This window comes from Rousettus aegyptiacus, unplaced genomic scaffold (assembly GCF_014176215.1).
Source record: "Rousettus aegyptiacus isolate mRouAeg1 unplaced genomic scaffold, mRouAeg1.p scaffold_m13_p_4, whole genome shotgun sequence".
Lineage (NCBI taxonomy): Eukaryota > Metazoa > Chordata > Mammalia > Chiroptera > Pteropodidae > Rousettus > Rousettus aegyptiacus.
This window is the reverse complement of record NW_023416307.1, coordinates 6,317,516-6,389,604: the sequence shown is the minus strand read 5'-3', so window position 1 is coordinate 6,389,604 and position 72,089 is coordinate 6,317,516. Positions and strand designations below refer to the sequence as shown.

Here is a 72,089-nt window from a genome sequence, read left to right as displayed (position 1 = left end):
TAAAACATTGTCTGTGACACAAAAAATGACTACATCCCCAGGACAAACTAGTGTGACCTCTAAATAAAGCCTTCCTCTGAAGCTATGATATCACACTGCACAGGGGACACCGGCACAATTGAATCTGGTCACCAAAAGCCCAAGTGAGATAGGACTATGTAAATGGAATTTTATAGGAGACGTTTTGTCCTCCGTGGCAAACCATCCAGATCCGTCCACAGCACTGAAACATCTTTTTCATTCACGCCTGGGACAACAGTGCGGTTCTATTGGGGGGCTGGCAGTCCTCCTTCTCCCGCCCCGACCCAGGAAGCCCACGTTCGTGTCCAGAAGCGGCACCTGCAGCCATGGCTTCCAACAGCATTTCACTGACGAGGGCCCCACCTGCGCCAAGCTTTGCTCCCGATATTTGGGGAAACAAGCGGCCCTTTCTCCTTCCTGCCAGGGAGAAGGCCCACGTTTGCCAGCTTCTTCACAAACAGCCGAACAAGTCACTCGCAGCATTGCACCACCTGAATGCCCGATTCACTGGGCGGACAAGTTCACACACACACACCACACACGCATGCACACACACACACACACACACACACTCACTCACTCACTCCCCATCACCTCCATCCAAGAAAGGGGCTGTTTCAATGGAACAAGTGTCATTCTCCGGAAAAGACCCAGTTCAGTCTCCGTAGCCAAGATATTTCGGTCGTTGTTTGGTGGGAAATTTTCATTACAGAAATATAGACACGATGAAGAACAGACCAGAAAGCTGGCTTGGCTTAAAGCGGCCCTCCTGTTCCAACTCCTGTTAGTTTTGTTTTGTCTTTTTAAGGAAACCCTGACCCGCCCCTGAGCATGAAACCTTTTATATATCGAATACCGCACAAAATAAAATCTCGAAGTGCTTTCCGAATGCGAGGAGACGTTAGACCATTTTGTAGCCAGACTCACCCGTGGGGTGACACATGTAACGCAGTGATGAAAATACCATTTTAGGGAATAAATGGAGGAGGGTTGAATTCCTACACAAATTTTTATGAACGAGTCATTTTAGGCAAATCCCTTAACCTCTCGGTGTCTATCCTCACTCGTAAAAAGGGATAACATTTTCTTTCCCACAGGAATTACATTTGGAAAATGTGTGACAAATGCTTAAAATAATGCTGGGCTTATTTAATCAATGGTAGCCATAACAATAATGACGACAGATATGGGTAACACTGTGTCTATGGCTCCTTCTTAATTTCAGTAGGAAAACAGCTTCTATGGTACCAATCATCCGTCTAAATGCACATTGACGCCCGATGATAGTAATATTGATCATTATCTGGCATAAACCCAAATAATTTGGTAAAGTTGGACTGTCTGCTGTACTAGTTGGCTTGTCCTCTAAGCTGTTTCTGGATAGAACTTTGTTCATGCAGCATGAAACTAGCCAAAATTGTATATCGTTATTCTTGTGACAATCATATTTAAAAAAAAAACAAAAACAAAAACAAACAAACAAAAAAAAACGAAAAACCACTGGCTTGAAATTATAAAATGATTTTATTTACTTTTGCTTTACCTCTAATCAATCCCAATATTTCAGTTTCTGGCAATTAATTTAAGAGTAACCTTTGTACTTATGACAGGGGAACTGGTTGAATTTCTAGAAATGAAATCGTTTGGTTGAAATTACAAATGCTGCTTGTTCTGAAAGAGTTGGTTAATGGAGAAGACACCATCCGAACCCAGAGCTTAAGGAACAATTCTTCATGAAAATGACTACAAATGCCATATTTAACCAACTAGTAAATGAGTTCTGGACCCTTTACAGTCCAAACTTTGTAACAGGTATGTAAGTCAACCTAGCAGGACGTGAATAAAATAACTTTGCTAATGATCGGTATGACTTCTCCAGACATTTCAATAGAAATTTAAAGTGTTCCCAAAATATCAAGGCTGACTGAAATTTCCATATGGAAAACTTTCCAGACTATATCTTTGGAAGATGTAAAATATTCAGTATATATGCCTCTGGCTGTTAAGGGTTTTGTTTTTGTTTTTTAATACTTAAATGTGGAAGCTATGATACAATTGGCTGTTATTCCCATGAATTCTGGTTAATTTCAGCAGGAAAACTGTTCCCAGGCTAACAGCCAACCATGCAAATGAACACGAACCTAAAATCCTGAGACCCACAGGAAGTCAAGCTACGGACAAATATAAATGTAATCAAATTTTAGAAATATACCTTTGGAATGGGAACAGGGGTTGCCTCCTCTCAAATACCGTTGGCGGCAACATAGGTTGGAACAACCATTCTCTAGAGTGACTTGGCAGTCTCTACCAATGCGTAAGATGCTTACGCCCTCCGACCCAGCAATTCCACTTCTGGGACTATATCCTATAGAGCTACTCTCTCAAGTCTACAAAATATATGTACAAGGGGCTTGATTATAATACTATGTATAAAAATGGAAAATTGGAGATAACCAAAATGTCTAGCGGTAGGGAAACTGGTTGAATAACTAACTTATGGTGCATCCAATAGAAAGAATGAGGGGGAGCTATAGCTATAGCATGCTCAATGCCTACATCTACATCTATCCCCAGTGATACATAAAATTAGCTAAAAGATTGTATATCAAGACATTCAGAAGATGGAAAGAGCACAACTCTTAGTTTTACAATATGCCCTTCGCTGTTACTCACAGTTTTAAAATCAAAAACAGATAATCTTTTTGTATTTTAAAAAATAGTCCAAGTAAAAACTATGCAGTAATTGCTCACCGTCAGGCTACTGATAGTCTTTGGCAGGGGCGGGGACATCAAGTCCATAAGGGACAAGGGAAAGAAGAGCTGCCCCCTCAAAGCTTGCTGGAGCCCATTGTGAGAAGGGCCCATGCCAAGGGCAGAGAGAGAGAGAGAGAAAAGGAATCTCTTGCCCTCAGGGACTTACTGGGCCTAATGAGTTTATAGGGGAAAATAATAAATAATAATAGTATGAAGGATGATTTGACTTACCGCAGCTGTAGGGTTTCAATGGTTTATGGTTATTTATTATTGGTTCTGTGATAACACAGGTTATATAATGTAATGTGCAAGAGTCCAGACTTTAGAGTCAGAACATGGTCAACTATGCCACTATCTAGCTGTGGGACTCGGGTAAGCTACTTAGCATCACTGGGCTTTAGTTTTCTTCTCCGTAAAATGGAGATGATTGGATTATCTGCCTCGCAAGTTTAATATAAAGCACTTAGCACAGAGCCTAGTGTATATATCATGTACTAGGCACATGCCATGAATTCAAGGGCTATGAATCTAGCTATTATTATTATTATTACTACTACTAATTTGGTTATCCATGCACTGTCCCTCACACAGTAGGGACAGCTCCACTTAATCTATATTTCTGAGGATGTTCTGATTCCGCATAAGTCAAACCTGGGTTCTGAGTTACTCCACCAACAAAGAAATTTGTCCTTAACCAGCCACATGTTCTGCCCACATTCCTGATTGAGACAGACTTGGGTAGGGTGTCTGGGGATCTAGAACAAAGGCGGGCTCATTTGTAAACACTGAGACAGAAATAGATAGTTGTTTAACCAAGATGTTATCAGATCTTAAGAAAAAATAAAAACCTACAGCCAGGTTCCTGAGTGACCCTGACCCACAGGATGGCTTCTCCTACAAAGGACACAGGTTTCCCCTCTCAGGAGCTGCTTGTGGCAAAACTAGAGCTGGTCTCAGTGATGAGACACTCTGCTTCCTCCCTCCCCCCACTCCTGGTTATAGCAGTGAACCCTAAGACAATTGTCAGGAACTCCCAAATCAACCCCCTTTGCCTGTGGGTGGTTTTAGGCAGAGTATTGGAAATAGAAACTCACAGAAGTCACCTGGAAGAGGTGGCTCCGCGCCTAGAGACATTCAGACGCAGACATAGAAGGCTGGAGGCTCCCGGCAACCACTCTGCCTTCCCCTCATGGCGTTTCTATGTCTTTCTGGGAAACTTCTCCATACCCCTGGCTTCGTTTCTACAATACACACAGCCCTCGCTGGCCACTGAACCCCGAACCCCACATGCCATTTTTGTTGCTTCACCTGAATAATTCACTCCAACTCCCGTCCCCAGGAGAGCAATAGAGGGTCCCTCTCATCTCTGCAAACTAGAAAATCTAATCAGAAACTACGGGCCGCAGGTCAGCTGGTGCAATGAACATTCAAGCCTATTGTGGGGTTGTGGGTGGGCAAGCAATGACTGACACTTCTAGCGACCAATTAGACCTAAAAAAGAAACTCTTCTTCCTTCTAATTGGCCAGCGCTGCTTCTAGAGGCCCTGAAATGACTAGAAGCTATTTTCTCATTACTAGGTACAGAGACACCTCTTCCTTGTCCCCCATGTAGGTGGAAACCTTGACTACCTTTTCTGTGACTAAAATACAATTGTATTTTTCTGTGATCTAGAAAGCATAAGACATTTTTTCCCCCAGCTTTTTTATTATCAGATGCAACTCATAGCAAGAATGACCCAACAAATCATTTTTATCAGATTATCTTGTTTTCACTATTAATACCAATGCCTCCTGTATATATATTTCTTTACCTTTTACAAACTACTTCCACATAAGTTAATTTGTTTAGATAATATCCCAGAGGAGAGAAATCTTATTTCCGGTCTAAAGAGAAGGAGAATGCAGCTCACAGAGGTCGAGGGGTGTCCCCAAGCTCACAAAGCCAGAAAGCAAGCCTGGGCTTCGAATCTAGCTTTTCAGGCTCTTAGGTCAGTCTTCCTTACATATCTTAAACACAAAGTTTGTGTTTAAAATATTTCTTGAGTTAACAAGAGCTCACATTTAGCCTCTCCGTTTTCCATTAGGGAGAATTTTTTACCTTAGGATAAAGTAAAACACACACACACACACACACACACACACACACACACACACACACACACTAACAACAGCAGAACTCTCCACAAATGCAAAAGTAAAATTTCTTAATAAAGAAGAGAAATTGAGGACATACATATAGCTCAGCTCCGCCAATGAAAGAATAACTCATCAGATGGGCCTATGAGGAAGTGTCCCGCATAGATTCTCACTGTCACAGGAATACCCAGTCACAACAGTGGAGGGGGGTCGTGTGCCTCAGCCACATGCAGAGTTCAGCGCCTGGGGACCCGGTCTTTGCCTCCTTCCCGGCCTGTGTGTAATGCAGGCAGCCATGAGGGTCCTCTCCTGTGTCCCCATTTCCTAATGAAAGATGTCTGCTTGCCTCCGGCCTCTGAGCTGAGCTGAGTGACCCAAATCCTAGGTAGATAAACTGCCTCTAACTTCAGTCCTCCTGCCCAACTAGCAAAAACAGAAACACTCATACATCTTGCATGTGGTGACTTCAGTGGGAGTCTGTTTTCAGCCACATTTTTATGGCTGTGAAACTCGTCACTGGTGGCAGTTTGCCAGAGAATGAGCAAAATAGAGCCAGCCTTGCCATGTAAACAAAAGCTTGTGCATAGGCACATGTTTCTGAGACGTGGTAAAGGGAAAGGGGTTTTCTCATTTGGAATGATGCTGAAGCCATTCGAGGCAAACAACTTGCCCAAGGGTGAGCAGCTAAGTGTGGCTAGAGACCAGGCCACATAGAACTGGGGTCTCTGGACGTCTGGAATGAAGCCAGCCCCGAATGATACACTCACCCCCATATGTTAGCACTGGCCAATGAAAGCCAGAACCAGGCTGCTGAGACTGTCCGAGGGTCCTCACTCTCCTTTCCAAGACTGCTTCCGAGCACTCAGAGTCCCTTGAGGAACTCCTTCCGAAGCCTGGACCCTGCAGGGAACATGCCCGAAGTCAGTAAGCAAATGAACGGCAGGCAGCAACCATGCCTCTCCCACATACGGCGGCATCAGGCCAGTGCGTCAGGGCAGGTGGGGGCTTAAGATGTGCGCACGAGAATTAATCCCAATGCACACGTGTTGAATTAGAAGACGTTCATCCTGCCCCTGCCCCTTCGGAAGGGAGGTATAAGGACAACGAGCCCTCTGGGTTGGCTAAGAAGTTGACACAGAGGAAGCTGGGACCACAGGATGAAACTCTTCCCCGGTGTCTCGAATTCTGAGAAGGTGCTCACTGGTTATGGCAAGAGGTTGACAGTCCCTGGTTAAAACTCTACCCGGGACGGTTATGAGCTTCTGCAGAAACACAGCTAAGACAGAGCGCCGCCCCCCCCTTCCTCAGAGCAGGCAGCGTCTCTTGTTTGGGGTATAAAAATGTCAGAGACTGGGTATAGGGACAGGAGAGGGACACCCCGTACCTGACTCCATGCGACCCCACCAGGCCAGAGTGTAAGCACACATCAGGGGAGACGCTCCCCCCTCATCCAACTTGTCCCAGATAGGAGGAAGGTGAGGCATTGTTTTGATGGCGGACAAGTTTCTGTGATCAGGAGCCTCGGGTACCTGTGCTGCAGACCCCAAAGCCACCCAGCCCTCGGGCCCAAGCCACTGTGATCAGAAGAGCCTGCTTCACCCCATTCCCACCGACCAGCGTTGCACAGACCACCAAGAGCTCCCAATGTGTCAACAAATGAAGAAATGTTGAAACAGGACAGATAAATTGTCATCTACTTTTTAGTCACTTTTAAGGTAGAAGCACAATGCAAACACGGTTACACTATTCACAGAATAACGACAGGGTTTGCAAAACGTTCTTTCAGCATGCACGTCAGTGTGGCCTGGGGTTGGGGCCAAGAGTAAATTGGGACTTTCCTAGCAGGCCAGTTCTATGGAGACCAAAAACAGAGGCAGCCTTGTTCCGAGAGAACATCGAACTTCCAGGTGTGGGCCCCAGGCCACGCCTTTCCTGACCCGGCCTTTATTGGATCTGATCTTTCTCCCACCAATAGGTAAGCCCGAGCTCCCCAGTGTCTGGCTTGGGGTAGGAGAAGCAGGAACAACCCTGGCTTCCTCTAGGTGATGCTAAACATTTGTCTAAAATAATTTCCTCGTTGCTTTGCCACCTGGGGATGTAACCCAAGTCCGATGAGCCTCCATTTTCATTCTCGGTGTAAGCACGTGGCATCCACCTTATCCATCGTCAAGGTCCCACGGTCCTCTGGCTCCTGGGAGGAGACCGAGCTGTACTCGCCCCAGGCCACAGGGTTCCCTTGAAGTCTCCTCCGCTGCCCCACACCCACCCCATCTGGAAATTACCAAGCCCTTATGGACTTTGCTCTTTATTCATTCACAAAGAATGCAAGATTCCGTTTTTTAAGAACTGAATAGAAGCCCCCTAGTCACCATATCAGGGCCGCTGTTCCACGCCAACTCAGTAATTGCCCCGTTTCTAGTGCCTTTTTTCCCTCCACTAAAACCAACTTAAGCTGATTACCGCCATCTCAAACAACCTCACTGGGCTCTAGATATATCCATTTAATATGGCCAAGACAAGCAGCCAACTGCTGTTTTCAAAAGACGATCTGACAGATTCTATTCACTTTCAAAGTAGCTCTCCACGGCTGGAATAATTATCTTTCATTTCCCTCATTCTGACACCTTTCAATGATTTGTTGACATCTGAAGAGTTATGGGCAATCTTAGAAGAGGCAGCTGGACTTCCCGCCCCCCAAAGACACAAACACAGAAAGGATTCCCATACAGCATCTGAAATAACTCTGTTCTTTGCAAATGGATATATCCAAATCTGCATGTTAATAGGGGCACTTTTATCTTCAACTATAACCTCAAAAAGGGAAAGGGGAGCGGTATTCATTTAACTGGTTCGCTGCCAGATTCTGAGAAAGCACACCTTTCCCTCAAAACCCGGGTCCCCTCATTTGACCGAGGGAAAAAAAAAAAAAAAACCAGAAAATGCCACTAGCCTGAGTTTTCAAACATCCAGTGTTTGGTGCTGTCCTCCGCTGAGAGAGAATAGCAGGATAAACCCAAGCACATGGCCAGAGGCCTCGACTGTTTCATCTGCTGCCAAAGGGCTTGGAAGTGAGCATCGCCGAGGGAATGACTTGATAACGTGCACTCCTCCCCCCTTTTCTTGAGGGAGCCTCCGAGCGCCCTCCCAAAGAACTTGGCGGAGCCACCCAGGGGGTGAGCTTCCTGCTCTGGGTCACGGCCCCTGCGTCTGTCTTAGCACAAGGGGCCACGGTGTCCTTAAAACCTGGGCGAAATGGGGTCAGGGGAGTTGGTAAAAGACGTGTTTAATGCACATTACTCAGGTCTAATACAGGTTCCGCCGCAAGTAGGATGAACATGCAGTCCCAGCGTCTTTGGATTCTTTTTTGTTTTTCGCTGTCTTTTTTTTTTTTTTCCCCCTTTTCTCTCTCCCTCCCCTGATTTGAGAACTTGAGTCCAGTTTTAGCAGTCGAACAAGCCAAGCCCCGGGGTCGATTCCAGGATGGGAGACCAGGGGTCGTGAGTGCAAGAGATGCTCGGACGGGCCTGCGGTATTTCTCAGAGATAAACAAACGTCAAGGCAGTAGAGGAAGCAAACGGAACTAGGAGGCTGAAGTTTAGGGCCCAGGAATCACAGCAAGCCGGTCTGGGGCAGTCTGGGTCCCTCCACACTTTGAGGGAGCGAGAGAGAGAGGTGCCCGGAGCAGGGGAGGGGGCGGCCAGCGGGCACTGCCGGGGGCTGTTTCTGTTCTGAGGCTGGACAGTTGTGAGACTGATTAAGTTGAAGTTTTCCAACTCAAATCAGATCGCCTCCCGCTAAGAGCGGAGCCCCTAAGGACCACAGAACACGAAATCATCCGCTGGTCACTTCTCGTCCGCGGCTTCCCACCACAGTCTCTCAATCAACAGCGCCCCTTACTGGCCAGTGGGTTGTAAATCGAGACCGCTCTGGGGCTCTTCCCTAAACCATTTGGCAACCTGGAAGTTGACATATTTGTTGAGTCTCTATTTATAGAAGTTTGCAGGCAAGTGCAATAGCAAGACCCCTTGAAATCACAGCCCAAGGCTCCTGACTACCCCTCTGTCTCAAACTCTGATCTCGGGCAAAGCCAGGTTTCTCTATGGGAGTTTTAAAGTCAGAGGAGCTGCTTCTCCCAGGAGACCAAGAACCACAATCACTGTGTGTGATCCTTGCAAATCCGAGAGTCAAGTCGCCTTCGTCCATATCAAAAATCTTGGCGGGAGAATCCAGGTTTGCCGCGAGAAGACGCGCTGGGATTCTAAGTGTCTGACGTCAGAGGCCAGTTATTAAAAACCAAAGAGAGACAGGCACCCTGCTCAAGTTCTCCAAAGAAACCCTCCCGATTAAAGTGCACAGGTTTATTAGCAAAACGTAATGAATGGGTCAGCTGATCACCGGAGAGGGGAGGTGGCTGGCAGAGGCAGCAGCTGGGCAGGCGTGGGGCAAGCTGGCCTGGGTTATTTTAAGTGAGGGGGTTGGCGCTCAGGGAGAGAGGTTGGTGAAGAGAGTTTATTTTGGTTGAGGAGTTATTTTGCTTTCTGGCTGGTGAGGATTTGCTTCCCCTGGGTAATTTAAAGTTTGTAAAGAACCCTGGAATTCCTTAGAGGGAAAGCACCATCACGAATAAAATAAGGAGGTCACGACGCTGGCTGTTGATGCTTTCACACGCGGGTTTTTAGCCAATGGCATTAGGTAGGGTTTTCGGGCGTTTTAAGCACGCCGCTTCTCACATGCCCAGCTCTCGTTTAGGGGCTGGCGTGTGGGTTTGGCTAACAGTTATTGTTCCCAGCACCAAGCTGTGGTTTTCCATGTGTTAGTTCATGTAACTCTCGCGACAAACCAAATGCGTTAATTCATTCATTCCGAATCCACACGTATTCAGTCCATATAATTTTATAACGCCCACCCTTGGAAATAGAGGGTGAGTCGAGCCGCCTGCTCTGAGTCAGCCTTCTTCATCTCTCCCAGTGCCGTTGTCAATGTGTTGAACTCTATTCAGGAGTCAGCGGTGACTTCCCAAGTCTGACTTCCTCTGCCTGCCCCGAACATTTTTCTGTGACACTCTACTCCCACCCCCTCTTCTTCCAGCTCCTCCACTGCTTCTCCAAACAAACAATAACACCCCCTCCCCCCGGTAGTGAGCCCAGTGTCCTGGATGGGAGGGGCGCGACATTTCGTCATCAGTCTTGCTGTTGTCTAGCGGGCGGTCTTTTCCAGCGCACACAGCCTGCGGGTAGGTGGGAGTCTGAGAGTGGCTTGTCCAGTCCACCTGTTCCTGCTTCTCTAACAGGCATGGACGTAGCCTCAGTTCTAGACTCTTGGGCAATGTCATATGTCATCCACTTTAGATGAAGAAGAGAAAACTATGCCCCCTGTTGTGAAAATGTGTCCCATGCTGGCTAATAAAGCAAAGGAGGGATGTTCTTCAGTGCCAGGCTAGAACACTAACAGGCCAAGGGTTATCACACTCTCTCAAGGATGTGCCTTTGCTTGATGCATTATTTATTATTGACTAGAGCTCAAATTCAGATGTTGCGTGTTAACTTGTAGACTTTTAAAAATATTATTCCTTTTATTTTAAAATAACTTCAAAATCATGAAATAGTTACAAGAATAATTCAAAAATTTTTTCTTTCCTAATTTATCAGAGAATGAGTTGCCAAAATCACGCCCTATTGCCCTAAAATACTTCTGTGTGTATTTCCTACAAACCAAGACATTCTCCTTATAATCAAAACACAACTGTCAAAATGAGGAAATCAACACGATACATACAACCACCAAACCCTCGAATGCCATTCGAGTCTCTTCAGTCATTCCAATAACGCCGTTTATAGCACAAGGACCCAGCCAGAATTACTCACCACACTGAGACGTCACATGCTTGAGTTTCCTTCAATCTGGAATCGTTCCTGTCTTTCATGGCCTTGACATGTTCGAGGATTACAGACAGGCCAATTATTTTGTAGACTCTCCCTCAGTGTGGGTTTTTCAGATGAGTTCTCATGATTAGGTCCAGGCTATACGTCTCTGGCAGGGACATCAGTGAAGTGAGGCTGGGTTCTTCTCATTGTACTGGCCAAGTAGTACATGACTTTAATTTACCCCAATCAAATTTATGTTTGATTTTAATGTAAATCAAATGGTTAAGGTGACGTTTTCCATGTGTCTCCACTGTAAAGTTGCTTTTCCCCCGTTTGTAATTAATAAGCTACATTGTGAGGAGTTACTTTGAAACCATAAACATCTCACCAAACTTTCACTCTCTGTATTTAATAGAGAGTGATGTTGATGTCTCTTGGTTGAATCAGCAATTACTATGATGGTTGCCAATTGATGATTTTCTAATTCCGTCATTCCTTCTTTAATAAGGAAAAAGCTTTTACGTTAAGGAAAATCTTTTACTTCTTCCCTTTATTTGTTTATCCATTTATGTATTTATATCAGTAGAAACTCGTGGGTTCCCATTTTGTTTAATAAGGTTATCATATTGTCTAGCATAGAATTACCATATGATCTAGGAATTCTACTTCTGGGTGTATACCCAAAAGAATTGAAAGTGAAGATTTGAAGAGATATAATGCTCATAGTGGCATTATTCACAATAGCCAAAAGGTGCAAGTTACTCAAGTGTCCATCAAATGGATAAACAAAATATAGTGTATCCATACCATTTGGCCTTAAAAAGGAGGGAAATTCTGACACATGCTACAACATGTGGACCTTGGGAAAATTATGCTAAGTGAAGTAAGACATAGGCAAAAGGCAAATACTACGTGATTCTACTTATATGAGACAACCGGAGTGATCACATCCATAGAGACAGAAAGTAGAATGGTGGGTGCCGGAGGCTAAGGACAAAGAGAACAGAGAGCTGATATTTAATGGGTACAGAATTTCAGTTTTGCAAGATGAAAAGCGTTCTTTGGATTGAACACACAACAATACAGGTGCACTTTAATGCCAATGAACTGTACCTTCAAGAAATGGTCACGATGGTAAATGTTATGTTATGTGTATTTTACCACGATTAAAACACACACACACACACACACACACACACACACACACACACACTTGTCTCCGTCTGGAGGGTAGGGTTGTGAAATTAAACAAAATAATATACATAAAGCACTTAGTATGAGCTTTGGTGCACAGTAGGTGCTCAATTGTCATTTTGATTCTATAAGGCACTCAGGAAATAGTGGATGAATTGATTAATTCATTAAGATATATATGTATTTTTTCTTCTTCAAGAAAAGCTTTCTGAGTGTTCTAGGATGGGGAATGGCGTAGAGGGATGGGTATGTTGGACGAGTTTGGCCAGACTTTTGTGTAAAGATATAGAGGGGCCCGCTGACAGAGGATGAGGATGTGACTGAGTGCATTGCGAGGGTCCCTCCCACTGCCTGCAAACTCATCTGTTACAGTCATTTCTCTGGCAGAGGCATCCGCTCCAGAAGGCCCCTCTGTAGAAGTGTACATGCTAGCCTGGAAGGAGAGTCCATTAGCATCCTAATTTCCACTAGCAAGGAGTGTGAGGCCGGATTATCTTGCTGTTACCTAGCAGGAGGCAGGATCCTGCAGAGAAGGACACCGGTGAATGAGGCATATCGTGATGGGGGAGCCGAGTGGGAAAGGCCAGGAGAACGGCAGGCGGTCCAGAGGCAATGCACAGGCGGAGGCTGCAGTCAGCTCCCAAGTGCACGGGAGAAACGCAGGTCAAAACTGTGCTTTTCTCTTGACCTCCTACTCCCAGGGCACCCACAGTTGGCATGTCACAACCTGAAGTACACACAGTCTTGCTGATCCTTCCACCAACTTTGTAGGGAAGGTATTATTTCCATTTTACAGATGGGAGACTGAGGCTCAAGGCAGTTGTGTGGCTTTTGTTGACCGTTGAGGGGCTAGCCAGGACTCGGATCCAGGCCTTCTGATTCTTGTCCTCAGCACGGCTACTCTCTGCATGCTGCTAATACGAGCTAACATGTAGCACTAACGGAAGGGTTAGCCATTACTGTCATTATCATAACTCTTGCCACTGTGAGGGATGCTGTTGGAAGCAGCTCACATATACGAGCTCATTGACACTATGTCGGTATGATTATCACCTTCATTTTACAGCTGAGGAAGGAGATAGGGTGAGTAACCACACGGCAAGCAAAGGTACAGCCAAGCATCTGGCAGTCTAAAGGAGACATCGCACCAGGACACTCTCCAAGGAAAAGTCATTTTCCAGCCGGCCCCTGCAGTCGCTCCAATAGGCGCCTGGAGGCCAGGCCCACCATCATGCCCCGCGCCATAGTCTCACGGTGTCCAGTCTGCAGCTGCCCACCCACAACTGCCCCAGGGTTTCAGGGTGGACCTTTCCCCTGAGATGGGGCAGATCTCAGCATTGCATTGGTTTGGGGGACATTTGGATCTAATTGAACTGTAAGCTACTCTATTGCCATTCAGACCATAAGAAAAATCGTATTTATCTCCTGGAAAGTCATTAAAAGAGAATGCTATTGACTTTGCTGATTTGGGGAGCTTTAACCTGGTCGTGATTTTACTGTGTGCATTCCTCTTATTTTAATATTTATATATTACTTATAGCTTACATATATAATTACTTATATTTTACATATATATTAAAATGTTACTACTGTAATATTTAGACAGTTTCATTCTGTTTTACCTTAGAAAACATCAGCTCATAATATCTAAAGTATAGAATTAGGATCCTCCAGGATTGTTGTTATTGGTTGTTATGTAAAGTTTTATTCTACCCTACAACCACCCAGAAAATGATCTTAAAAATTGTATATATAATAAAGGCAATTAAAAAAAACAAACTGGTCATAATGTCTATATTTTATATAATCGTACATATAAGTATGTTGTACATTAAGCAAAGTAAAATGTTTTAAATATTTAAGTGGAATTTGAGAATTTTGCAAATCTCAAGGCCCCAGGGGTGTCTCACAGTCCAGGTTTTCAGAATCATGAATTCCAGGTGCCCTACGGAAGATGCTTGGCTCCTGGGTTGGGGATTTGGTTAATTGTAAGAAGACCCCACTCAGCATCTTAACCCAGCAAGTTGCTTTAGAATTACTAGACTGGAGCACTCTACTATAATCTTAGTTCTTTATGCCCATTAAACCATTCTGCCTGTGTGTGTGTGTGTGTGTGTGTGTGTGTGTGTGTACCTACACATAAATACGACTCTCCCCTTCCAAAGGAAAAGCACTAGTGTGAGCATGTGAGTTTAAATAAAGCATTTCCTGGAGAAGAGACGGAAGTCAGGTGAGAGTGGATGTTGGCAGGTGCAGGTGGGCACAATCTTATCTAGTTGCTGAGCCAGGATCGGAGTGCCCAGGTATCCACGCCTTTGCTTCTCAGCCGCAGCTCGAGCCAGATTTCCATGCAGTGGGTGTGGGCAAGGGGATGTGTCCATTCATTATGAGAAAATGACCCATTGAGAATGGTTTGTTGGCCAAAAAGCAAAAACAAAACGAAACAGAACAAAAACCACCCAATAACGAAGGCACATAATTTTGAAATTTAGGAGTGCTGTGTTTTACATGGTTAGCTGTTTTTCAAATGGATTAGCGATGAAACAGAAGCCATTTCTGACACCAGGCTTAGAAATATGCGCCTGGCACCTTTTTATCAGTGATGTGAGCCTGAGCTCATGGTCTTCACCGTGCACGAAGCTCAGGACTTCTCGCCACGAGACAGGAGTCTAAACAACACAAAAGCCTTCACCGAGCCTAATTTTATCTCCGTCTGCACCTCATTACTGTGTGGGAGCTTGTTTCGTGCAAACAATCGCTGGTTTCTAGCATAACAAGGAGGCCCGTGGTGTCTGTATCGAACATATTCCTCAGAGAATGAGAAATCTCCAACCGGGAAAGAGGGGGTTCTTGTTAAGCCCAGGAAAAATAGGCTGAAATGTAAATGTGCGTTCCCTTCCACACATGCCTAATTGCCCATAAATGTCATTAAGTTGAGAAATGTTTTCCACCAAATTAACTTTGACTCATGATGTCTAATTAGCAGGAGAAGCTGGAAGATAACAACTTATCAGTCGCTGTTTAAGAAAACATGTTTAGCGGGTGACTTTTGGCTAGCAGCAATGTTGAACCAGGTATTGTAACTGTCAAAATGGTGCCTGAGCCCAGCAATTAAGCACAATGTCTCTGTGTTGGTGCCAAGAATATTACAACTCCCTTGCAGATGTCGTTTCAAAATTGTGGTGAGTGTGGTCTTTCATCGTGCGCCTAAACGAGAGGTTTGGGGTAAAAGAAAAGGCGATATCAGTGATGAATCCAAACCTCTCTGGCAGAGATTTTGAGAGCAATGCATTTAAAAAGATTAATTTGGTCTACAACCATGCCACCCTGAACAAGCCCGATCCCGTCTGATAACGGAAGCTAAGCAGGGTCGGGCCTGGTCAGTACTTGGATGGGAGACCACCTAGGAAGACCAGGTGCTGTAGGCAGAAAAAATAAAAAAATAAAAAATAAAGGATCGTACGCTGACAAGTTCCTTGCAATCGGTGAGGTCAACCAAGGGTTGCCTAGCCTAAAAAAAAGAAAGAAAGAAAGAAAAAGAAAAGAAAAAAAGATTGATTTAATTTTTCGTCTTTCTCGAAATTTAAAGAGAACACTCGCCTTGGTGACGTAGGACGAGGAGTGTTCAGAAAGTGCTTTCACGGCCTGCACAGTGGCTGGCCACCCATTCCAGCCTCCTGGAAACCCTACGAGATAGGGACGACTGCTGTATCCGGCTGTAACAGGGAAACGAAGACCCAGAGGTGGGAGACTTTCCCAGACTCAAACAGCCAGCGAGCAGTGGGCATAGGATTTGAATCCAGCTCTTGCGACTCTAGAGCTAAAACCTTGGTCCGCTCTACTCTAGGTCCATGTATGAGTTGGCTCAGGCTGCTATAACAAAATGCCATGAAGTGCATGGCTTAAACGACAATTATGTATTGTGTATTGTCTCACAATTCTAGAGGCTCGGTGGGTGAAGTCAAGGAGTCAGCAGGGGTGGTTCTTTCTGAGGCTACAAGGAGGCACTTTCTAGGCCAGCGGTCCCCAACCTTTTTGGCACCAGGGACCAGGCCTGCGCCCTGCGTTCTTAGGAGGGGTGCGGGTTGCCAGAGCATCTTCTTTTACTCAAATCATCCTGGGTTCGCTCCTACCTGGTTCTCAATGCTATTTTCACCACTCATCGAGTTCCACCCCCTAAGTTAGTATAAATGAGAGCAACACTTTCTTTCCACATGAGAACAAGTGTGGAGGCCCCCACTACCCGTGCACACACGGCAGGCGGATCCAGGGCCTGCCCCTCGGCGCGGGGAAGGTGCACACCCCAGCAGAAAGCGGTGGGAGAGAATGAACCAAACCACAGACGAGGCCTCGCCACCCACCTGCACCCGCATGCACCCCGAAAATCACATTCGTCCAGCAGGCTCCCGCCCGCTCCCCTGTGGGCCTTCCATGTGATGGCAGAGATGTTTGGTATCTGGGCTCTGTCACTAACTGCCTTTTTTTTGAGCCTTCGGTCTGGCCCTGTGAAAGCTATTGTAAGTTTGGGGGTCTACCACTGAAGACTGACAGGGGAAGATGGGAGAGTGCCCCAAAATAAAGGAAGGGGGGTAGGTAGAAGCAGGGTTATAATGGGCACTGAAGAAGTGTTTGTAACCCAGAGAGAGTGGCTCTAATCGTTTGTGGGCTGTTGTTTGTTTGTTTGTTTTAATGTTAGGCCTGAGGGCAGAAGTTGCCAAAATGTTGCACCCAAGTTAATGGCTACAAAATTAAAAGGTTTTTCTGTTTTACACATGGGTCACTCACTGGGATAGAGCTGGGGACTCAAGTGCCTGAGTGAGAGGTCGACTCTGAAGGCTCCAGAGACGCTGCCCGTCTGGAAGGTCTGAGAGGCGGGGAGAGCACTCGCCTTGCTGGTCGCTGCCCCTCTGCGAGCTGCTCCGCAGGGGCGTGTGCAGTGACTCCCCAGGGACTGGCCGAGGCCTAGACCTGAGAGAAGATAAACTGCAAGGCCGCTCCACATCCGCCCTGCACGGGAACGGGGCCCTTCTGTGTCCCGGGAGCCTGGCAAATGGGATCGGGTCGCCAGACAGCAGAGCTATTCGAAAGAGAGGGAAGGCGCTAGGAAGAAGACATTTGAGATTCCTCTCAAGTCCGCATGCAAGATCACACGGGACGTGTGACTGTCCGCCTCACGGCTGAGTCTCTGTCGAGAGGAGGACGGGTGGAGGAAGGCGAGGTCTGTGAAGCGCTGGGTTCCTCGAGCTACAAAAACAGATGCCGATGGACAGGAGAGGTTCACGGGCATTTGTCGTCCTTAGCCATCTCGTGCTTTGCACGCAGGGGGGCCATTTGCCTCTGAGGTAAGTTCTAGGCCCCTCGCTTTACATGTGAGAAAGCTGGGCTCGGAGACATAAGGTGACTTGCCCAAGTTAACGCAACTAACAGGTATCAGAAGCAAGCAGCGAGGCGGGTCCCGTGTGTCACTAACACACCTGGTCTTCGCCAATCAACCCCAGGGGCAGGTATTTCCCCAGCAGAACTGGGAGGACTTTGAAGGTGTGTATTACCTCTGAGCTTCCTGTTTAGTCCTGGTGCTTGAATTTCGGTTTCCTGAGGGCATAGTGTTTGGGGTTCCCCCCCCCAATACCTTTTGAAGGATGTTTCCTAGCCACTAGAAGTGGGGTGTTTGGGAAAGCTCCTCTGGAATTTGGGGGCTACAGAGGCTCAAGGAAACTAAAAGCAAGAGCAAAGGTGGCCACAGAGGCATTAAGGACAGCCCAGAGCTCAGAGTCTTGGAATCCTGCCGGGGATCATTTTCGTGTATTTGTTGAACGTCTTTATACCTATCTCCTTCCAGAGGGGACTTCGAAGGGACTGTCTGCCGCAGTCGGGGAGGCGCGAAAGAAAAGCGGGAGGCAGAATCCGCCTGACGCGCAAGGGCGGGAGGTCCGCTTGGCGAGGGGCCCGGGTTCCGCGTGGAAATCGCCGCTCAAAAGAGCAAGCGGAAGCTGGCTGCAAGCCAGGGGAGGACTCCGAATGGGGCCGTCACGGGGGAAGAGAGAAAACACCAGCGGTGTCGGAGAAAGAGCGAGAAAGGCCGTAACTACAGAGGCCGGACCTGGGGTGGGGCCCGGGCAGCTGGTCACGTGAGCCTCACATCCCGCGAGTGCAGCCGGAGCGGTTCGGATGCCACCTAGGGACGGACGTGGCCGCACGGTGCGGGACCTTCCCCTCCGGAGCAGGACCTTTTGCAGTGGAGTGTCTGAGTGCCACGGTGACAGATGTGCTTCCCGAAGTCCCAGTTCACAAACAGACCCGGCATTGACGTTCTCAGGACGGAAAACCTTGAAACCTCGAGGTGCTTTCGGCAAGTTCTTTTTTCTTTTTATTCGGCGGACAGCAGTTGCTCAGGGGAGATGAGTATTTAGGTTGCAAGCTGTAGCCGCATTCCAGTTGGTCGTGTGGTGTGACTCTTTGCGGGCCAGCTTTGGGTGTTCTGAGGACCTTCTGTGGGAAACTGCACAACGGTTAAGAGCTTGGACTTCGAGTGGGACAGTCCTCACAGGGCCCGTCTGTAGAAGGGCATGTAATGCACACACGCTAAGCGCTGAGCAAATGCCTTTACCATTATCATGCCTCATCTTTAAGCCCCTGGAATCGTAGACATTGAAAGATGATTGCTTGGAGGGTAGAAGCCTCATTGCCCTGGACTGTCCACTGAGGCGGCGGTTCTTAACCTGTTAGGTCGCTGATCTCATTGAGAATCGAACGAAAATAATGAAGCTTCTCCCCAGAATAGTGCCCATGTGTGTGTGAGTGCACACTCAGGCACACAGCATTGCCTTCGACCTCAGGGAGTTCCCGGCACCCCACCCTACGGCCTATCTTTAGGGTGTTTGTTCTCTGGACCCCAAGTTGGGGGTAGCTCATTTGGGAGCTGAGATGTGGGTACCCTGTTTGTCCAGAGGACTCTACTTCAGCTCGAATGGCGTTGCAAAGACCCAGCCCAAGCTCCAGTCAGCGGTCAGAATGCCACGGAGGTGGGGGGAAAGGCAAGTCTTTCCAAAGAGTGGATTTCTAATCTAACCCGCCACCACGTGAGACAAGGCGGAAGCTCAAGGGAGACGGGATGTTTCGCGGCGGTCCTCAGCTTTGTCTGCACACGAAGGACCTTCAGCAGTTTTAAAAATACGAATGTGTGGGGCCCGTCCCAGAGAACGTTCCGGGGTGCGGCCTTGGCATCGGGGTCACAGATGCAGTCACGTTTGAAAACCACCGTCTTAAAGGCCCCTGAGACCCCTTCTGCAGGAGCGGCGGTTCCTACCTGGGCTGCACGTGAGAATCAGCTGTGGAGCTTCTCAAAAGTCCCGGAGCTGAAGACCCTCCAGCAGGTGATTCCTGGAAAGCCTCCCGATGATTCTCCTGTGCATCCAGGGGTGGCGACGGTGGTTCCCCAAAAGCAGCAGCACCCCAGGTCTTTCATTCATTTTGTTTATGTGTCCTTTCGTTTATTACACGAACATTCATTGATACCGTGTGCCAGGCACTGTGAGCCTAAACGGACACAGACTCTTCTTGCTTCACAGAGCTTGGTCCAGGAGAGAGACAATTATATAATCACATGAAAGGATGAGCAAAGAGCGCGGAAGGAAAAGAACACAGGTCTGCAACAGCAACGACAAAGACATCTACGCTGGGGGAAGTCACGGAAGGCTTCCCGGAGGAGGTGTCCCGGGTTTGGAGCCGGTACGACTAAGCGCAAAATACAAGCAGTGTCAGCTTCACCTCCTACCCCTGTCCCAATGTTGTCCCAGTGAACAAAGACGTACTTCGCAGAAAGATTTGGAGGGAGGTCTAGGCACCCCTCCTGACACAGGGAGATGGGAGGGAAGGAGGCGGAAGGGCGGAAAAAGAAAATGAAATTTGTCCCACCTCTAGCCTTCCAACTCAGCAGCGTCACTGGTGTTTCCGGACGGTCCCTAAAAGATCCGGAGACTGTACGATCGATACTCATGACAACTAATGGCACCTTTTATGCCGCAGAATTTAAACAGAGTCTCCCATTTTCTAGGTCACGGAGCTATCAACATGTCAAAATAAAACCGATCAGGTGAATAAAGGTTGGCCACCTCCCCCTTTCGAAGGGAGAATCCTTTTTAAACATATGTTGTTCTAACAACAAAATTAGGGAAAGGACAGAAACGTTCAATTAAAGACTATCTGGATCAGAAACGAGAGGGAGGGAACCGTGTCCTGGTCCCCGGGGGGTTCTTGGTTTACCCATTGTCTCCAAGCTCTGCAGCCCGGAGCATATGTTTCACGAGATTATCCAAACATCGTCACACGTGTGTGTGGACGTCCCCAACTGCAGTTCTGTGCCTTATTTTTAAGGTGTTGGATTTTTTCCAATACTCTGTGTGCTGCACGAGAAGAATGAAGGAAAGAGGGAAGGATTACAAATAACCAGTTTCAAACGCAGCTCCCACCCCACCCCAGAATGTGACTTTATGATTAGAGAACTGCACACAGCACAGAGCCCCCCTCGAGACTCCCCAGGGCATAAGCCGTGGACCCGGGGAAAAAACGCACCTATTTTGGGGCCCTCTCCTTCACAGAGCAGCCGAGTGATGCCTGTACACCTGGCGAGAGGTCTCGGTCTGTTTCAGGTTCTTGAAAAGCTGGGCAGATTCGCATTGCAGGGCCCTGAATGGATTTTGCTCACGCAAGCCTGGATTGGAGCACCCCCGAGAGCACAGAATTCTCCCCGTGATGCCGCCCTCTTGACACGTCGTGTGTTCTTAAAAGTTTTCCCCCTTTTTTAATCCGTGCGAGCTCAGAGTGAGCCAGACAAGTTCCAACCCCATACCAGTTCAGACGATGAATTCACACAAAGCCCCAGACGATTTGCAATGGAAATGGCAACCGGCCCTTAACCACAAAACCCAACGCGCCACTCGCCTCTCGCACAGCGATCGGTGACCGGATCGCGGTGTGTCTGGTTTGGAATTCAAATTCCATTCTAGACAATGGCCCTTTCTCACGTTTCTGACGGTCATCACCTTGCTCCGTGGCCGCCATATCTCACGCACCACGGATCCTGGGAGACTCACCCCAGCCACGTGAAGGAGGTGAACTGACCCAGGGGGGCCACCCAGAGAGATGACATATGCAAAACCGAGTCTGCCAGGCGCGGCCACCCAACACACACCCCGCTCCCGGCCTCAGCCGGCTTGTCATTCGGAGCCTCGTAGCCGAAAGGGCCGTTTCTGCGGCTGAGCCAGGTACCTGTTGACCGGCCTCCCCCCGCTCCGATTCGAATCCTCCGTTGCTGTCACTGACACACGCTGCCTGGCTCATCTGGGTGGCCCAGCCTCATTAGGAAGGGATCTGGTGCCCGTTAGTTAATTGAGGCTCGTTCCCACCACCTGCCACTCGCAGGCCTCATCTGCACACTAACAGCTCCTAATTGTCGTCATACGGCGGGGTCCCCACGACAACTTGAGAACAGACCTCGAGCAGCGCGCACGGGCTCCGCGCGGGGCCAGAGCACGGTGACAATTTATCAGGGGGCCAGATGTTTGGAGAGGAAAGGCACCCCGCGCCGACAACGGTGCGAAGGTTTGCCGTTCAGTGCGCCCTGTGGTATAATTAACGTGGAGATGGTCTTCGCAGAGAGACTCTGCTTAGGGCGGAATAAAAGACTTCATCTGGACAGGGACAAACTCAACGGAAAACAAATGCCTCGGACACCGGCTGGCGCACCACTTAGGAACAGGGCGGCTTCTCTGTGCGCACCTCGAGCCGGTGCACTTGCGTGACTTCTCTCATTCAGAGACCAAGAAACGTGGAGCAGAAGGGAGGACAGAAAGATCAGCCCCTTCGGATAAGCAGAGGAGGGGACGCAGAATGACAAGAGGAGAGAGACGGGGAGTATATCGTCGAGCTAAAGAGTCGGAAGGGACTTCAGTGTAGGTATAGAATACACACCTAGCGAGAAATGAAAATAAATCCTAAGACATAGGACGCGAGGGCTGTAAATCTACACAGAGAGGGAAGGTGGGGACCACGGGAAAGGAGGAGGATTCCATCGGCCTGGGGAAGGCCAGGAGTTAGGGGCCCAGAAATCTACATCTGTTAGGAATCAATATGGCTTTCATAGAAATCAGACTACGGTGAATCTGATTAGGGTTTTTGTTTGCTTGTTTGCTCGCTTGTTTTGTTTGTTTGTTTGTTTGTTTTTTAAAAAATTGTAAACATAGCCCACCGCACTTCCCTGGGGTTCTGAGGCCCAGGCCCTTGGATTTCTCACCACTAAGGTACATTTTCCAGGTCCTTCCACCCAGAACTGGGAAGTATTTTTGCCTCGAAATTTCTAAGTCATGTCTGACTTATTAGGCCCTCCCTGCAGGATGAGGGAGAGGAAAAGAAATAAGAAAAACCCAGAAGGAGCCCCACAGGACATGAGCTAAAGAGAGGAGGACAGAGAAGGCTAAACATAAAAGCCATGCATCTGGGCACAATTTCCTCCCTCCCACCTCCAGGCTTTCAGAAACAAACAGAACGTAAAAACCTGACCTGGGAGTGAGTGTGTGTGTGCATGTGTGCGTGTGTGTGCATGTGCGTGTGTGTGCGCGCGTGTGTGTTTAAATAAACCAAGTTCTATAAATAATTCCTTGCTTCTTAATGAGACCGGGAGAGAGAGAGAGATGGGGGGAGGAGGAGGGAGAGAGAGAGAGAGAGAGAGAGAGAGAGAGAGAGAGACTGAGCAAACCCTGAAATGGAAAAAGTCAGGGTGCCAGGAATCACTTCCGGAAGACGTTTCTGAACTGTTAGCTGCCAAAGGCAGCACCTTCAGAAGGGTCCATTCCGTCAGGGCAGCCATGTGACTAAACGCCCCGGACAGCGGGAGAGCGAAGTTATGTTCCGCCAGAGCACAGCATCTCTGACTTAAATATACTTATTCTTTGGGTTCCCTCCACGAACAAATCAAGTGATTGTTAAGAAATTTGATATGACTGGCTTTCCTCTTAGGTTTTGATAAAGAACACTTTCTTGAGTCTTCCCAAAGCACACATTTGCACTAAAATGTCCTTCTGCATAATTTGCTAACCACGGCACCTGTGCCTCATCTAAACTTAATTCCGCCCACAACGCAAAACCCAAAGAGGCCTCCTTTCACATCTTCCCGTGCTTGCTGCTGGCTTTCTGGTCCCCCGCCCCACCCCCTTCCCAGCATCCCAATCTGGATGTCACTCATTGGTTTTCCCTGCCTGCTTCCTCCAGCCCGTGAACCCGAGGGGCCTAGTCTATGTTGCTTCTGAGAGCTGGCAGATTTCAGAGGCAAAAAAAAAAAAAAAAAAAAAAAAAACCCAGCCGAGAGAGAAAGAATGGCAGTTTGACACTGCACTGTCACAGTTAAAACGGGCCCTGCGCGTGACCCAGGCTTGGACACTGATACTTCGTGCCCAATCACAGCTGAGGCTGCATCTGCCATGGTTCACGGACCCGCCGCTCCATGCTGGGGGACCAGATGCCTCTGTTTATGCTCCCCTCCTCCCGGCCTTCTGCCGGACGGCAGCAAGGCAGCGCGGCTGGCCATCACTGGACTTCATCTGTCTCCGCACTCCTGTCTTTCAATGTATTCTTTCCTCCGCCTCTTTCCGTCTCCACGCCCTCCCCCAAATGACCAGAAGGGGTAGTTCTCTTTTGAAAGCTTGACCCGATGAAACAAAGGGGAATACAAGTCTAACCAGGAGGACTTTGGTCCCTGCCATACGCATCCGGTGAGTGTGCAAAGCGTGCAAGTGTGCACAGATCGGGCCAGGATTCCACGAGCATCTCTCTCGGTTTGCCACTGACTTCTTGCTTCAAGTTTCGCTGTGGTTGTTTAGGAATATGTCACATAAAAGCACCAGTCGCACATGCTGTCACTTAGCCTTTTTAGTAAAACCGAGCTATTGTGCTGGAAGTTGGGGGCGAGGAGAAAGAGTGACAGATTTGAAGTGAGAAGTCAGCCGCCATTTCTTAAAGGCCCTCAGTGGGTTTCGGTTTTGTATTTTAAGTAAGTCATCGTGACTCATTTGACACCTTTTCTCTCACTAACCCTGCTGCGTGCAGTAACTCCCACAAAAGGGAAGGAAGTCTGAGCAGCTCTTTATGACTTGGTGAGTTGAGTACACAGTTATCTGTCCCCCGGGGCATGGAGCAAACCAAATGTCCCATAGTCGCCTCATACACCACCCACCCTGTAGCCTTGGAGAGCCAGGCTGGGCCTTTATGTCACAAGAGCGTGCAAAGAGGAGACCCAGTCCACTACCCCCTGGCTCCCCAAAACACCACACCTCCTGCCAGAGAGGGAAACAAGGTAGATATTCTCTGACAAGCGCACTGTGGTTTGCAAATGCGATGGCTGTCCCTCACATGTCAGTCAATGGCTGTCCTTACTAAGGACACATCCTCATCGCTGGTCTTGAAGCTCTTCCTCTTGGTCACTTTGTTACTCTCGGAAATGCCTTAGATCGCCTTCCTCTTCTCACTGCCCCTCCCCATTCCAGACCTTTTTTTTTTCTCCAACATTGAACTTCGGAATGAGTTTTTGCCTAGAAATTATATTACCTGCAGTGGTTGGTTCTATGGGCACACAAGCTCAGCCACATCACAGGCTACACTAACTTTTTCTGGACTGGCCTGCAACTAGAACAAATATATATATATATATTCAACTAAATTTTTATGGAGATATAACCAAGTTCCATGGATACACGGGGAAGTAAACCAGGATCCCTGCCCTCAAGAAGTTCACAGGGACACCAAGAAAATTGTCACCCATTCATCGAAATGCGATGTGATAAGTTAGTACCTGTTGAAAGTGCCATGGGGACACAGAGAAAAGAGCAAACATGTCCTGCCTGGGGTCTCCGGGAGAAGGCTTCCCTGAGGGCGTGGCATCTGAGCCGAATCTTGAAGAATCAACATTCAAAGGAGGAAAGGAGGTGGGGAGCCAGAGGGGACCAAGCTCGTACTACAAACAAACAGGTGCTGGAGACCCGAAGTGATGAGACTCTGGCCCTGCCCCCAACGAGATTTCTGACATATGTATAAAGTGGGTGTAATGGTTCTTTTACTGAGAAATATGATATGAATGCCACATGGTCATTTAAGAAATTGGGTTTTGAAAAGCTGAGCAGTTGTCATAAATACGAACATCGGTTACAAACATATACTTTGCCACACGTAGTCCTTTAAGAGTCTCTGGGACCAGGCTGCCTGCCACAGAAAGCAAAACAATCAAAAGATCCAAATCACAGATTGTGTCAATAATTCAAATAGTCAAGTAATACTTATCATGCATGGAGTATATGCAAAGTGCTCTTAGAGAATTAAAGAGGTGTATGGATTAGTATATCTTAGCTGATGGAAACCAATTTATAAGCACTTTATATATGTCGTTTTCCAAACAAGACTCTGTTGATGATAATAGTAATTTTAAATACTCAGTGCAGGTATTATTTTTAACCCCTAAGCTTTCCTTCAAACCTAAATAGTTTCCTAACGACCACCAGCATCTTCAGTGGGCTGCCTGAAGATGCATCGTACACTGGTGGTTACCTAGAACCTCGCTGGACCAGAAAACAAATGCACTTCTTCAGAGCAAGGTGGTGACCAGGAAGCTTCCTTTCACCTGGGAAGGATTAAACTAAAAAGCAAAATTTAACTCAAAGTAAGGATAAATTACCAGAAATAATGGATGGTGATGAGGGCCTACTTCGAGTTAATAAAAACATTGTTCTTGTATCTGGTACATAGCTAAGAATCTAAGTATTTTACCATTCCTGATAGGTATAGTTATTTTAAAAAACTGCTCCATTGGGCCCATATCACATGGCAGCATTGGACTGAAGCACCACATGACACCGCTCCATGCCCAGGGCCTGGCACAGAGCAGGTGCTCAGTGAAGGTTTATTGGAAGGTTTATAGATGCAACGCAATTCCAGCTGCTCTGATGCCTTCGAAGACGACTAAGGCACATCCAGTGTTTTGAATGGAAAAGATAAGGAATAAACAATGGATGGATAAACTCGAGCTTCTTAAGCTACCAATAAAGACCTTGTAGCATGAAAAGGCCTACGCGTCCTAAGTAGATACATTGTGAGGAGTAAAAGGGGGTCGTAGGGAAGGGAGAAAAGAGGAATACAAAGAGAAGAGAGGAAACGTTCTTAAAGGCCCCATCGACTCCGATGCTCCCTAGATTTCCAATGTGTTCATCTAGAATGTCACTTTCCAAATTTAATTTTAAACTAAAGGATTTTAACAGAAATAGACCTATTTTGGCAAGATGTTATTCAATGTGTTCAAAATAATGTTCTCCAGCTGCAATATTACATGTGTGGGGTCCTGCCATCACTCGGAAACCCTAAACGGGCTCCACCACTCAGAAACCTGAACACACTTTCCCTTTTAAAAATAGTTTAGTAGCATCTGAGTCATAGCTCCCAGCACATGCTCCACTCATAGTGACTCCAAAATTAGGCACAAACATTGACTAATTAATCCCCATGACAACACAAGGAAGCCCTGAAAAGCTCTGGGCAGCACCCACCCCCTGGGCATCACCGTGGATTTATTTTTAAGAATCTTGTTCTTTCTAGACTTTCTCTGATCAGCACACTCCCCACTCCACCAAATAAACAACAACAACTACCCAGGAATTTGTCCTGTTGAATTTCTCCTCCTCCTCCTCCTCCTCCTCCTCCTCCTCCTCTCTTCTTCTTCCTCTTCCTCTCTCTTCTTCTCTCTCTCTCTCTCTCTCTCTCTCTCTCTCTCTCTCTCTCTCTCTCTCTCTCTCTCTCCCCCCCTCCCTCTCCCTCTCTCATTGATTTTAGGTTGGTGACTGAACTCCTTGCCTGTAATTCAGCACCAAGGACACCTCCCATGCTTTTTTGGGAACTTCTAGGAACAGGCCATTCTGTTATTAAGAACACCTTTGTTCTAAACGCCACTAGGAACGCCAGCCCACCAAGAAAAGTATCTCGCCCAAACATAATTCCAGTCTGTCCTCACTGGAGTGACTTTCAGGCAAGAAAAGACATACGCGTTTCTTAAATATAATCCATACCAAACAAACATCTGATCAAATGTTTTCATTCATAGTATAACAAAAGGCACAGACGTTAAGTAAGGTGTGTGGGACCTCGGACGTGGTTGGTACCACACACTCTTCATCCCATAGATGATGAGACCGAGTTCCAGCAAGATAGAAGGACTGTCCTTGAGTCCAAAGACTGGAGACCATGTTCTACTAACCACACCTTCTTCTCTTAAGCTTTGCTCAAATATTAGAAAATCAGCTTTATATAAATTTTTTTTTTAATTCTCTCCTAAGGAGTTTCCCCTGTTGATGAATTTTTTAAATAAGGATGCCTTTGAAAGAACATCTCTCTGGGGATTTATTATAAATTAACAACTCGCAAAACTTTTTCATGCCCTTCGCCCAGCCCCCACTTCAGCCTTAATAAGATCACGAGCTTTCACTTCTCAGGACCCCCTGCGGTGCTAAGCCCTCTTCACACAGCTCTCACTGTCACCCTATTAAATTCCCCATGTTTAATATGGGGAATATTACTCTTACCTTTACAGATGAAGAAACAAAGGCAAAAAACAGCTAAGCATCTTGCCTACGTGCATTGTATTAATAAATGGTAAAATAAGGATTCTCATCTGTTCTGCCTTATTCCCATGCCCCTCCACTTTCTTATAACCTCTCGAATGTCATTAACTACACACCGATCATTGCCAAAAAGAGTCAGCGATGTATGAGGGAGAAATAAAAACGCCATGTCTTAAAGTGTCTAATATGTATGCCCATTTCTACTTTAGAAGAGAACTAATCTTTGCTTTAAAGAAAGATTTAGACGAGCCTCTCTCCCTTGGTTGTGAAAGGTAAGGTCAGGGGCAGAGCTGGTAATGGGAAGGGTGAGACAAAGAGAAGCCAACGGCTCTGCATAATAATAATTTTTAAAGTAGGTGCTTTCAGTTTTCTCTGAATTGACACAAACAATGGGGGTTTATTAGGAAGAAAAACTTGAGAACAGTGGAGGTGGGCAAGGGCCCTACTGGACAGCAACGATCCCAGAAACCCAGGAGCGGTGGCCAGTAAAGGGTGCCCCGTGAGGAAGGCGGCCTACTGCATTTCCCCAAAATGGCCACAGCAATCCATCCGTTCCCCCATACTCTTCCAGAACCTCGTTACCTTTCCTTAAGAGGTGGAGCCTATGTCCACTTTCCTTGAACTTGGGCAGGACTTTGTGTCTGCCTGGACAAATAAAATGTGGTAGACATGACGTTGCCTCATTTCCACGGTAATAAAAGGAAACATGGCTGCTGCCTGGCTCGCTCCCTCAGGATGCTCACCTTTCACCCTTGGTCGCCGTGTGGCAAGGAAGCGCAGGCCGCATGGAGAGACCACATGGAGGTGTCCCAGCTGATACCTGGCTAAGATCTCTGTCAACGATCAGCACAAACGACAAACATGTGAGTGGAGAAGCCTTCGGATGATGCCCGCCAACAGCTTTCAAGCCAGCCTACCTGACACTGAGTGGGTATAGATGAAGACCCTCCGAGATGGCGATGATAAAGAAAAAAGCCAAGAGACAGCGTGGGGAAAGGGGTGATCGCACACACGCCGGAAATCCCCAGAAACGCGTGGAATTTCTTTTGAGAGCAATTGTTAAAGTAGAGTTTTGGGATGGATTAGACAACCGCCATCTAGTAGCAAGAATGAGTCTGGTCTGGGGGAAGTCATACAAGCAGGTCAATTTTAAAGGGGGAAAAAAAAGAAATTTACACATTGAAATTAGGTTTGGTTCCCAATAAGAGGCCTGGGGTATAAAAAAAAAAATTGGCTTGCAGGAGATATGCTTCTTTGTCATGAGAAACTCTGGGTTTAGTCACCCTGGTTGGGCTCCCAATTTTCCTACTCTGCGATTTCTAGGGTGTGGCCCTCATCGTCATTGTTGGAGGGAAGGGGCAGATGGGATGGGGGCCTGAGTCAGTTACCTCTTTTAAGGAAGGCCCTCAGAAGCTGTCACATCACTCTTACGCTTACATCCTGACCGATGGGCCAGAAATTAGTCACATGACGGCATTATCAGCAAGAGAGGCTGGAGCTCTAGCGGTCACGTGCCCATGGGAATCGGGAGCTCGAAGAGGGGAGCAGGGCTCTTGGTCATGGCGACCAGCCACTTCTGTCAAGGTGGTGAGGAAGGCGTCTGTTAAGGCTCAAATAAGGGCCATTTAAAATGTCCGGGCAACGTGACAACTCAGCCCTTATGCTTTAAGTTGTAGCTCCTCACTCACCACAGCCAAGCAAAAGTCCTTGAATTTCTTTTGTGTTTCCCACACTCTGGAATCGGGGAAAGTTATTTGACAGGTGTCCAAATCGTGCAGCTGATCTATGTGGACTGTCCATTCTCAGCCTTGGCTTTACAAAACCCCAAAGCACCCCCAAATCTCTTAAATGGCATAATAAAATTTATAAAATATTTTCAAAAAGCAAATGAAATCAGTGTTGCCTAAATCGAAACACACACACATGCTTTATATAAATGGATATCTTACAATGGCTCTTTTAGAAGTAGGGGGGGAAATGTCATCGAATCAAATAATCAACGAGTGAGGGTCACAGCTCCACACTGCCATTGCAGCTCCAGGGGAGAGCGAAGTTTGCTTTGGTCACCCGCCCTAACGCCACTAGCCCGACCGAATTAGACCTTTCCATTCGAAATTTCTAGCGGCTCTTTTGCTTTGCATTTTCGTGAATTTAGATTCAGTAACCAGGCTCGTTTTGCCTGTGGCAGTCCAGCAAATTTAATGAAGCCAGAAGGTAGTCTTAAAAAAAAAAAAAAATGCTTGCTAAGGCCATGGCTCTGCAAAAAAACAAACAAACAAACAAACAAACAAAAAGGTAAAATCAGGAACAACGAAAAGCCACCATGCAACTGGCCAGAGCCGCCTTAGTGGTCTTGTTCTCACCAGATCGATATTCTCAGGTGGCGGTGACTCACAGAGGTCCCTGACGGTGGTAGCCGTGGTGCTGACGGTGTCATAGCGGTGGTTTTTTTTGTTGTTTTAAATACCTGTATGTCTGCAAAGCACTTCTGCCGCTTTGAGCTCTTGCATTTGATATATTTTTATCAGAGTCACACATTTTTTCTTTGCTTTCATTCCCGTCAAGGTCATTTGGACTCACCTAAAATTAGGCGAGATTCATCAAGATGGTGTTACTGATGCCAGAAATGGTATTGATAATGTGGCCGTGACTTCTTGGCCTCATCTGACAGGTTAACAAGAAACTGACTAAGTATAAGAAGCAGGAATTTTAAAGTGGTTGACAAGATAATATCAGAACTGTCAAAAAAACAGACCCTTAAACACTGGCTCCAAAGCATCCTGGTGTTGAATCAAATGAGTAGTAATCCACAAGAATGTGTTGAAAATGTCTCACATTTAGAAACACTGAGAAAAGTCTCAAAATCTTTAGGGACTTCAGAGTAAAACCAGTCATCATTTTGGAAGCTAGGCATTGTCATGTGAACTCTGTTCCTTGGGGGTTGTTAACTAACCATGGGCAGTTTGATGACAATTTAGAAGACATCTCTCCCAAATAGATTTAACTGTAATAGATTGGAAAGTTTGGGCTTATATTTTTTCACCTTTTTTTCCCATTTATTTAATCTGAATTATTAAAATGAAAGAATAGGGTAGAATACTTTCAAACACTTAAAACGACTCACGGTTCCCCCTTTTTAAGCTTCCCTCCCGTGAGTTCGGCATTGAAATGAGACTCCATTTTCATCATTACTTGCAGCCCATAGGATGCATACATAGTCACTGCAGCTCACTGAGACAGAATTGGAAGGAACTGCTGTGAATTTTGCAGAAGTCGTTGCTTTGTGACAAAGTTCATGGCTCCCGGTACCACCTGCCTTCCGTTCCCACCAGAAGCCATCATTCCTGATTAAAGCAAACACTGTCAAGGCGGCCCCGGCCTGGGCCATCGCAATCCCCTCTGAAAACATTGCCGAAACAGATTTCTGACTGGGTCACGTCAGGTCACAGTGTCCACGGGTGGACAAAGCGCAGTAAAACTTCTATGGGCGGCTTGAGACACATCAGATCAGTGCGGCTCACGCACTGTTCATAAGAGCACAGTTGGCTTCAAATTCTTTCCCGAACTCCTCAGCATATGGAAACTTCCCCAAGACTTCTCTGGCCCCCCCTGCAGCCCGCTGTCCCCAACTCCGTCACTCCGCTGTCAGTCCAGACGGCTCGGCCTGCTCTCTTTCAGCTCCGTGCCTCAGACGGAACAAAGGAAATTTCGAAGTGGGTCTCTCTCTCTCCTCTTAAAAGCGGCAGGAGCTCTTCGAGGAAGAGGGGGTGGGTTTTGGGGGGCAGGGAAGTAACGAGGTAGTGGTGTTTCCAGAAACTGTAATCTTTATCAAACGCCCGTTGGCCTCCAACAGGTACTTACTGATTTCGAGGAGTGAAATGTATGAGAAAGCTGACCATTTTGTGCCTCTCAGTTTTCTTAAAGGTGTGGGAAGTCGGGAAGATACCCACCCAGTCCTCCCAGGAGCACAGCAGGTGATGGAGGGCCCTGGGAGCCCCTGGGTCTTTGAGGGAGGGGGACAACTGTCTTTGGTTTTGTATGAGTTTTGGAGTGTCCTCAGCTCCCAGACGTTGTAAATGGCTCCTGAAAAACTGCAAACAGCTTCCCCACGCCCACAGGGATCACCTGATTGATACAGGCTTTAGTACAAAAAACAGAAATTCTTTTTTGTTTTCATTGTGGTAAAGACACAACTTAAATTTACATCTTAACCATTTTTCATTGTACAGTTTAGCAGTGTTTAGATCTTCACACAGAAACCAGAAAATTCTTTTTTTAATTTTTTAATTTTTTATTTTTAGGCAAGGCAACCCTTGGTTGACCTCACAGACTGCAAGGACCTTGCCAGCTTACAATCCCTTATTTTTTTTATTTTTTACACCTATAGCACCTGGTCTTCCTAGGTGGTCAGAAAATTCTTAACCCTAGTTAGTCCCAGTTCTGTTATTATGTGGGATTTTTGGGTCTTTTCTCTGAACCTCAGTTTCTTCATCAACAAAATGGAAAGAAGTGCTTCTTGGGCACCCACTTATGCATAAACAAGCAAATTATTTTTTAATGCTATGGATGGTATATTTTCAGGAAATTTCCACCTCCACACCATCAAAACTGTGAGAGAAAATTCAACGACCTCTGCTGTTTAAGTCATTAGGTCGGGGATGATTTGCTGTGCAGCAATGGTAACCATCACAAACGGCAAGAAAATAGGTCGGGACACGGTTTCATAGCGTAGCGGTTAGCGCGTCTGCTTTACACGCAGAACGTCCTGGGCTCGTGCCACGGTCCGTGGTCTACGGCCATGCCACCCTGAGCAAGCCCGATGTCTGGTCCTGAAAGCTGAGCAGGGTCGGGCCTGGTTAGTACTTGGATGGGAGACCACCTAGGAAGACCAGGCATAAATAATAATAATAAACAAACAAACAAATAAATAGAAAAATAGGTTGACACAAGGCTTTAGTAACTGAGGCTCAGAGGCTGCCGCCTGGCTCGGTCTTCCCTAAATAGCGACCAGCAAGATGGAAACCCTCACATCCAACGTAGCACGTGGGCCTCGTCCTCCCCAGTCACTTGAGCTGATTGCCCCACTACTTACACCTTCATCCCCAGCCTACCTCGTCCCCAGAGCTGCGGGACACATCACAGACCTCCATGTAATTACCTGCAATTGCTTAGCTCCTCCTGCCTGCCCCCAGACCTGGCTTCGGCAGGTTTTGGTGGGAGCCAGATGCTTCTGATGGCAGGCGGAGAAATTCATCCTAGGAAGATCGGAAAGCAAAACGGCACACACCATTTTTGCTTGAATCCGAGCCTCCAACACCTGCTCCGAGGAGCTGTGCTGAGGCTGGCAGCTCCCTTCCCCTCCACAACAGGGATCTTTTGCTGGTTTCGTTCTGCGGCCACAAGCCGTAGGTCCCCCATCTAAAACACTTTTGTTGGATGAAGACCACGGTCTGGCGTTAAACCAGCAGAGGCATGACAGCCCAGAGCTCAGAGCATCCAACGGCTCTCCCAGGACACCTGGGGTATCTTCGGATGAAAGCTGGGGAAATGGGGTCACCAACTGCTCTGTCCGCCCGCTCGGCGTGGGCCGCTCGCACGCACAGCCCTCTTCCACTGGTCGTTGTGCAGTGGGAGATTTTCGGTCCTCCGAGCGGAAGGGTGCTTGCGATGCTCACCCTTTCTTCACGGCTGGACCAGCACGTGCTGTTCCTGGCTCTTCTCTGTGGTCCGTATTCAGGCCAGAACTGGAAGCTAACACTCCCAGAGGCTTCACTTCTCGATGTTACCTCCGGTTGAGGCTAAGCACTCGGACACTGTATTTTTGATACATTGAAATGATCAGTTGCTCAACGTAAATGTTTAATATACCTGTACTTTATGTAACCCCATTTGGGCATTCTACTTTTTTGTTTTTTTTTTTCCTAATATATTGGGAGCTTTAGAAAATAAAAGAAGCCTAGGACTTGGTCTGAGTCTGAGATGCTCAATTCATAATTGCATATCTATGTTTTTCTCCCTACAGATTCTCCCCTTTTCTTCCAATATTTTGACCTTGACTCTATCATCAGATTTAAGCTTGCTGAAGATAAGGCCGTGGCCATCTTCTATCTGTAACCATCTTGTTCACGGTGCCCATGGAATTGATGGCATCTGACACACGCCTCGGGGTGTTCTTATTTCTCAACTAGCCGTGTGGCCCCTCTGAGCTTGAGTCTACACGCGTAAAATCAGGGCGACAATATGCCTACGCGGCGGGGCTGTGGGGAGTATTAAATATGGTTCTCTGGGCGGCACGCCTAACGCAGTCTCTGGCACATGGGGAGTGTCTGGTGACGCGAAGTTGTCGTGCACTGAATTGTGTCACACACTCACCCCCCCTCCCAAATGATACATCGAAATCCTGCCCCTGGCTCCTGCGAATGTGACCTTTTTTGGAAATGTGACGTTGGCAGACGTAATCGAGCTATGACTCAGTCCTAAGTCTAAGGGCGGGTGTCCTTGCGAGGAAAAGAAATTCGGAGATACACAGACACACAGAGGCCAGATGGCCACGTGGGGACAGAAGCAGAAATCAGAACGACGGAACTACAAGCCGAGGAACGCCGAGGCTTGCCGGCAGCTGGCAGACACCAGAAAGAGGCCAACTCCCCTAGAGCTCGCGGACAGTGGCCCTGCTGACACCCTGATCTTAACTTCCGCCTTCCAGAATCTAAGTCAATAAACTTCTGTTGTTTTAAGCCACCTGTTTCGCGATGCTCTGTCATGGCGGCCCTCGGAACCTAATGCAGGTTTTGGTACTGGGAAGCGGGGTGTACATTTTTGAAGAGAAAGAAAGGACCGGCTAGACAAGGGCCTAGGTAATAAGGGTGCTGTTACTGCGAAGCAGTGTGGAGGTGAGATCCAATCCCCTCCTTACCCCAGCAGCTAAGAACACCTTCCAGAACCTTCTTCCCAGGACTTCCCTACAGCCTGATACCCCATGGGACCAGCAACTGTTAAGAAATGCGGGCAACATTAAGTTTGTATCAGTGGTGATATAATTTAGATTTTAGTCCAAAAACTATTTCTTGGGCATCTGAGGCTGGTTCCCCTGATAAAGTATGCAGGAGACACATCGGAATTGTCCACTCGGAACACGGACAGAGAGAATATTTACCCATAAGCTCCTGCCTCCTTTGGTCATGGTTCATCCTAAGGAATATCATCTTCCTTGGACTTTTGAGTGTACGCGCAAGCCAGAATGACTCAGCAAGTCCCCACGGACCCGGGCAAAATGCAAGCGGCACCCCGCACCCTGCCATCAGGCCACGCCTTAGAGCTAGTCACACGGCAGTGCCCGGAACCCACAGGGGAGGCAGGAGAATGCCAGACGAGGCGCAGGAGGGGAGACCTGAAGAAGCTGCTGAGGTGGAGGACATGGAAGGAAGACCCAGTTTCCGGGTCGAGCAATCACGTGGGTAGTGGTCCTCCATCCACCTCGGGACGGGACGCGAGGAAAAGGTGAGTGATAAGGGGTTAAGTCGGAGGCACTGTGGGACCCTCAGGGGATGTTGGGCAAGCTCGGTGGGGTGGAGGGAGGTCAGGCTAGAGGTAGAGCTCATGAATTGGAACGAGAACCCCCAGATAGAGTGTGTACCAAGCAGGGAGCCTCGTGGCCCAAAGACAGGGGCCTCAGAAAGCTGGGCGCTAAGGGGGCAGAGGAGCTAAGAAAGGAGGTTGAGAACAGAAGATGAATGGGGCCAAAACCATGTCACCAAAGCCAACTGATTTAAAAGCAAGGTGTCAGTGCCCTGGCGGGCTCACGTCCAAGACCAAGTAAATTGTCCTTACTTCCCTCGCCCTCAACAAAATAGAAAGACTCCAGCTCCTTGTCTGAAATTCCCGACCTCTGTTCCTGGCACCGCCTTCCCGTGCCCCTAGTCCTGTCGACCTTTCCCTTACCATGTTGTTCACGCATGCTCCCTCTTCTCTGTTCTCATGGCCACCGTCCAGGTCCGGGACCTCGCTGCCCCTGGTCTGGACTACCCACTAAAAGTGTGGCCGCTCCGGCCTCCCCCACCGCTCTGCGCCCAGGCCGACTTTCCTAAAGGAACCGTCGGAGCAGGCGGCTCCCCGCACTGGCCCCCAGCCCGGGCCGTTCCCGTTTGTTGCCGCCATGAGCAGTTGAGCCGTGGATGTTGACACGTTCGTCTCCTGGTGCAGTCGGGTAGGAGTTTCTCTTGGGCATACACTTAGGAGTGGAATGTCAGGGTCGAAGGAGATGTTCATCGCTTTTCTTATTCTCGACCTTTTTTCCTCTGCTCACACGCAAACCCTACATTCCAGGCGAGGACAAGCGCTGCATTTCCAGGACAGCTCAGAGCCTGTGCCATGTGGTTTCCACTGCACGGAGCGCCTTCCTCCCCTCAGCCCCAGTAGTCCAAACCCTGCCATCCTCTGAGCCCAGCTCAGATACCGCCCCTTCTTCCAGGAAGTCTTCTTTGATTCCTCCCCACCAGATTTCATCTCTCCTTTTTCTGTGCTCTTAAGACTCTCGATCTGTTCCTCTCATCCTGTTCTATCTTGACATGTTTGCCATCTCTCTGTGTGGCGTTTCTCCTCTCTTGGGACAAAGGCCATTTCCACATCAAGACCCCCATCTCTGCCCACTAGCTGGGGCATAGTTGTACCTATCCCCAAACCCACATTCTTTTCACGCTTTCTCATCTCTGGACTAGGAAAGTGTCTTACATTTGACAGTGCATCATAGTTTATTGGCAGCTATTTCCTTAGTACGTCTTAAAATAGCAGCATGCCTTACAGCCGATGATATCTCAGATTACGCGAGATACAGTATTTGCTAAATTGAATGAGTTTAAGTCACTTTAAGTAGGAGAGAGACTCTAGACCCACCATGTGAATTAGAACTCATTTCACTGCAACTTAGAGCTTCCCTGCAGTCCCCCCAACCCTCACCTGCCCATCTGAGTGATGATGGGTGTGCCTGGAAAGACCCCACGTGTCTGAACCTACCTGGGAAGTGATCCTCTTAAAGATATTTTTCTCCCCCGCAAGATCCCTGCTGCCTCCAGCAGCAAACTCAATAATGAACCTCGGCATTTCCTCCCTCTCTGTTTCCCAGCCCCTCTCCGTCACCCCTGCTTCCTGAAGGCCCCCGGATAAACCGATACATCCAAGCCCTTGTTTCAGGCTCTGCATTGGAGGAACCCAGCTAAGAGTCCGGAATTGCCACAAAACCGTCCTCAGGGGAGCTGTGCCTGCCCCTGACAAAGGAGGGAAATGGCCCCAGGGTCTGCGGGCAGCACAGGGAGGGTCCAGCAATCACCGGTGGGAGCTGCTCCTGCCTGCCCCACCCCACCTGTAACAACCTGTCTCACAGAGGGAGCTGGGTAGAAAGCAGGATTTGCCTAGACTTGTGACAACTGATTTGTGGCCCCATGTCAAGGGACTTAGGGAAGGAACAACTCCAGAGCTATCAGGGTGAGAAGATGGGAATTCTGTCTGGTCCTGGAGTCAGGGAAGAAGTTGGAACTGGAGAAGCACAAGTGATCAGCTTGGCAGCTCAGGACCTGGGTCCAAGCAAAACGCCCGTGGCCCCCAGGGGTTGAGCACGTGTAGCTGCATAGAGGCAGGCGGGAGCCCACCAAGCCCAGATCCAGCCCCAGGACCCCCGCCCAGAAAGGAGAAGGAGAGAGGGAAAGACGAGGTCCCCGCAACAGGTCATCTCTCCGTTCCCCAGGCCAGGGAGCAGCAGCTTCTACCACAGCTCTATCTGGTCCTCTTATTCAGCAGGTGCCAGGGAACCAAGAAGAGGAAAACAGAAGAAAGGCAAAGGCAGAGAAAAGAATGAGCAACCCCGGCCTAAGGAGGCTGCCACCACCAACCACCTGCACTGGACCAACTGGACCCAAAAGATAACAGTGGAACAGAGAGAGAGAGAGAGAGAGACAGAGACAGAGACAGAGACAGAGACAGAGAGAGACTGTGTGTGTGAGTGTGTGTGTGTGTGTCACAGGCATTTACCAGCTTTTCAGTCACTTCATCTTCAAACCCAGGCTGCTGCTGGCACCTCCCACCACGTAGGCGGGCCCTTAGGGACATGGTCTCAACGACAGTCCCCCTGGTAGCTGCTCTGCCACCTCCCAGGCTTACCCCCTCCTCACCCCCCACCCCTGTCTTTCCATGTTTCCTCTCTTGCTCTTCCCTCACTTCCAAGAACAGAATTCATTTTATCTGCTCCTGCTCCCGCACTAGAGGCAGTGCGTGCATCCTTTGGGGAGGAAGTGGAAAGAAACAATCCAAGTCTTTTAATTGGAGTTGCATCAAGACAGACACTTTCTTTGGGTGGCTGGTTTGCAATAAACCTCTATAGATACCTATAATGAACTATATAGTATAAATCCCAAATTAATTAATAATCAACACTTGACATTTGACCAGAATCAAGGTTCCTTTTTTAAATTGTGGGCAAGAGAAAGAAATACCTCCCAGACACAAAGCAACCCTAACACGCCTCTGCCGGAGAGCGAGAGCGGCTCAAGCTGTGTTTATATCCGGCTGATTTTCCCGGGCTTCTCCCAGAGCCAAGCGCTCTGTCCATCCTCAGTGTATGGCCCGTTCTGGGCTCATAGTAGGAATTAGCAAACTGCTGTTCTAGCATCAAGGAACATTTGGGGGTTTGTAGGATGCTTTCGGTTTTGACCATTTGTTAAAAGTTTTTATTCTGTATCTATTTTGTGCAATTTGGAAATTCGGTTGTTAAAAAACGAGTGTAAAGTACCTGGAAATTTTAAACTTGATTATAATTTCAAAAGACAATTAAGCGCCTAAATATTTACTATCTAAACCATATGCAAATAAATGCCATTCATCTGCACTATAGTATTTTAATGGTATCCCAAATGCTCCTTGAAAGATTCAAGTTGTCCCATTAAAAGCTCATCAAAAGATGCCAAAAAGGGAGTGCCCCGCAATGTCACATAACCTGTCTTTAGCCTGGGATCTGAGCAAAGCAAAACCATTTCGCAAATGCTGAGACTATAGTTCCAAATGCATTTCAAAACGATCTTGGAGTTAAGGGTTGGTTAGAATTAAGAGAAATATAGTTACCGGTAGCTGGAGGGTGAGGGAATGAATAGGAGAGATGTTATTTAAGAGGACAAACTTGCAACTAGTAGTTAAGTCCCGCATTTACTCTGGGGTCCAGTCGCTCCTACCAGCTGCCTTCACCCCTGAAAGATCTCAAAGGCAGATTCCCGTGGGCCGGGCTCGTCTGAAGGCCAGGCCTGGCTGCCCACTCCGCTGGGAGTATAAGAAACTTTATCTGATCTGCGGGACTGGCCTGGGGTTGTACTCACTGCTTTTCTGCTGTGTCCTGTGTTTTCCCCTTTTTTCTGGCACTGTTCTCAGTTGTCGTTGCTTCCCCAGGGCCTAGCACAGTGCCTGGTGCTTTACGGGCTTCATGCAAGGCTGACGAAGGGATGAGTGCCCGAATCACGGCGAACGCTTCCCGCTTGTATCAAAGGTGGGGGGCGGAGCAGCGGGAAGGAAGAGAAACGTTTGTCCAGGAGCTCTTGAGGTCAGCCTGGGTCGGGCCTGGACATTCTTATCACCTGGGGGACACCTGGATGTCTCCAGCTCATCTAGGCAACAATCCACTTGGCATCTGTAATACGTGACAGTCCTTCTTTCTCTCCCCAGGTGAAATGCACAACTCAGGGTGACATTTCCATCTACTCACTGTATGAAGCTCCTTGGTTTGGGGTGATTGCTAACATGGTAATAGGTGACCAGGACAACAGCCCAGAGTGTGCTGAGGGTATGCTGCAGCCAAGTGTCCGGGCCACTCCCGCCGGGCACAGACCCCCACGGTTCAGAGCAGGGATGCTGGACATGGCACTCGACTCTGGAACAGCGGCCATGGCTGGACGGGCATTTGACTGGCCGGGCCAGATCCCGCGCACAAAAGTGGGAAGGGAGGCAGGGCAAGCGAGCATCCGGGCGCTTCCCGGAGGAGGAGCAGACTCAAGGGATGGAGATTTCCCCACAGCAGGAAAGGGAGCTCAAAGGGGCCCAAGGGCCAGAGCATCCTCTGTACACCTGACTGGGAGGCTCAGCCTGGGACGTCACCTGCCTGTGACTCAATACTGCCTAACAAGAGGACGACCACCTCATAGGACTGTCACTCAGGGTGAGATGACACTCAGAATTTGGTCACTTGTATTACAGGGCCTGGTCCCTAGCAAAAGTGCTGCATGTGAATGAAGCTCTATGAGAACGAGTGTTATCACCAGACCCCAGGACACAGATGGGACTGATTCACTCGAGTTGGGTGGTAGGCTTTCCAGGAGCCCGGGAGCCTCCCAGCCAGGGACAGGCTCTCAGCCTTTTACCCGCATCTGAGCTGTGGCGGGGCCTTCCTACACTGCCCCAGGCTGGCCTAAACAGCCTTGCTCACCTCCCTCCTGGCCTTCCCACCAGCATGGGAGAGGAGAGGAGCCCATGAGGGTTCATCTCATCATCAGAGCCAAATCCTCAGAGGGCTGGGCGGCTGCCCGGCTGCGGGAAACCAAGAGCTAAGAAAGAGAGAAGCCAGGCATCCTGACCCCAGATCATCTGCCCGGGCTCGATCTGGGCCAGGAAGGATGGGAGAAGGAAAGACGGGACAAGGCATGAGTCGTTTTGGAGAAAGAAGTCCGCAGGTGTGTGAGCCCCATAGTTCATCAAGGGCCTGCCACGTCCAAGGCCCTCCCTAGGCACCCCTGTGGCAGCGGCCAGAGGGAAGGCAGAGTGAGCGCTGGGCGAGCGTGACCTCCGAAGCCAGACCACCCGGCTCTGCTGCCGATTCACCTCAGGCAAGTTCCCTAACCACTCCGGTCTCAAGCTGTGGTCTCCAGGGTGAGATTACTTAGTTCGTAGCGTTGTTGTGAGGGTTAGACCAATTCACAGAGAGACGTGATGGGGGGCTTGCTCGACGCGTGCTCATTATTATTTTCTGAATTATCTCTTTCGTCACCGTCTGTCCAGTGATCGTCTTTTCTTCATAGCTGTTATCGCCATATGACCCGTGGTCTATTTTTCGGTGTGTTCAGGTGTTTGCTGTCAGCTCTCCTCCCTCACCCTCAACCCCACCCCCGGAACCCTAAGCTCATTGCGGGCAGGGAAATTGTTCCATTGTCATGGAATCTTCTGCTCCTAAAAGAGAGCCTGGCACGCACCAAGCTCTCAGTAACTGCTGGCTGGGCAATGAAGAGGCCGACGTCATCAGAGAACTAAGACAGGGCCCGCAGGACAGGTACAGGGCCTCAGAGGAAAGAGAAGCCCGATCCATGGAGCGTTCTAGGGGCCTCACGGTGGGTGGGCCTCCAAGAGGAACAGGGTCACAGGAGATGGAGGTGAGGTGGGAGGTGTGGATGCGCGGTGGGATGGGGCAGGGGTGGATTTAGCAGGGACGTTCTGAGCATGCTCAGAAGACGACCAGTGCCGTCCTTGGGCTGGTTCCCAGGGATTGGACGAGGCTGGCATCGCAAAGGCCAGTAGTGGCCGCGCACGGGCGTTCGTTGCAAGCTCCCGGTGTGGGTGCCTCCAAGGGCAGAACGTTGCCTGGGTCTCGGGTGGGTTCGAAGCACCATCTGGGCCTGACCTGTCCCATGAGCACGTGCGAGCTGGGGACAGCTCACGGCACCGCGGTAGTGGTTGAAAGGGTGCCAGTGGCTTTTAGCCTTTTTTTTTTTTTTTTAAGAACATAAAGGGCAGAAGTTGGGTTTTCAATTCTAAATTAAAAAAAAAAGAGAGAGAGAGAGGATACATCTACCTTTAGAGCGATGAGGCACCCCCAACATGGTTCGGCCCTGGGACTGACAAGCTGGCATGCACCCAAGGGTACACCCACAGGGACAGTTCTAGTTCTACTGGGCTCGTCCTCGGAAGCTGCCTGCTCGAAAGGCCATGGGGGTCACAGAGTGGGAACCACTGGCATGTGCGTTTTCTCTTATGTCTGGGGGAAAAAAAAAACCAAATCTGTCGCTTCTGCACATAGTCACCGAAAAAAGGACTCAACGCCGTCTCCTTAGCCGGCAGGACCCGCACCAGCTGCCTTGCCCACGCGCCGACGTCTCGCCGTGAAGAGGAAGGAAGGATGTCCTTCTCCTCGTCGGCGTTCTTCCTACCGAACCAGGAGCGAAAGTTAAAATAATTACCTGCCAACAACTGTGTACGTTTCTGCCACTAATTAGGTAATCTGCCCAGGTGTTTAGCGCAAGGCCTCTATGCTTTAATTGGAAAAAGTCAAGGACAAAAACTAATTAGTAGCATTAATCCAAACCAGAAGTCTAATGATATTAACCACAGATCACCATTGCCATCAGGAACCTTTATTCTAAAACATTTTCGAAGCAGGGAAGAGGGAAAGAAAACAAAGTATGTTTGAGCTTTAGAATACCGGCTCGTAACCACCACTTCCTGGCAATGTTGGTCCACCATGCCAAAGAAACTCAGGGAAAGAGTTGTGATCGCAACGCAGAATTATAAGTGAACGAATACTTCACCCATACCCGTTTTTAGGACAGAAAAAAAAAAAGAAAAGAAAGAAAGAAAAGAATTAGAACTTATCTTAAACATTCATGCCCATCTCCTTCTTGGAGTCCCCTCCAAATCAAAGATGATTGTCCACATGTCCCTGGAACTTTCCAAGGGCAGATAGGTTAGTAGGATCTTACAAGCTCTCCTAAACTGTCCCTTTCCATTCATTCCAGCTTTTCTTTCAAAGTGAGAGAAAAATAACCAAATCCCACCAAAAAAATTCCTAATTCCGAGGTACCTGGTGAGCTATGGGGTTTATAGAAAGAACAACTAGGTTTTTTTTGTTTTGTTTTGTTTCGTTTTTAAATGGGCTTTTTCTGCTTGCATCTTGGGCTCTGTTCCAGAAGTTTTCATTTCTTGCAACATGTATTTAGGGAAACTGGTAGTTTGAAAGCACAAGTAGTAGCAGAGCACGCAGTTCTGATTCATTTTACCAGATGACATAAAAATGACATTAGAATAATTTCAGATTCCTAGCATTCGGACATTTTAAGCGATGAACTAGATAAAAGGGCAAACAGGATGAAAAGCTCAATTTGGGATGGAGCTGAAGACAAAAGAGTCTCTACTCCACGGATTAGGAAACTCAACTGGACACCAGTCCTAATTTCTTGTCACGATGGGCCTTTTTCTGTCCCCGCTTTTCTCCCTCGATGACTCGGGTTTTGTTGGTGTTTCTAGCCAAATGAATGCCCGCTAACTTAAACCCGAGCTCCCCTTGGAAAAGGAACTTGAACTGTCATTTCGAGGTCCACTTCTGCCCCTGATTTTCTGTTCCTCCTTCCCCCTTTCGTTAACACCCCAGCTCCTCCCCCAACCCCACCTCACCTCCCCCCCCAAAAAAACAGATCAAAGACTAAAATCTGCGGATTTGTATAATTCAGTATCTACATCTCGGAAAAAATTTTTTTTCCAAGGGTTTATACCACCCTTTCTCTCTAGGATGTAAACTGACTCTGCTTTGTGAAAACATCCCTGTGTCCCAAGCACTGGCCCCCTAGAGGTTGTGGCTTAGAAACCAGAATATAAATAAAAACCGTGTAGGGATAGGAGGATGCTCCGAGCAGCTGCTTTGGGAGGTGCTCGGGCGAGTGTGTTTGTTTGTTTGTTTGTTTACTTCTCTCTTTGTTTGACACATGCTAGATTTTTTCCGAGCTAACCATCGATAGCAGCTCACCTCGGAAGCGTTAACTTAATGGGGTCGTTATTGGGCCGCTCCAGAGAAGCTGGCAAAAGAGACCCAAGGAGGCCTTGCTGCAGCTGTCAGCCAGCCCAATTGCCATCCCCTGGGGAATTTGCTTATTTCTATATTACAATCTCCCACCTTGATAAAAAAGAAAACACACACACACACACACACACACACACACACCCATTTCATTTGGACTGTGTACTAAGAATAATTGCCACCAATATTGATTGGCCCTTGGGGACCCGGCTGAATTTAAAAATTGCAGACTATGAAGTCCCAGCTGATGTAGCCTCGCAGAGATCGCTGCTTATTTGCGACATGTTCCTATGTTTAAACTTATCTGCGAAAACTGTGAAATTAATATCCTCAGGTTGAGTGCAATATGGTGACGCTCCGGGCTGAGAGGCACGCTATTTTTGTTCTTGTTGTTTTAATGCCAGCTGTGGCGGGCACACCACTCACTGCACACCTTTCTGATGATCAAGCGCCTCTCTGATGATGCCGAGTACATTTGTGTCCTGGAGTCACCATTTTCTAACTATTTATTTTCATGTATGGGGCAAATGTGTGAAGCTTTTCATTTTCTTTTGCCGCACATTTCCTTGCAGGGGGTTTTGACCCCAGAAGGCCCTCGCGGTGGCCTCGGGCTCGCATGTAAATTTGTTGGCAGTTATCTTCTGAGCTCCTCCTTCTTCATCCATGCCCGTAACACGGGAGGCTGGGAGCTAGACTATTCCTGACGAGCGCTTTCGTCTGTGAAAAGCAGAGAGAGAAATGTGCTAGGAGAGTCTTAACCACTAACGCCACGTGATTAAGCTGCAAGGTTCGAAGATGTCAAGGCTGGAAATTTCAAATTATTTCTGAATTCATATTCCTTCATTCTTAAATCATACAGAAATGTGTTTTATACCCACTCAAAAATATATACGACTCTGATGATGAAAATTGTAGGGTGCCATGGACTGGTAACTATGACATAAATAAAGGCAGCAGAGGACTGAGGCTCTCTGTGCTCCATCTGGCCAGAGGTTCTTTGTTTTGGGTGTTTTTATGAGTCGTTACAAAATCACGTCTTTCTTTTCCTTCCAGTCTCCTCCTTCCCTTGTATTAGATTCAAATTAAATGACAGTTTTAAAAGAACCTAGGCAATACTGTTTTTAAAAAATAAATACATATGGAAAAATAGACAAGGCAGACGTACGCTAACATCCCGGGAGGGCCTCTCTGCCTGGTACAATTCCCTGTGATTTCTATTTTCTTCTTGCTTATCGTTGTCCTAAATTTGCTACAATGTAGATGCATCACTATTCTTATAAGAAAACAATGATATTTAAAAATATATAACTATGACAAGTAGCATGACTTCTATAGTTTATGTGCAAATTATGTATAATTTTATTCCTAAGTTAATGTGAAAAACTATAAGCAAAAAATGTAATATTGTTATCAATCTTCCTATTTAAATTTTAGGTTTAAAGAACTCACTGTTATAAAGTTAAATCTTTTCAAATTCATTCTGCTAAATCTCAGTGAGTAATTAAAATACAGTTGTCTTTTCTTTTTTTTATTTAGTTATTGATTGTTTGGTTGTTTGGTTGGTTGGCTAGTTGCTTTCATTTGGTCTTTGGTGGTAGGTTTTCTTGTTTTTCACTTTTATTGAGAATTTCACTTTATTGTCATCCTGAAGTTTCTAACAGAGAGTCCCAATTTTACAAATCCAAGTCATAGCTAATGAGTAGAAAAGCCTGTAGAATGTGAAAGATACAAATGCAACTTACACACACAACAACAACAGCAATCAGTTTCACTACCCCAAATTTTGAAAATTGTTTTTAAAACTGTAAACCAGCTAGTTCAACATATACTCCCCAGTGCACTAGGGAATGGCAGAAAACAATTCTAAATTCATTTACACCCCCAAAAGAGCCTGGATTAATTTAAACAGCTATTTAATTTCTTTTCATATAGGCATTCTCACTTTTTATTGAAAAGAGAGCCCTAGAAGCAAAGATAAAACGTATCCCTAATCACTTGGGAAAAAATTGTTAGTCAGCAGTACTTTAAAATCAATATATCTGAAACTGTTTCAAAGCTGAGTTGATAGTGTTGTTACATGTGCAATATGTTTCTGTAAAAGGTATCCTACTGTTTGGCAGACTCTGGCCTCATCCCAGGAACCCATCACGTTTTCAGCTCAGGACCTACAACTCATTGCAGCAGGCTGGCTGGGTCCCTACCGCCACCCGCTGCTGCCGGGGGAGGAGGTCCCAAGTCAGGAGGCAAAGAGGAGGTTCTGCTCCACTTCTCGCTGGAGAGACCTGCTATTAGGAAATGCAAATGAAGTCTGTTTTGTAGGGTGTTAGTCATTTATTTTAACTAGTGATGGCTGGTATTCAAAAGTATGAGAAAGAAGAAGACTGTCAAAGTGGCCCCTCGGGTTGGTTATCTTAGCTAAGTCATGTGATCTGTTTACAGTCATCACTCCCTGAATTAGAAAACACAAAAGCTTTGAGTTCTAGAAACTTCCCTCCAAGCGACATAATGCTGTCGTTATTCTAGCAGTCACAACCTTGGCAATTGGTATAGTTTTTTAAAAGCAAATAAAAGAGGAGGGGAGGGGAGAGAGATTTCCTCTTATTTAAATTTGGAAGGTCGACCAAGCACAAACACACAGATATTTCACCATAGACTCTTCTGAGAAAAGGCTGGAGGTCATACATCTCATATCAGAAACAGGACTTGAAACTGCAAACGCTGCATTGTGTGGAGGTTTCCTGAAAACAAATCACGAGTTTCTCCCGAAGTACACAAACAAAGGGATGATTAGCAATTTCTTCCCAGAGGATGACACTCACAATGGAATGCATAAATGGAGGTATTCTAAGATGTGGGGTTTTTTCCTTAACAGAAAAGACATTTTAGGAGTATTTTGTTCAGAAGATTCTTATTTGACTACAGAAGATAGGTCCAGGGGGACCACATCTACGTGTTACCTTGTGGGGATAAGGCAATTAGGTCATAGACCGCCACTGTCTCCCAGTGCCCCTGGCCAGGGCCTAGGCAGCAAGGTGCAGGCTGACAGAGAAAGAAAATGGGGATTCTGCTGAGAAGGCCATCTCCTCCAGCCATGGCTTGCTCCAATGCCATTGGTCATACAGAAAGTCACCAGAGAAGGTACAGGACACCGAGATAAATTTGAATTTCAGCTAAACCATGAAAAAAATTGTTTTATTATAAATATATTCCAAATGTCGCATGGGATATACTAAAGAATTATCCTATATTTTAGTACATATACATATGTACTAAGTTATATTTAAATATAACATTAAAAATTAGTATACTATATCCAGAATAAAATTATTTTAATCTGAAATTCAAACTCAAAAATACGAAGCATCCTGTATTATTATTCGCTAAGTCTGGCAACCCTGGCACACAGTGACCCGAGCAGTGACTTGAGAGGAGGAGGAGGAGGACTTCCCCGAGCCCCGCACATGGCTGCTTCTTCACTTCCTCCCACATCTGCCCAGAGGCCTTCCCCAATCACCCCCTCGCCCACCCTCCCGTCCCCCTTAACCTGTCTTATTTTCCTTCACAGTTTATCACTACATGGCACACTGTACATTTTAAATAAGCGTAGCTTATTTTTCCATCTGCCCCCGTAAGCTCTATGAGACCGAGGATTTTCACTCTCAGCCCCCAGAATGGTGCCCATCACATCACGAGCCTCGATAAATATTTGCGGAATCGCACGAATGAGTGTGACTCTGTGGGGAAGGATAAGACACTGACAAGGAAATAGAGACTGAACTGAGGTAAAAGTTTATGGTCGTTCCAGCTCTCCCACGTGTTCTTGTCTGAGCTCCTCCGAAGTTCACGGGAGCAGGACTGACTGGGGAACCCCGACATGTCAGATGCTAATTCTGTAGGTCCGCGTTGGGGCCCGAGATTCTGCGTTTCTCACCACTTCCTTAGTGATGCTGATGTAGCAAAGCGGTCACTTACGAGAGCACAGATAAAGGTAAAATAAAGGGCAGATCACAGCCTAAAGATTCTGAAATTTTCTTATAGCATAGGAAAATGCAATGAGAGAAAAGTCTAATTGACCGGCTAGACAATTCAGAAGACGGAAATCGTCTTCCCGAATCCATATTTTAGAAACCATCTGGTCTCGTTAGACTCCCTTTGTGCTTTAGGGAAAAACACAAAAACGGTAAAAATAAAAAATTAATAATAATAATAATAATAATAATAATAAACCTCTGCAAGGCGAATGGGAGAAACGATGGTGTTCTCACTGAGACAATGTTTTCTGTTTAATCAGCACCTCAAGAAAGTTTTAACTGATGCCAAGAGCAGAGGTACAAGCTCTGCCTTTCTTTAGTGACCTTGAATTCTGTGAGACGGGCTCCAAACACCTGGAGGATGCTCCCTGGCCATGCCTCGATGACCCCCACTGTGAGAACCCAGCACACACTCTGTGACTTTCCTCCATTCTCACTGTCCCCAGAAAGTAAACAAAAACTTACTTAAAAAAAAAAAGTAATTTCCACAGCAGAAATCTAAAAAATTGAATTCAGATTTTGTATGTGCCCATGGGGTATACTTACCACATCCACTCCCTAACAGGCTCCACTTTCCATGAATTATAAAAGGGGCCAAAAACTACCTTCTAATTATTTTCATGATCAGGCTGCTATCTATGCCCACGTTTTTAAAAACCCACACGTCGTCCCAATTGTGATCATTTAAACGGAAATCACGCTTAATGACATTTCAAAAAAGTCAGTAGAGAATTAAATTCCACTCATATCAATTATTTTTCTTCTTTCAGATGTATGGGAAAGAAAAACCAATCATCCATTAAGTCATAGATATATCAAAATGCTTTTTTATAATAAAAACCAAAACAGCTTGAATCTGGCCTGAGGTTAGGACTAATAGACATTTGAAATTCAATAACAATTTAATTCTTTGGAAATATCACCAATTTAGATATCAATGGTTCATTCGATTTTATTTCAGGCATTATTTGTTGCTCGGTAATTATTTGGGACCAGGAAACCCTTAGCGTAGAGAAAATTGTAAAAACGCTTCCGATCTGGGAGACCTGGGTCTCGGCTTGACTCCGAGGTGTGACTTCGGGCAAGAATTTCCTATTACCGAGTCTCAGTTTCCTTGCCCGGGAAGCAAGGGAACGGCATCAAATTATCTTGAAGATTCTCTCCAACTCCTTATGTACCTGAAATGATGTTCTGTTATTTCACATGCTCTTTAAAATAAGGTACCAGCATCCCCACACCGTTCTTCCTTGAGAAACAGCGCCACCTTAAGGTCACAATGACCATGACGGAGCAGTCGGGGGCGTTGCTTCTCCAGCGGAAGGGAGGTACTTGCCAGACCCACAGAAACCCTCCCCCGTGGTGTCCTTTGGGACGTAGTCACACATTTGTGAGTCTGTCAGCTGGGCTAAAATCAATGTGTGTGGACATGCAGCCAAGCTGTGCTAACTGGCCCACAGGGGACAGATGCGTGACCTTGGTCTAATTATCACAGCCCCAGCTAAGGAAGCTCACCCATAGGACAATCTCTGGTGGAAGGTAAGGAAGCAAGGAACATACTGGAAGGACTGCAGCCCGCGGAACAGCGACAATGAACATACTTCTTTAGGCCATTCCATTTAAGACAGTTTCCACCTGTTCTTACGTTAGCATGAGACCTACTTGGAGATAACGCTTTATACTTTTAGTAAGAAAAATTATGAAGCAGATTCTTAAGTAAATACCTTTTTTTCCCGCAACCAGCAAATATTTATCGAGCATCCATGTAATGCCAGCACAGTGCTGAGGGCTCTCACAAAATTATTTTTATTGAATTTCCATGATAACGTCTCACGAAGTAGGAATTAAGATCCCCATGTTTCAACACAAGGAAATGGAGAATCAGGGAAGCCCAGAAAGCACAGTCTGGCCTCCAAGTCTGACTATGCAAACACATGCATTCATACAGTCCTCCCGAGTGAGGACGGACCACAGTCAACCAAGAACAGGAGGGCTACTGCCCCTTTTCAAGAGTTTATCTCTCGGCACGGTGTTGTTCTGCCGGTTGCAACCAGCTGTCAAGGCAGTTCAAGAACAGGGTTTATTTCTTTGAAGTGTGATCTGTACGCAGAAAATGACCTTATCTTAAATGGCCATCCTTAGCTACAGCTCCCTCTGCCACGTGAATGGGGTTCAGTACAAGGCGTGACGTGGCGATTTGCCACTCTAAGTATTGCCATGTCTAAATGATGACTCTACTGAGAAATAGAGTGGAGAATATTTAAGATCGTCCCTTTGATCATGCCTCATCACTCCCTAAATTCCATAGGTTTCCTTGGCTGGGAGAGGGGAAGAACAACGGCTAAGACCATGGGGATGCCTCAGGTCTGGAAATACCGTATTTCCTGAGCATCACTGAGGAGAGAGCTGGTGAACCAACGCTCAGCGCCCGCCGGCCGCTCTGGGCTGTGCACCCCACACTTTCCTATATTCACATATGCTCAGGTGACTCCGACTTGTGGGATGAGTTCTTCCAGTCTTCGTACCCCCACTACACTTTACAGAATATTGGGCAAATTAAGAGGAAGTTGCTAAATATTTGCTGATGTATTGGGAGTGGGGGGTGGATTATGGTCTGCTCGCAGAAAACAGAAATTATACAAGCGGGGCGATCCGACATATTTACAATGATAGTTGAGTTATTTTAGGGTGGAACCTAAGGCAGGAGCCTGGCTGAGAGAGGGATGGGACTTCGGATTGTGGAAGGATGTAGGAAAAGACCTGGATGGAGCAAGACACCAAAGCTGAGTTGACCCTTCGGGGAAGGATAAGTTAAATATGATATCTAAACCACAAGGCAGGCGCCAGAAAAAGAAAAAAGAATACCGTATTGTGTAAGTCAGGAATTTCTCAATTGTAAACATATGCACAGAGAAAATTGTCACTCGAGGTTGAGTGACCACCGAGTTGCGGCTAATCAGAAGTTGAGAAAGAATGCTTAAGAGTTGCTCTCCGGTTTTTATAAGGAATCAGAGCTGCCAACGTCAGCTCCACGGTGTCTCAGAAGCTAAGGCTGAGAAGGAGGACATGGAAGAGAGCCAGCCTGGCTCAGGGCTGACCTCACAGGGGCCACCGCCAAGGATGAGCCGGAACAAAAAAGCAGACTGTCTATATGCCACGCGCCCCTGGAAGCGTGCTGCAGAGCGAGCCGGAACAGCGGCACCCGAGGCTAATCTAGTCCTGATTGAAACCTGGGAAAACCCTTCTCACACGCCAGCTATCGTGACGGTAGATTAGCAACACACCGTCATCTGTCAATGACGTGCACGTTTCTAGCCTCCTGGACCCCTCTTTTCCTTCTCTTCGCCCCACCCTCAATTACCCACGCCTCCTTTTCACGGTATCAGATCTTCGGGAAGCTAGGACGACAGAGATCAGCACTCGTGACCACTGTGTACGAACTAGGAGTTGATAAGCTAGGTCGGAGTAACGAGGGCTGCTTCTGCAGGGTCCAGAGCACTGTCCTCCGTGCGTCGGTTTCTGAGGCTGCTTTCTTGGCGCCTTCTCGGCGGTGCCGGAGGGCTGACACAGCTCCAGAGAGGAGAGATGCGGGCAATTCAGAGCACACGTCAACCTTTGAGGGTTGCAGACGGCGTGCATACAGGTGCTAAGTGGGTGTACAGCGGGACTGAATTCAGGCCGAGTAAGAGGTGTTCTCCTGAAGAGGTCTCCACGTTTTTGAAAACAGGTTCATTCAATTACACACCTTCTATGTGCCACGCACGGAGCATAAAGTGACGACCAAGACAAACCAAGTTCTTGAGCAATTCTAATGGAATGTAAGCAGACTAGGCATTTGGTAGGATCCAGAGGAGGTGAGAGTTCATGCTATATCCCCGAGGGGCAAAGTCAAGACCTTTACCTGCGTGGAGGGAACAGAACGTGTAGGTAAACAGGGAAAGATGAGACAGTGATCTGCGATGGGCAACTGGCAAAGAGGCTTTGGCATCTGATGAGCTGGCATCCTTCCAGTTCTTCGAATGTTTAGGGAAGACATATGCTCTGGGCCAGTGCAGCCCATGCCCAGGCTTGGTGAGCAGAGGACGCCTTTCTGGGAACTAAGCAAAACCCACAGCCCCACAGCTGGACTCGAGTTCCCACGCGCCACCCCCCAGCCCTGCCTGATGGCGCGTGCTGCCTTGGGGATCTATTCCGGTTGTTCTGTTTCCCTAAGCTGCTTCCCCCACAGCACCCCGTTCTCTTCCCGCTCCAAGTCTCACTTTGGAGGTGACTGTGTCACACACGCCTTCCTCTGCAGCCCCTCCCAGCTTGAAGTCGCTCAGTTTCCCCTTCTCGAGTCGCTCTTACCCCAAACTTCTTTCTGAATTAGCCTCATCACAATTACGAGCACTTGTGAAATCGTCTCTCTCCCCTCCTCACCCCAACCCCCACCCCCGTGAGCACTTAAGACCCAGAAAGAAGGGTCTCTGTCCCTCGGGTCACTGCTGTAACCCCTACACATGCTGGGCACATGGAACACAGGAAGTGCTTGCTGAATACGCAGGTGCCGGAGTGACGCGGGTCCAGGTAAGGAGTCACTGGGGCCACCTTATCCCTCCAAAGGGGGATGGTTTGACCACACTCTCCCCTCTGTGCAGCCTGAACATGCCAGGACGGTCTCTATGTCAAATGCCAGGTCGTCTTATCAGACTGGGTCATGGAGGCTGAGGCCAGATGGGCTAGACTTTTCTGCACGTTCGCCCAACTTTTATCATGTGTGTCCAGAAGAGGCGCGCTCTGCGCACATTATGAAAACATGCTATCATCTTCCCCAGACTGGACGATAGAAGCAAAATCTTTGCTCTGCAGAGGCAAGTGACTACCCAAGTTTGGAACACAGGCTGCCAAGGTTTTCCTTGCCTGCTATCCAATTGCCATTTGCTTCTTTGAAAAATACTTATTGGGCACCTACTCTGTGCCAAGCACTATGCTAAGGGCTGATTTTTATCATTCTCGCGATAGCTTTTGGAGCCCGTAAGGCTTGGAGTGCCCTCTGACACCGGCTGAACGGGGTGGAAAGCGTAACACTCTGAGTGCCATGTACCGGACTCGGTCTCTGGGCTTGCAGCCTCGGCGATGCAACTTGACCACCGGGAAGATGGCGAGGTTAATAGCATTAAGCCGATTTATCAGAGACGTGTGTTGAACAACCACACGCCACAGCGGGACCGTGATTTCCTGCTTGTTTGTGGGCCATTTCTAGGTGCACCAGGCTCAGTTAAAGATTTGCAGTTGCATAAGGAGTTATTAGGAAGCCATGTTTATGTGATTATAAACCGATCTTCAGCCAGACGCCCAGCATGGCTGTACTTCCCAGAGAGGTTGGTGCAGCAATGCTCCTCCAACCCACCCAGGTCCCTCCCCACCCTGCCCTGGCACTCAGCCCTCCCCCGGGACCCTCCCCACCACCTCCCCCGGGGTCCAGTCCCTCTGCTTGGCACAGTAGGGAGGCACAGCTGAGAGGTGCAGCAGTTGCTAAATATTTTTCATACCAACCCTGATTACGGGTGAAGGAGTCTATAAAGAGGTCTATAGATTCTATGGTATTTATTCCACAAAAGATTCTGTATTATTTATCCTATGTAGATTCTATAAAGGAGTCTATAAGGAAGCGCCTAAGTACTTTGTTCTTAATTCTGTACTGTTCAAACATGAGATTTTTCAGGGCATCACGTGGCTTTTAACAAAAAGATCCAGCAGAGGGCGCCATTCCCCAGCATAAAAGTTAATACAGAACTTAACAACACGGTCACTGCTGACCAGAGCTGCCTTAACGAAAAATACTCAGACTGGGTGGCTTAAACGATAGCACAGCCTGCAGACCGTAATCTGAACTCAGGTGTCGGCTGGGTCGATTCCTCCTGAGGCCTCTCTTTGGCTTGCAGTTGGCAATTTCCTCTCTGTCTTAATGGTCTTCCTGTTTGGGTCTGTGGCCTAACCACCTCTTCTTATCAGGACACCAGTCATATTGGATCAGGGCCACCCTGACGACTCTATTTTACCCTAATGGCCTCTGTAAGGCCCTGTCTCCAAATACAGTCACATTCTGAGGTACGGGGGTTCGGACTTCAATGCAGGAATTTTGAAGGTCGCAGTTCAGCCCCTAAGAGCTATTCTGCTTTCAGTTCTGTTAACCTTTTAAAAGACGTATATTTTTAAGTATTTTTCCACTGTTTTCTAAAAGTTAGATTACCTATATTGTTAGGGAGCCGGTAACACGGGGGCATGAAAGAATTCACAAAGTCAGAAAGTAAATAAAAGCTTCGTTCCCTTTCCAAGTGAGGAAAAGGCCACACATTGAGAGTAAGGCTGGCCCCGAAGGGTAAAGGGTTTGTGGTTTATTGGGTTATAAAGGGCAGGGCAGCTGGGGTTTGTCAACATCTGTGCTGACATAGGGGAAGCTTGAGTCCTCTTGGATATTATCTGAAGGGAGGTACCCAGGATGCCGCTAATTAACTGCAGGCTTCTTTGTCTCGGTCTGTGAACTGAAGCTGGAGAAAAAGCAAAATTAGAGGAGCCTTTAGGGTCTGCTTGCATCTGTAAGTTGCTTGTGCTGATAGCCAGGGTTAGTTCTGGCAAGGGTCCAAAGCTTGTTAGGGACCAAGCTGTTTGTCCTTTTATATAAGATGATAAGCCAAATGGTTCAAAGGTTTTTGTCCCTCCATCATGCTGGCACGAATTCACGATGTGCGCAAACTGATAGAAAGCCCAGACCCAGGCACCTCTTGGGAACGTCATTCACGTTCACGTAGCTAAAGAGACAGACACAAGCTTGGCAGTGGGCAGCCACCTGCAGAGCCTGAGTCAGTCACCTGGGGCGCTGAAGGAGGAGCTGCAGATGATGAAGCCAAGATACTAAGAGCCATCCCAGACAGCCTCAAGCCCAGACTCATAGAGCCACTCCTCCCGCCCGACTTACCCCTCTCCTACCCCAGCTTCATGCACCCCAGGCTGGGGTAGTTCTGCTGACTGGCTAGCCTGGAGGTGCCCAGGGAAACCTCCCGGGGCCAGGTGCACCTCATCCACCTTGCACTTAGGCAATAACAAACTGACTACAATGCGGCAAGCTCCACACCCCCCAGACAAATAGAGCGACGTCCAATACACCTCAGACTTAGAGCCTGGGAGCAAGGCCAAGGGCAATTACGGTGTCTGGAGGGGTCAGGGTAACTGCAGATCTCACCCTGCAGTCTTCAAACGGGGTCTACTAGGCTAAGGAGTTGTCTTAAGGATGAGGGAATGCGTGTAAATAGTACCCAGTTGTCTTGCTTTACTAGTTCATTGCAAATAAACATCATTAGAAAATTACGATATATGCTTCTTTATGCATTCACACATCAGAGAGTTTATGCAAAACACCATTACCACCACTAGCACAGTAGAGGTGAGCAGGAAAAAACTATTTTTTGCTTAAAGTGCACTCGCTTTATCATAAGATTGCTTGTACTTACTGGGCATGTCAGGATGCTCGAGGTATTGTTTAATTTCTGAAAAGAGATGCAATGCCCGAAGCTGGGTCCAGAGGCAGGCGAAGCTCTGGGACAAGGGCGGCTCTGACGAGATAAGGAGGCGGTGCTGAATCAACGCTGACTCATTCGGACATTCGTTCCAAGTCAGCTGGGGCCCCTTTCCCTTTGCTGATCAAAGTGCGATTGATTCAGGTCCATCCACATCGTGACCCAAGATGTCGGCTCAGGGGACCTGCGTTCTTAGAACCTCCTTCTCTTCACCCCAGCATGATCTCAGGAATTCTCTGAGCTCTGCCTAAGGAATCACACACAAAAACTCATTGTGAGTACTTGGAAAAACATCGTATTGGGGTCGGGGCAGGAGCTGGGGAGTTCCCAGTGGTCACATCCCGTAATCCACCGCAAAAATCCACAGCAAAAACCTCACACTCCACGCTCTGATATTTTGGTTCCCGCTGAGCCCTGCCTGCAGGGGACGGAGAGGGCTGGGGTCGGTGCTCTTCTGTGCCCAAGTGCTCTGCCTCTTCCCTTCTCACCCCACTGGGGTCCCCACCCTCAACCCTGCACCTCCCACACCCTCAGGGCTGCCTCTTCCGGCAGGGGAATGGCGTAAGAGCACAGTAAGTACTGCTGAGGTCAGCACGGCAGGAGCCGGGTCACACACAGCATAGGGACGAGTAAACCCTCAGGGCGGTGTCATAGCGCTGTGATGGTGGAAGCCCAAGATGCTGCGGGCTTTTCTGGAGGGTCACCTTGCCCACGCTCGGGAGAAGGAAAGTCTTCCTAGAGGAAGGGGCAGAGTCTAGGAAGGAAAAAAAGGGCGGCCAGGAAACGGCATTTGTGTGCAGGCCTTACAATGACAAAGTGAACAGAGTTTAAGGGCAGGACACTAATTTAGCTTGGCAGGGGCAAAAAAAAAAAAAAAAAAAAAAGAGGAATAAAGAGTTGCCCCAATAAGACTGGAGCAGAAAGCAGGGTCAAGAGGAGGCAGCCTTGTGAGGAGGAGTCTGCATTTTATTCTCAGGGTAATGGGAGCCTGGAAAGATTATGCAAGGAGTGAAAATATCAAATTTGCCTTTTAGCAAGAGGACACTGGCTGCTGTGGTTTCGTTTCGTTTTTTTCATGTTTGACTGCAACTCACAGGAAGTAAAGTATGCTACGTGACAACCTGAAACAGGTCCAGGGTTAAAGAGAAATGAAGCTTATCTATCTTTAAGAAAAACAATATGAGCCTACGGCCACCCTGAACGAGCCGAACCTTGTCTGATCTCGGAAGCTCAGCAGTGTCTGGCCTGGTTAGTCCTTGGATGGGAGACCAGGTGCTGTAGGTGTAAAAAATAAAAATAAGAAAACAAGCGATTGTAGGCTGACAAGGTCCTCGCAATCTGTGAGGTCGACCAAGTGTTGCCTCATCTAAAAAAGAAAGAAAGAAAGAAAGAGAGAGAGAGAGGAAGAGAGAGAGAAAGAGAAAGAGAGAAAGAAAAGAAAAATAATGCTGTATAGCATCAGAAATGCCAAAATAAGTACAGGGCTTTGCAAGGGGCTAAGCCCCTTGCAGTCACAGCTTAACTAGCCTCAGGGAAAAGCCACTTCTGACTAGAACCCAACACGCATACACCACACACACACCACACACCACACATTACCACGCACACCGTATAGAGCACACACACTTGAAACAAGTCGATGTTTGTCTTTACTATGTACCATGTATTTCACTTTCTATTCTACTTTTTAAATTCTATTCTATTGCTTCCCCCCCCCCCCCCAATGATGTCTGAAACACACGAAATTGTTTTCATGACTCATTCGTAGGCTCCGAACAGCAGTTTGGAAAACAGCGACTTGGAGGGAGGCACAGGCCACCGTGAAATGGGGCTTGGGCCCGTTTTCTGTGGGCAGGCTGCAGGTGTGCTCTAAGCAGGTGTGGGGCCCCGGCCTGGGACGCACCCGTGGTACTCGGCCACCTTGCCACTGTGGCTACCTCGTGGCCTGCCGGACAGCTGGCAGCAAAGGGCCCTTTTGTTGCATTTGAATGGCTAATTTGACCCAAAAGTTAACCTCGCCAGTTTTTGTTTTTAGTCACCCCTTTACCAGCAGTGGCCTGTGGGTTTCCTTTGCATTCCTTCAAATCAATGTTCTCCACACTGCACCTTGGGACCTGCTGGCGGGGCATGAAATCGCTTCCGTGAGTGTCAGACATCATTAAAGGAAAAGAAGAAATGTGTGGGATGCGGAATAGGGCCCGGAACACGTAGGAGAGAAGTACTGACTTTGGGGTGTGTGTGTGTGTGTGAATGCGTGTGCACTGCGTTGTGACTTTTCTTCCAACCAGCTATGACACAGGCGAAACTAAACAACAGAGCGCAGAATCCATCATGTCACCGCCTAAGACACAGAAGTACAAAATGGAGCAACTCAGGAAACTACTGAAAAATAAAGAAAGTGTCCAACGCCCACAGGCAGTAGCAGACAGATCTGCCGGGTTATGACTCAGAGAGAACTGAGGAGCACAATCCTCTCACACAATTTTTTTTCCCCCCTGGGTAATATTCAATCCAGCTGATTATTCCTCCCGTTTCAAAGAAACAGGCTGAGTAGGACTGTGCCTCATTATTCAGGAGTGACTCACCTGGCTGGGAGGCCCCTCAGGCCAAGATCATTCTTTGCTTGTCTTCACAGCGGTCTATGCCAGCAGCGGCCCCTGCTCAGGACTTGTAGGAACTCCACTCCTAGAATTTCCCTCGAGGCTGCAACTCAGTCCTTAGTATTACCTGAGTAAGGGAAGCATTACTGTACTATTCAGGATTCGTTGGCTATGTTTCTTAAAAACATGGGGCGGGGTGGGTGGGGAGGGCTTGGGAACAGGAAACAAATATTTCCATGACTAAAAACTATGATGAGGAGTCTTAATTTGATAGTTCTTCTGATTTTATGATTTATATGAAAATTATAACAAAAGTTAAATTCTACTTAGGTACATTATAAAAGTTAATTTCCTTGGTGGGAAAGAATTAAATTTTGTAATGGTGCTGTCCTAGAGAACCCAGGATGTGCAGCCTGCATCTATAAATGCACGCACACGCACAGATGTACACAAGGCCCCCTGCTTCTCGACCCACCTCGCCCTGGCTTCACCCCACGTCCACACTCACTGGCCCAGCACTGCTAAAGTCCTCATCCATCTCCAGGCTCTGAAAAGCAGTGGACACATTTGGGTTCCCTGCCCCACTTCGAGGCATCATTCAATACAATTGACTTCCCTCTCGTTAAAATTCCCAGCACGTCTTCTGCCTCTCAGGCCACTTCTCAGCTGCCTTTGCCAGCTCCTCTTCCTCTACGTAACCTCAGGGTTCAGTTTTGGACTCGGTGCCTTTTCTCTTTTCATTCTATAGTCCCCCTCTCTAGGCTTCAAGCTCTCACGTGGAGGCAGCATTGGGAAATGAGTGTGGGCAGTTTGGGGTTGTCACGTGATCGGGTGGATCCTGCATTACCAACGTTTACTGGGTGGGGGCCAGAGAGGCCAAGCAGAGAGCAATATCACCAAAGAACCGTCCACTCCAAGTCTAATACTCGCCCCTATGGAGAAACAGAGAAACCATACCCACTCTCGTGGATTCAGGTACCCTCTGCAGGTCGGTGCCTCTCCAGTCGGACTCCTCCTCTGAGCTCTGAGCTCTGATATTTCACTTAGACCCCTCACAGGAACGTCAAAGTCAGTCCAAATCCTACTCCTCACCTTCCCCACAAACCTGGTTCTCCAGGATGTGCTTCCTCCGTTCTCAGTATCACCATTTGGCCTTCCGCACCCAATCCGGTCGCCAAACCCGATCCGGTTCAGCTCCTAAACATCCACAAAGCCCATCCACTTTCCCCCCACATCCACTGCCAGCACCAGTCTCGGCCACCGCCATCTCTCCCTGGACTCCCGCAGTAGCCTCCTCCCTCCCGGTCCTCGTGGCGACTAGAGTCATCTTCTAAAACAGCAACTCTGACCCCCATGGCTCTCCTGATCACGTGCACCAAACCTTCCCGCTGCTCCAGAATCTGGCCCCGAGTCCTAATCAGTACTCGTGCAGAAGGCCCTGCCTGCCTCCTCACATGGCTCACCCCTCGTTCAGATACTGGAGTCACGGCGGCCCCCTGCCAGCCCTCAGTGGCTCTGTACGAACCAACTACTGGTATAATTTTTTTAACTACCCTTAAGCAACAATTGTAGCGCCTTAAGAAAACTTTTTGAGACTTAGTAGCAAATATATATATATTTGCTGTTTCTGATCACTTAAATAAACTACCTAATTACTACTTTTAAAAAAATTTTTATTATGTTAACCAAACCTCTACTCTGCAATTAACTCTAATTACAGAAGCCATTTTTTTTAAATCGCCTCATCTTAGCAAATGCCCTTCCCCCTTATCCAACCACCCGGACCCTAGTGACAAATGCTAACTTTTCTACAGGATCCCAATATCAGTTTAAATGCCACCTCTTCCAGGAAGCCTTCCCTAACCCCCTAGGGTAAGTCCCCGTACGTTCTAATAGTCTTTCTCCTTTCTAGCGCTGATCACAATTGCCATGAAGTTCCTGGTCGTACAGCTGTTTAATGGCCTTTTCCACTGCTCTCGGAGCAGCCCTGGCCCCGCGGGGTCAGGAATGAGACGCCCAGCAGCGAGGGGAATCGGCGATCATCTGACGAGTGGATTCCAATTTTAGTTTCAGCTGAGATGCTGAATCAGGAAGCGTGCGGACTCTCCCAAGAAAAAACCAGGAGGAACCACAGGAGGGAAGCTGCTAAAATTAGGAGAAACTCCCAGGGAACGTGGGGTACAGTCACTGTGAAAGGATAGGGGGCTTTGGCCAGAAGCAGGACCTGGTGAATGCTCTATGGAAAGAAACTGTGGGCTCTGCGCGTGGTCCTCGCCCGCCAGTGCCAGGGGTAACAGGGCCCGCCCCACGCCGATCAATGCTGCCTCAAGCCTGTGCTCCAGGCGTCCCCAGGAGAAACATCCCGTCTTCTCAGAGGTCCTGTGTTTGTGAGCGGCTGAGAAAAACAGGTGGGAAAACCGACTCCCAAGTAGTTAATTTCTGTCCCTGACATTTTCCTGTCCAACCCTAAAAAGAAAGAAAGGAAGGAAAGAAAGAAAGAAAGGAAGGAAGGAAGGAAGGAAGGAAGGAAGGAAGGAAGGAAGGAAAGAAAGAAAGAAAGAAAGAAAGAAAGAAAGAAAGAAAGAAAGAAAGAAAGAAAGAAAGAAAGAAAGAAAGAAAGAAAGAAAAATTAAAACAAAAACAAAAACAAAAGCACTCTTCCTAAATTGTTTCTGCCTGGAGCAAAGGATGGAGAGCAGACCTGAGGAGTGTGTTCTCCTGAGTGTAGAATGATTGAAGGTGTCATGAGTGTCTGGGACGACCCGTCCCCGCCCATGCCCCTGGGGGACCTGGGAGTTGGAGGCCAGCCTTCTTCTTCTGCCCCACAGAGGTGCCAGTCCCTACCAGTCCCCGCCATGGAAAACAAGTTCACAGGCCCGAAGAGCAAAAGACATTTAAGAAGCATAACCATTTCCAAAACAAACCACAAACAAACGGGCAAAAACAAATACTAGGTTATAGAGTCTATCAGCAGCGGAAATGCTGTCAACGTCCAAGGAATTAAAAGAAGCCTAATAAATTATTAAGCAATAGGAGGAAATGCAGCGATGGTAGACATAAAAAAGGAACCGAGCGCAAGGAATAAAAACATAAATAGTCGAAGTGAAGAACGGAACGACGGGATTAAACAGCAGAATAGACGCAACTCGAGGACAAATGGGTGAAGTAAAAATCCCGATCGTCCTCTCCTCCCGCCGCTCTCCCTCTGCCCTGTCCTCCCTGCTGCCCTCACCCGCCTGTCTCCCCCTCTCCCAGGCCCTCCTCTCCTCACCCCACCCTGCCTCCCGTCCCCACTCCCTCCTCCTGCCAAGCAAAGAAAAAGATAGAAAAAAAAAAATCCAAACGAGGAAATTTTTTGAAAGAAGAACAAAACATAGAAAATATTAAAGGAAAACAAAGAAATATGGGTAATTTACATCCAGATAATGAGACTTAGTAAGACAGAGGAATAAAAAAAAAGGAAATAGTTGAAGAAATAATGGAGCTAGATTTCCTAGAGTTGAAAAAAAAAAAGAAGAAGAAGAAGAAGAAGAAAAAGAAATACCTCAGAATGAAAGGACCGGTAGAATGAGAATGAGGAAAATGAGGGGAGGCAGAAAACACAGCTAGACACCTTATAGTGAAATATGGGACTTTCAAAGACAAAGAAAATTCTGCAAGTGTCTAGAGGAAAAGAGCATTTCATACAGAGGAACAAAAATCAGATGACCCCGTCTTCCCCGACAGCAGCAGGGGCTGTGTGAAGACAGTGGAGCGTATCTTTCCACCCCTCAAAGAGTATCGAAGGAAGCGACCTCAGAACCTAAAAATATGCATGCGACCAAACGGCCGTTTAAACATCACAGCGTCCTCGTAATCCAAGGCCTCAGAATTTGAATTAGAAGAGAATTAAATCAAGGAGTTGCTGCAAGAAACGTAGACGTTAACGTCGCGAAATACCTTAGAAAAGCTGGTTGCCGCCTTTTAAAAAATGCTACGACCAAAACAAGAAAAAAGCGTGTGTATAATCATTCGGAATTAAAGTCTAGCTCAGCACTGCCCAAAAGAAATCTCATGAGCCGCAAACGTCATTTTAAACTTAAACCACGTCGAAAATGTAAAACAGGTGAAATTAATGTCAATAGTGTTTTTATTTAACCTAATAAACACAGACTTACATCATGTCAACATATACTCAGCAGGAAACTGTTAACGAGATGTTTCGCCACCTCCTTCACACACGGACCCTTCACACGCCAGAGCACATGTCACACTTAGAGCACATCTCCCTTGGGACTTTGCAGTGCTGGGTAGCCACATGTGGCAAGTGACGACTTTCTGCACGATTCTGCTCTAGGCAACATTGACAGGACGGTGTTGGGGACAGTGGATGACAAAGACTGTTAGAATGTGGACAACGAGGACTGTTAGACTGTGCTAAATATTTGTCTTATTTGATGAGGAAAACATATTTCGATTTTCGCCTTTATTGAAATACAGTCGATACACAATATTATGATTCGTTTCAGGTGTACGACATAGAGATTTGACATTTATACCCCTTGGACAATGAACATCATGATAAGTCTAGTAATTACCTGTCGTGATACAAAGTTAAATGCAAAATCATTGACTGTATTCCCTGTGCTGTGCATTACATTCCCATGACATTTATTTCATAACTGGTGGTTTGTACCTCTTAATCCCTTTCCCCTATTTCGCCCCTCCTAACAAATTTTAATTTTTAAAGACATTGCAAAAATAAGTCAAACTGAGTAACAAATTAAGAGCCAACCCGGGACTAGGGCATAAACATGTCCAAATATATTAATAATGACAATAAATGTAAATGAACCAAATGTCCCAATTAAAAGATATTAGAAACAACATAAGAACAAAGTTTGAAAGCGAAAGCATGTAAAAAGACATATTAGGCAAATATTGGCCAAAAATTAGCTCACATAACAATATTAATATCATCTAAAATTAGCATAACTATATATCGTTTATTGTCTAAACCAGCATATACCATTGAGAATAAAAGGTATTATTAAGAATTACACCAGGAAAAGAGAAATAAACCAGGACTGTTTTAGGCAAATCAGGATGTATGGTCGGTCATGCGATGTAAAATAGTCAGAAAGTATTATTAAAGATAAGTATAATCTAAAAATGATAAAAGGATATCACACAAATCAGATCTTCTGACCACATTCAACTGAGATCAACAAAAATCCTCGCATATTTGCTGGCAGGGGTATAAACTGATATAAGAACATTGGGGGAAAAGTTTAGCACGTCTTCCTGACGTTAAAAATTCACATACCCTATGATTCAACAATTTCACTCGTGGAAACATACCTAAAGTTCTTGCATCTGTAAAACAGGCAGAATATGCAGTAGAGTTTCTAACGGGATTGCTCTCAATAGCAAAAATCTTGAAACAACCCACATGCTCGTCAAGGAAAAGTAGAATAGATTACGTTTGTGTTCATTTTTTTTTTCCTGCCGCATAACAAATAACCACAAACTTCTTGGTTTAAAACAATCCCACTTGTTATCTCAGAGTTCTGTAGATCAGGAGTCTGGACACGGCCTGGCGGGGTGCTCTGCTCAGGGTCTCACCAGGCTGGATCAAGGTGTTATCCACGCATCCATTGCCTGGGGTCTGCTTCCTACCTCACTGGTTGGCAGAATTCAGTTCCTAGGGGTCACGGGACTGCGGTCCCACGTTCTTGCTGGCTTGTCAGCTGGAGCTGTTTTTATCTTCTAAAGGCCACCTGCCACTTGGCCCTCTCCACGACAGGACAGCTTTCTTCCGCAAGGTCAGCAGGGGACTTTCGCCCCAGCTTTCAACTACTGACTCTGGACCCCAATGTAAAGAGCTCCTGGGATGGGATCAAGCTCCCTTTCCTAAGGTCCACTGGTTTGGAAACTTAATTACATCTGCAAAATCCCGTCACAGCAGCACCTAGATTAGTGTTTGACTACATAATGTGTGTGTACACCAGGGCCTAGCAAGCCCAGCTTGGCGGCCATCTTAAAACGGTGTCTTCCACAGCGGTCTGTTCCCATGATAAATGTTACGTGGCAGTCCAATGAAATGAATTATAGCCACCTGCAATGACATGGAGAAACTTGAGCAATTTAATATTGTCTGAAAAAAAAAAAAATATATATATATATATATAGTCCCCCCAAAGACTCTAAATTAAAAACAACTAAAATTTTATAAGTACTTTTAAGGGTTACACAGAGTATAACAGAGTGATGAACTAGACTCTGGACACCCCGAAGGCGGGGGACGAGGACGCTGGAGGGTTAGGTGTGGGTTCTTTTTAGGGGCCTAGATTTGGGAGAGGGAGGTGGAGAGGGTATGACAAAGTGGGCTCGGAGATGTTACTATATTCTCTAAAATAATGGATTTCTAGCGTGCTGTATGTCAATTCTATCTAAATAAACCTGGACAAATAAATAATTTTTAAAAATTAAATTAAATTAATGACTAATTTGATGCAGGACCAATATGGACCAATGTTGAGAGAAGGTCGTGAACTGAGAATGAAGATTGCTGCTCTTCTGTGCACCTGAGGTCTAATGAAAAATGAAAGAGAAAAGAAAAAATAGATGTGAAATGAAGGAACATGCGGAGGAGTTTGTGTTCCCTCAAGCAAGGGAGGCTCCAGAGAGGCAGCGACTTATTTCCTCAGGGCAAACTCACCACTTACGGAAAAAAAAAAAAAAAAGTAAGAAGAAATTACCTTTGTTCTTAGAAAAGCCCCGTCTAAAAATACTTGGGAAGATCAGATATCACTTTCAGCCACTCAGACCTCAGTCTCATTCTTATCTCTGTTTTCTGTCTCCGCCACCTCCCCGGTGCCACTGGCTCTCGGCACCAGAATTTAAACACACAAGTCTCTCCCCTTGGGGGGGGGGGGGGAAGGAAAAAAGGCCAGAATGAAGCAGGACCTCTGTCTCCCCCGGAGCCCTCTCCAGCCGCCGCCCTATCTCCCACCCACACTTCCCCAGCAAACTCGGTGCGAACGAGTCCTCTGGTCTGGGGCCCAGTCCACAGCCCGTGGCCACCTGGCTTTCACCATCCCCATCACACAAAACCTCCACTCCCCCAAAGCCGCTGCTGACAACCATCAGCGCTTACTTCACCTGCGCTCAGTGCTTCACTTGCCACCCTTCAACCGTCAACCACTTCCTGGGGCAGATGTTCCCCCACTCTGATTTTCCTGCCATCCCTCTGTCTGCTCCTTTCCTCTCTCATCTGCGGGTCCGTCTTCCTCTGCTGTCCCATGGACGTGGAGGTTGCCTGCAGCTTTGTCCTCACCTCCCAAGCCCGGGCCGTCCAGTCCCTGTGGGGCCGTTGTAGCCGCCAGCCCCCGAAAGACACACGGACCCCCAGAACTCAACGAGTTATAGGAAACACTCTTTATTCAGCCAGCTGGGTCTGCCAGGGGTACGCAGACCCCAAATTAAGCAGCCCCGAAATGTAGCGGTACAGGGTTTTTAAGCCCCAAATCCCATTCTTCATTCTGTCTAAACACAAAGGGCTATCTTTCTTCTATTCACTACCTGTCAACTCACAGGTCAGGTGCGTAAGCGGGGTGACAGAAGCAGAAAGCTTGTTGAGAATGTTATGTTCCTATGGGTAACAGCCTGTGTTCCCATGGACGTAGCTACATTCCCGTGGGCATAGCCAAGCAGTAATTTTCCTGCAAGTAATACATTTCTAGCAGTCACTTTCCAGCCACTACAGGGTGGCCTACCCGCACCCACAGTACCAGTTGCCACGTGTATGCTGCTGGTCTCCAAATCCTTCCTCACAGCTCAAATCTGCTTCACTCTGGATGCAGAGAACCATCTACCCCCACTCCTCAAACCCTCTGCGCCCCAAACGGGGCTCAGCACTTTGTCCACCCCCAACATCTGCTCCTTCCTTGACATATCCCACACTAGTCAGGGTCCCCCAGAGAAACAGGGCCAACGGGATGTACTATACAAATAGAGATTTATTTTAAGGAACTCGTCCGCGCGATTAGGGAGACCGAAAGCTGGAGAGTGAAGAAAGAGTAGGTGTGGCAGCTTGAGTCTGGAGGCAGGATCCCTTTTTCTTCAAGAGATTGCTGTTTCTTCTCTTAAGATTTTCTAATGGTTGGACGAGGCCCGCCCTCATTTCTCTAAGCAGGGTGACCCGCTTTACTTAAAGTCGCTAAACTAAATATTAATTAAAAAATACCTTCACGGCAGTATCCAGACTTGGATTTAACCAAAAACTGGGTACCGTGGCCTAGCCACGTCCATACATGAAATTAACCAACACACAAACCATCTTAGAAAACGGCCTCCACACCGCACTCCACATTTCCGGCCTCGCCGTCTTCACGGCTCCCCTAGATGCAGCAAGGAGAGAACTTGCTCACCTGTACATTGGATCATGCTCATTTCCTGCCCTGGACTCACCACCAATGCCACAGCTGTCACACAGTCTGAGACAGGTGTGCTCTCTCTTGAGTGGTGTTAGTGGCATGAGATTTTCCCAAACGGAGGAGAACCGGTAGCGAAGTTCTGAAAAACACACTACGATCTTCTCTCATTTACACAGCAGATCACATTTCTGGGAAATGCAATTGCATTAAAACCATGCTGTCTAAGACTGCTTGGGCTGCTATAACAGAATGCCATAGACCGCGTGGCTTAAACAAGAGATATTTATTTCTCTTGGTTCTGGAGATTGGAAGTCCAAGATCAATGTGCCAGCCGACTTGGTTCCTGGTGAGAGTCTCCTTGTCTTCTTCTAAGGGCAGTAATCCCACCATGAAGCTCCACAGCATTTGTCTTGGAGTCTTTTCCAGTTTTCCCTCCAGACAACACTGACTGAATTCTCCCTGGGTGAGATTGGGGATCTTTGGGGACTGCTATACCCGAAGACATCACTGCTCCCCAACAATCCACCAGGACCTGGGATCGAGTCCAGGTTCCTAAATCAGCCTTGCCAGCCTCGTCTGAGCCACCTGCCCTCTTTGGCTATGTCCTTAGAAGAGCAGGGTCTCCTGAGAATCCATCACATAGTGCACTTTTTTCTCCCAGCAGATGGCCGTGGGCCATTGGCAGACTCAAGGTACATGAGGAAACCGTGAGGTTTGGAGAGTTTTTTAAAAATGCCTCTACATTTCCATAGTAACCTACTAGATGAGATTCAAAAACACATATGCAAAATTAACTCATTGCCACAGCATAAAACCTCGAGAGACTTTTGGAATCATTTGGTCTGTCAGCATAACAAACATCCGACCTGTAGAGAATTTTCATAAGGGTTTATTTGAGCTCACACTGAGGACACATGCCAGAGAGCAAGACCTGAAATGCTCCAGGGAATAACAGTTTTGTAGTTTCTTTTATGAATTTGAAATAGGAGAGAACTAGGGAAGATTACAGGAAGGTGGGAGAAAGCAAGGAGGGGATTGGATCACAGGATAGTTAGGATGATATGCTCTCACGCCTCAGAAGCAAGGGTCTGAAAGGGCAGCCATGTATGAGAAGGAGGAGTCTGGAAGGTCACATTTCAAAGGTGTATTAACCTAGATCCACAAAACCAATGGGCAGGGCCGGCTTAACGCATAGATAAGCCTTTTACCAAAGAGGTTATATGCCCGGAGCGTGACTGACCATCATGGCCTGCCCAGTTAGGAATTTATGATCAGCACCCCCCCCCCCGTGAGGTTCCTTTCTATCCCTCTTTTCATCCGTAGGGACATCAGCATGTTCTAGATGAGAAAGCTGGTTCTAGTAGGTAGTTACTCAGACATGGGTGACAGGACCGAAGACTCAGCTCTGTAACCATAGAAACGTCTCATGAAGACCTTCCTTAAGGACCTCCCAGAAACATCTCCTCTTTAGGGTTATAAATTACCCCAAATCCTAGAGTACTAAGGCCTCAAAAGTTGTTGGCTTAACCAGCCACAAAATGTGCACAGAAAGTACTACCCTAACCTGCCCGTAACTGTTCAGGGTGGAAAATTTTTCAGTAAGCCAGCATGAAGGATTTACTTCTGATTCTGTTAACCAGGGTGTGGTAATCTGATCAAAGATATGCTAAGGGCCAACTTCTGCTTCTGTAAACTGCTTGCTTATTTTAGGCTATATAAACTTCCTTTTCTGGGAGCTCGGGGCTCATCTCTTCTAACCCTGAGAGGCAGAGAGTCAGTCACCGGCCAGGCTAATAAAGGCTCACGATTCATCTCAATTGGCTCCATGGGTCTTAGATTTGATCGCACCACAACGATAACCTCATCTTTATTATGCCATCACTATAATGTCATACATATGACAGGAAGTTCACGAATCTAATTATAACAGACTGAATTTTGGGTACCCACATGCACAGTAGGTGAAGCATTATATGGCAGCTGTCAGTCAAGGTGACCTCACGTAGGGATCATCTAGGGCCTCCCATCAAGGCCCAAATATAACAGACCTTCCTACTTCTGCAACTTATAGCGCTCTTGGCTGAAAACCCACTTCTCTCCTGGGGCGTACTCTGTCTTATCTTTTTACCTCCCGAACCCCACAGGGCAGCACCCTTCCTCAGCACGCCGTCCTCCTCTAAAATGTCCTTTCAATACATCTTACTTTTTTCTAACTCTCGCTGACCCGCGATTCTTTGCTGTGTCGGCAGGGAAGAACCAAGGACGCCCCTCCCCACCCCCATGCCACTGGGGGTGACACCACATGTCACATCGAATCCCCTCACTTCCTTGTTTTCCTTCAAGCTCTGTTTGCATCCGTATCTTAAGCAAGCTTGGGGGTGGGGCGCGATCTGGGCTCTGGAGAACTGCGGCAGTGTCAGGGTCCTGGAAGCTTCCCCATAAGAAATTTGCCAGGGTGAAGCCAAGTCCTAGAGGGAGATGCTATCTTGAAAAGAGGGTGAAAGAGAAAGGAAATGAGTAATTCTAAAAATCAGGTGAGGAAAGAGGGTCACGTGCATATGGCTTGAGCCCTGAGTGAGGTCAGGTTGTGAAGGTAGTAGCTTCCTCTTCATGACTCAAGGCCAGAAGATACCAAGGTGCCTATGCCCTGAGCTATTAGTACAGACATTTTGCAGCTGAGCTGGAAGAAGCAGTCCCTCCCTGCCTCATTTCTGAAAGACAGAGGCTAAGTGTAGTCAAACTACAGTTTAGGGTTTCTCGGTCAGAGACTCAGCAGAGGAACTGGCCGCCATCTTCACATGTGCACATTTGAGGGAGAGCTCATGGCTTCTCATGGGCACAGCCATCTAAAACCTCAGTCAGGACCTTCCAAGGGGAAGCGAAAACTGAACATTAAGCCTCGGAAGGAAACGGGACCGATGAGATGTTCATGGCAGAGTTGAGACGAGATCCAGTTCTCCAGACTCCAAACGTGGCATGCTTTCTACGCACTCTGCAGAAGAGCAGAGAGGTACAGGGGTATGGACGTGATGACCAGAAGGCTCGAGCAGGCACCAGCACTCTCTCCAGCCCGGACCAGGCATCACGGGGGCGCCTCCCGTGATGAAGTCTCTGACACACAAGAGCGCTCCACATCTGGATTGTTCTTTCTCCACCAACCTCCCCTGTGACCTTTCTGCTCACCTCATTCTCAGCAGATGACTGAAACACACTTCCTGCAAAAAGCAGAAGCTGTCAGACACTCTCTCACCTTCTGTCTCCAAAGCCACCCACTTTTTTTTTTCTTTGTCTTCCTCTATCCTGTTACAGAGAGCAAAAGGTCCTTGCTCTTGTCTAAGAACAGATCTCCCAGTGTTCCTGGATTCCCTCTCCCATCTCAATGACTTCCCTAACGCCTTGGTCTCCTCTCTTGTCCACTATCAATTTCTCACTCTCTGCAGGATCGCCCTCAATAAACTGTGAACGTGCGTGATGTTAAAAATACCCACCCTTTAAAACAATGAGATATCACCATACACCTATTAGAATGGCTAAAGTCCAAAACACTGGCAATATCAAATGCCGGTGAGGATACAGGGCAGCAAGAATTCGCATTCATTACTGGTGGGGATGCAAAATGTACAGCCACATGAGAAGACAGTCTGGCAATTTCTTACTAAAGCAAACATGCCCTTATAATACAATCCAGCAACTGCACGCCTTGATATTTTCCCAAACTAACTGAAAACATGTTCACGCAAAAAACCTGCACACAAATGTCGGTAACAGCAGTATTTACAGTGGCCAACACTTGGAAGCAAGCAAGCAAGATGCCTTTTAGTAGGTGGATGGATAAACAACCTGTGGTAAGTACATCCAGACAACGGATGTACTTATTCAGCACTAAAAAAAAAAAAAAAAAAAAAGAGCTGTCAAGCCACAAAAAGACATGGTGGAAACTTGAATGGACATTGCTCAGTGAAAGAAGCCAATCTGAGAAGGCTATCCACTGGATTATTTCAACAATACATCATGCTGGATAAAGCAAAACCATGGAGACGAGGAAAAAAAGATCAGTGGTTGCAAGGGGTTAGTGGGAAGAGACGCGAAAAAGGGGGAACACACAAGACTTCGTTAGGACAGAGAAACTATTCTGCATGATACTGTAATGGCGGATACATGCTATCATACCTTCGCCAAAACTCATAGGATGTACAACACAAAGAGTGAACCCTAATATAAACTGTGGACTTATAACAATGTATCGATATTGGCTCATCAGTTGTAACAAAGGGACCTCACTAATGCAAGGTATCAGTTAGGGAAACTGGGGGAAGGGTATTATGGAAACTCTTGGTACATCACACTCAATTTTTCTGCAAATTTAGAATTGCTTTAAAAAAATAAAGTCTATTCATTAAAAAAGAAATAAAATAAAAATACCCATTCTTGTCCTTCATGGCCTGTCAAGGCTCCCAACCCATTTCCCTGCTCACTTTCACAACCGAACTTCTCCAAAGCTGCATTCTCTCCTCTCATTTCCCATTTTTGTTCACGGCCCTGTCTATATTCGTTTCCCATTACTGCCGTTAAGAACTTATCACAATCATAGTGGCTTCGGTCAGCACGAATTTATTAGCTTACAGTTTTGAGGTCAGGAGTCCTCAAATCAAGGTGATGGCAGGTGATTGCGTTCCTTCCGGAAACCATGTAGAGAAAAATCCATTTCCTTGCATTTTCTCGCTTCCGAAGGCCCCTCGCGTTCCCTGGCTCCATCCTCAAGGGCCGCAGTGTAGCACCTGCCAATGCGTGGCTTCTCCTTCGGTCCTTCCATCTTCTGCCTCTGCCTTGGACCTTCCCACTTCCCTTTTAGATGAACTTTGTGATTATTTTGGACCCACTCAAAAATCTTTTCTTTCTTTCTTTCTTTCTTTCTTTCTTTCTTTCTTTCTTTCTTTCTTTCTTTCTTTCTTTTTCAAAATCTTTAATCATATCTGCAAAGTCCCTTTTATCTAAGGTAATGTGGTTGCAGATTCTGGGGATCAGGATATGGACGTCTTTGGGGAGGGGGGGTCATCATTCAGCCTGCCACACAATAACTGGGCTCCATCAAGACAGCTCATGTCAAGAGGTTACTGGCAGCCTGTTGGCTTCAAATGCCAAGTGTCACTTTATCTCGCTTAACCCCTCAGCTACAGGCAATGGAGTTGGCCAAGAAAATTCTCTTCCCTCAGCTTCTGTGGCCTCCAGTCTCTTGGTTTTCTCTCCTCCACACCGATCATGTGCAGCTGTTTTCTTGCCTCGCTTGTCTCCTGGATGACTAAACCTTGGTGACACCCAGGGCCTGGTCCTCAGCCTCTCTTCTCCCTCTGTTCTTTAGGGGCCCCTACACAATCGATGATCTAACATTTCAGCTCTATCTCATACCTTTCCACTGAGACCCAAAATCGTATATCTCACTACCTTCTTCTTTGTATGTCTTCAATATTTTTTTTTTACTTTTAAATAACCACAGAAAAACTTGAACTACAGTACCAAAAAAACTTGAACTACACTACAAAAAAAACTTACTTTCTGAATCATTTCCTGGTGCCCCATCACCCCTAAGTACCTTATGTTTATTTCCTACAAACAAGGACATTCTTCTCCATTGTGGTGGCTGAAAAATTGACTCTTACTGGAAATTACTGTTTGACTATTGCTATGGAAACATAGGCCTTTGATTATATGAACATAACATTCTAAATAAGCTTTCTGCTTCTGTTACCCTCTTACGCACCTGACCTGCGAGTTGACAGGTAGTGAATAAAAGAAAGATAGCCCTTTGTGTTCAGACAGAATGAAGAACGGAGTTTTGGGCTTAAAAACCCTGTACCTCTACATTTTGGGGCTGCTTAATTTGAGGTCTGCGTACCCCTGGCAGACCCAGCTGGCTGAATAAAGAACGTGTTTCCCGTAACTCACTGAGTTCTGGTGGTCCGTGTGTCTTTTGGGGGCTGGCGGCTACAGCAACATAACTACAATTCAACCATCACAATCAAAATTCACTTTGATACATTAACACCATCTAATCCTCTGACCC

General features: G+C 47.2%; 1 long non-coding RNA gene and 1 pseudogene across 1 annotated transcript; one reads left to right on the top strand and one right to left on the bottom strand.

The window, feature by feature from the left end:
- The first annotated feature begins 15,278 nt into the window (after window positions 1-15,278).
- Window positions 15,279-15,397, top strand: LOC118602255 (annotated as a pseudogene).
- Window positions 15,398-52,914: 37,517 nt separating this feature from the next.
- LOC107519599 lies at window positions 52,915-55,548 on the bottom strand. The gene is made up of 3 exons (XR_001599130.2): window positions 55,391-55,548; window positions 54,946-55,258; window positions 52,915-53,985 (listed from the first exon to the last, which is right to left on the bottom strand). It is a non-coding gene; the product is annotated as an uncharacterized LOC107519599 (long non-coding RNA).
- Window positions 55,549-72,089: the final 16,541 nt, after the last annotated feature.